Here is a 72,089-nt window from a genome sequence, read left to right as displayed (position 1 = left end):
GCACTCTTTGAGGTTCTATGTGTTGGTTGAATAGATGAATCTGAGATTGTGTGATGCATATCGTATAATCATACCCACGGATACTTGAGGTGACATTGGAGTATCTAGGTGACATTAGGGTTTTGGTTGATGTCTGTCTTAAGGTGTTATTTTACTACGAACTCTAGGGCTGTTTGTGACACTTATAGGAATAGCCCAATGGATTGATCGGAAAGAATAACTTTGAGGTGGTTTCGTACCCTACCATAATCTGTTCGTTTGTTCTCCGCTATTAGTGACTTTGGAGTGACTCTTTGTTGCATGTTGAGGGATAGTTATGTGATCCAATTATGCTATTATTGTTGAGAGAACTTGCACTAGTGAAAGTATGAACCCTAGGCCTTGTTTCCTAGCATTGCAATACCGCTTACGCTCACTTTTATCACTAGTTACCTTGCTATTTTTATATTTTCAGATTACAAATACCTATATCTACCATCCATATTGCACTTGTATCACCATCTCTTCGCCGAACTAGTGCACCTATACAATCTACTATTGTATTGGGTATGTTGGGGACACAAGAGACTCTTTGTTATTTGGTTGCAGGGTTGCTTGAGAGAGACCATCTTCATCCTACGCCTCCCACGGATTGATAAACCTTAGGTCATCCACTTGAGGGAAATTTGCTACTGTCCTACAAACCTCTGCACTTGGAGGCCCAACAACGTCTACAAGAAGAAGGTTGCGTAGTAGACATCAGATCGCGTGAGAAAAAAATACTAAAAACATTTCTTTCGGTGCAGTGCGTAGATGCAGTTTTGAACACTACACTTGTCATCGTAATTTGGGAAAATTACGGAAAAATTGAGCTACGTTGTGATTACCGTTTACAAATAGGAAACAAGTTTCACCTCGATGAGTACTTCTCCGTGCACGGAAAGCATGTAAGGAATCTAACAACTTGATCCAGATTGGGGCCGATAGATTTTATTTCCAAGATCTTCACTGTGCGCATAGACTGGGTCAAGCTTGTGGGAATCATTTTCTTGAAGACGGTCGTAAATACATCAACAAGAAATTTAAAAATGTGAATTTCAAGAAGACGGAGAAGAATATGAGCGTTGTACCTGAACGATTACCGATCCAATAAAGAGTTCGAAGAATTTGGCAGACGATTGCACCAACTGTGTCAATTTCGGCGCGTCAATGACCCTGATTTTTCTTGGACCTTCTAGATCCGATACAAGCAGTCTCTCAAGGAAAGGCGCATTCTCAATGACCATAACGTGGAACAGCTGGAGTGATCTCTTCCCAATTGATGTCTTGTTGCGAGGCCAGCAAGACACATAAATCCATCGGAGATTCGTCGAGGCGATGTGGAGGCTAATGAACCCGTGGATCTGCTCAAGACGAAGGTACTCGAGCGCAGTACAGTTGCGGAGCAGGTGCTCCATAGCCTTCTTCGAGATGACAAAGTCGAAGAGGTCGAGCTGCTTGAGTTGAGGGAGAAGAAGGGCGGGTGCGGCATTAATCTGGGGAAGATAGCAGGAGCTGAAGCTGGCGCGGCGCAGCGTTGGCGCGAGGCGGAGCGCGGACAGCGGTAGAGAGCGACATCGTCCAGCTTCAAAGCTGAGCTCCTTGAGCTGATCTAGGGCGGGGGATAAGAACCACTCGTCGAACTTGGGTTGGACCTTGTAGTTGGTACTGAACATGCGAATGTCAAGGCGTCTAGCTGGCCCAGGTGCGAGGAAAGGATCTTGGAGACTGCGGCCACGCGTTTGCAATCCCCATCGTAGAGGCAGCTGTCGACGGTGAGGTTGAGGGAGATGCGGCGCCAGAGGGGACCACCGCCGGGAGAGCAGGGCGGTCCGCACGGCAGATTTGGTGGGGAGGAGGCCGATGATGATGAGCAACATGTCGTCGGGGAGGCTGCTGATGAAGTCCAGGCTCGCCGGATGCGGTTTTGGCTCGAACCACCTCCGCTTGTGGGCTGCCTCGCCGTCCATCTCAACCGGCGGCGATGCCGGTGTACACGTGTGCTGGTGTGTGTTGTGTGCTGGGTGTGCGCGAGTGCGTCCTTCTGTGCATGCCGCCGCGCACTGGTGAATTGTACGCGAGTGCGTCCTCCACGCGGAAGAAGTGTGTCCTCAATGCTCCCTCAATTTACTAGCGTGCGGGGTGCTACCCCGAGTGGTCTCAACTTTGTTTACTTCACCGCGTGTCAGATGGGCCTCTAGTTTACTTATTTTGACCCACTGCCACATGGGCCAGCACACGAAGATACAGAACACGAGCTGACAAGGCAGCATGTGGACTGGTTCACCGGTCAACTAAACAATATACGGAGCTATACGCTGACACAGTGAGCGTATAATCCGTTGGTATAGAGTGTTCGTGTGAGAGGGGAGGCCCATGAGAGATAGCAGAGAGAGAGAGAGAGAGAGAGAGAGAAAGAGCTACTCCCTCCGTTCGATAATGTAGTTCCAACATTTTTTTAAAAGTCAAACTTTTGAAACTTTGACCAATTTTATAAAGAAATTACTTATATCTACAATACCAAAGATAAACGATAGTATGAAGTAAGTACATGTTGTGATGAATCTAATGATCATTCCAGATGTAAATGTTTTTTCTCCACATATACCTGGTCAAACTTTTCTGAGGTTTGACTTTTCAAAACATCCATATGCTTATGGACGTGAGAGAGTCCCTAACTAGAGAGAGAGAGAGTGAAATAGAAAGAGTGAGTGAAAAAAGTGTGTGTGCATGTGTGAAAGAGACATGGACAACACTCGATAAAAGTCGAGAAAAAATGTGTGTGTCTTATGCAAACATATCACACATGCATCTTCGACAACGGAAGCAAGGTGAGGAGATAGTGTATGGTTGTTTGCAACCGAGAGAGCAAGACCCCTAGCACGTGGCCAAGAGGGGTCTGACAAACAAGGGAGAGAGGTCGAGAGAGACGTACGGAGAAAATGCAGACATGGGGAGGAGAGAGTGTATGTTTGTCATAGAGAGATCCCCTGGTGATCGTGATGGGACTACATGGGTGGGAGATCGAGTGACAAGGTGTGTGCGCGATAGAAGATACCCCGAGAGATATCGAGATAGACGTATGGATGAAAGGAGACAATACGTGTGTTCCTGATGGCTAGTGAGAGATAATCATACTTAGGGGGGAGTGCTTGCGCCTACGATGGAGTGAGGGATTATGGTACTTATTAGGGGGGTGCGTGTCACATAGAGAGAGAACAAGGGCGGAGAGTGTTGGATGGGTCTATATGTATAGCGCGAGCGAGACATGTGTATGTGTGAACCAGGGAGATATAAAGTTTGAGAGAGATTGAGGAGCCCCGATAAGGCTGAGTGGTGCGTCAGATAGCTGAGAGGGGGAAAGAGATATTCCATCCGCTCGATAATGCAGTGCATGTAATTTTTTTTAGAAGTCAAACTTTGGAAACTTTGATCAGGTTTACACAAATTTTATTTATATCTTCAATACCAAAGATACATCATACGAAACTACATCTCATGGTGAATCTAATGGTATATGTTTGCCGTTCTAGATGTAATTGTTTTTCTCCACGTACATGGTCAAACTTTGTGATGTTTGACTTCTAAATAAATCAATATGCTATGGACCGAGGAGAGTGCCTAAGTCGAGAGAGATCAAGTGCGTGTGAAGGAGAATGAGTAAGTGTGCAAAAAGAGTATGTGTGTGAAGGAGAAAGTGACAACAAACGATAAATTAGAGAGAGTGTGTGTTTTTTCGTTTATTAGGCGAACATATCACGCATGCATCTCCGAGATAGAAAAGTGAGGCGAGGAGATACACGAAGATAGCTAGTGTGTGATTGTTTGCAACGGAGAGAGACACCCCTATAGCACATGTCCAATAGAGGTCTGGCCAACAAGGAACAAAGGTCGAGAGGGACACATGGAGAACATGGACGCATGGGGAGGGCGAGAGGGTGTGTTTGTGATAGAGAGACCCCCTCGAGATCGTGAGGGGACTATATGGGTGGGAGATCGAGGGAGGTGCGTGCGCGATAGAAAGATGCCCCGAGAGAAATCGAGATAGACCATGCACATGTTTGTGATGGAGACTAAGATTAGCTAGTCATATACATATAGGGGGGACTGCGTGTGCCTACAATTGAGTGAGAGACCATCATACTTGGCTAGCTAGGCATGAGATTGTGTGTGTGTGCGTGTGAGATGGAGAGAGAACAAAGGAGAGAGATAGAGTTTTAGATGGGCCTATCGAGTGCGAGTGAGATATGCATGTGTATGTGTGACCCAGGTAGATGGAGAGTTTGAGAGAGAGGGGGAAGAGCTCCGAGATGACAGAGTGGTGCGTGAGAGAGTTACGGGCAATGAGCCAAGGAATTTGTGTGCGTACGATGAGTGCACCCAAGATATCTAGCTTGGACTAGAGAATCATACATAGTGTGCGAGAGAGACCTGTAGATGGAGTATATATGCATGCGAACTAGAAAGACCCCCCCCCCACACACACACAAAGAGAGAAAGAGAGATGAAGAGACAGTGAGAGGGACCAACAAGGTTTGTGTGTTGTATGCGTGCGACAAAATTGAAGATTGTCAGCGAGAGAGAGAGAGAGAGAGAGAGCGAGAGCGAGAGAGAGAGAGAGAGAGATAGAGAGAGAAGGAGTCCGGGAGAGGCGGAGGTCGCGTTTCATGGATCAAAGACGGATATAATCCATGTTTTGATATAAACTTGCATTCAAATATTTAAATTGGAGAACATGTTGTGTGCAATCCACACATGAACGGATATATGGATATATCAAACAAGTTCATTAATTTGACTTTCAACATGTTCATGGAGTACTATAATACTGTATAACATGCTATTCGATTGAGGTGTTCAATTTTGTATTCAGTTCACTATTTTGACCTGGTGAACGAGCTAGTTCATTGAATCGAGATATTTCATTTTGGGTTTGATTCCCATTTTTTAGTGGGTCAACTATTTGTCATATAGTAAATCGCTAGCAGCGAGCATGTAAAAACACATTACCCCCGAGCATCATCTCTCCATCTAAAAAAGAAGTGGCAAGCTAATATTTCAAAATTTGATTCGAATCGACTTGGTAAGGTAGACGTGGATGCTCGTTCTCCCAAATTTTGAACGAACCGTTAAACATCCTCTACTCGGTAGAATTCGCCAGAGCAAATAAATGGCAGATGCGAAATTACCGTCCTATGTGGGACACACATTAATTGGCCTGTTGTACATCGAGGGTAGGTTCGTAATTTCATCCAAGCGCGTCTTCTCCTCGGCCGAAATGACATGTGCCGAATAATTCATAAACCATGGTCGGCAAAACACGCTCTCCTCGCCCGAAATATCTCGCGCCCACTATTTCAAAACACGCTCTCCTCGCCCGAAATCGCTCGCGCCCACTATATTTCAAAACACGCCCTCCTCGCCCGAAATCACTCCCGCCCACTATTTGGGGAGAAGCAAAGTTACTCTACTATCCCCGACCCTCAGTACACAGACCCAAGCCGAGAAGCCTAAAGGCAGGGGTAGAACTGTAACTCCCCCTCACATTTCAGACAAATGCGTCCGTAAAACATGGTTCCACTCCCCTCCCAATTCCCCCCCCATTCATACCTCGTGGGCGCCAAATCACCTTCTCCTCGGAAGCTCCCTTCTCCCGAGCTGCGAAACCTCAGCCCCTCCTCCATGGTGCCCCCACCGCACCAATTTCACAGCCGCCCTCCTCCCTAATGCCGGAGACGCTGTCCACTTGCCGTCGTGCACTGGGCTGTGTGCCTCTTACTCCGTGCTGCTGGAGCTGCCTCGACGACGGCCGCGTGAACAGTACCGGAGCCGATTCACCCCCGCCGTTGTTCACGGCGCCGGAGCGGCTCCAACTTCGGATCCGTCCAGAGTCCCGGCGCTGCTTCCCCGTAGTCGTCGACCGTCGCGACATTGCTGTTTCCCTGCCGCCGGTGGCCACCGCAACCACGCCGGCCTCACCGACACGGCAGCTGGACCTGCCTACTTCACCATGCTGCCAGATAGGTCGCACCCTCATCTCAAATCACTTTATTTAGGCGTCAGTTGTCTGAATTTTTATTCTGGGCCAATCGATTCCCAATGGGAAGCAGCACCCCTTGAGGCGGCGGAGCTCCTAGGCTGTCGGTCGGCTGGTGTCTAACGTAAGGGTGTGGGGCCACAAGTTCGCCGCGGAAGCAGCGCTTAGATGGCTATCTTAGAGTTGCGTGGGTTGAAGGTACTGCCGCCGCCGTATTTGGATGACGGGGAGTCTTTGTGGATTGGCCCAGGGCGGCGCAACCATGGCAGTGCGGTGGGGCAGGGAGCGGGGTTTTGGCCGGGGCCACGGACGGCGGAGGCAAGTTGCTCCGCCGTTGGTCGCTGGCTCTTCGGGGAAGATTCCTAACAGTGTCAGCCGGGAGGCACAAGACGGCCATCAAGCCATCCGGTGTAGATCGGATAGTACCAAAATAAAATAAAATCGTGTAACCCCAATTTAGTCTTCAGTCAACAGACGTGTGACCACTCTCGTACCTTGCTGTTGGTCTCTTAGTGTATTTCTTCAGATCAAAGAGATGTGTCATTCTTAACATTATGCGTTATCTGCATCTTCAGCCACACCGTCTCCCGACTCACCGCAGCTGCTCCAACAAGGGATGCATACACCAGAAGGGAGCTATAGTCCCCACTCAACAGTTCCCTGCATCAAATGCATGTGCCCGACATGGACAGCCACAACAACTGCAGGGCCATCGACAAGTCAGCACATGATGCTCACTCCTATGGATGGCGGCCAGATAGGTTGTACCCTCATCTTACTTGTGTGCAACATTTATGGCTTTGTTATTCATCTAAGCATGGAAAATAGATTATCACATTTCACTGTATATTCATGCTGATCTCTTACGGGTCTTATTCAGGAGTTAACACTGTTCCATAGTTCAGCTAAGATACTTGTTCTTTAGGTAACGCTGTTCCATAGTTATCATCCATCAGCCAATGCTATCCCACAGGCTGGTGATTATAGTATTATACCACTTCTAGTATTACCTATGTTGTTCTTTAATACTTTTGTGTGCCATCTAGTTAATCTCGAGTATAAACGATACATATTTTGTAGCTTTCATCTGTGTTCTCCCTTTTGTTTTTGAGACCTGTTGCTGCTAGTTAACCCCAGTCCTACTATTTATGTCATCTCCTACAGGCACTCACTACATAAATCTAACTACTAGTTGTCTTCCATGCATGTCAGATATAATTGCACACACTGATATATCCACAAGAACCTCACGGAGCAATGTAAAGGCCAATAAACTTGATGTCAATGATACCCAATATGATGGAACATGTAAAGGCAGTTCTTCAGAAGACTTGCAGAAAGATGTTGAATCATCTTCACCCCACAAGGTCCTGGCTCTAACTTGGCCCGTGATATGGGTACAACATGCATATAATGTCCTAGAGTGTATCTACTCTGTTGCAATGCCATGTGCTTAGCATGCTGATCATGCATGTAAATATGTCATGCCTTCCTGTTTTTCAGTACCTATTCCATTCATGATAACATGTTTTCAAATTCAAGTACTGTCATTCTACTCTATCGCAATGCCATCTGCTTAATTTGGACATCATGCTTCTGAATATCTTATGCATTGTTATTCATCAGTGTGTACTTCATCTGTCTACCATACCATGTTTTTTTACATTGAAGTGTTGTTCTAGTGCTCTGTTGCAATGCCATCTTAGTTTCCCAATCATACACGTGTATGTTGCCTTAGTTTTTTCTGTACATATTCCGCTAGCATATAGTTTTACATTCAACTAGTGTTTTTTTACTGTGTTGTCCCGTCGTATCCCTAGCTCTTACACCATACTCCCTCCGTCCGGATTACATGTTGCCGAAATGGATAAAAAAGGATGTATCTAGAACTGAAATATGCCTAGACCCATCCATTTTTTTCCGGATGGTGGGAATACATGTCAATATGTCATGCCTTTCTATTCTTCAGTACCTATTCCATCTCTCTGCTGTAGCATGTTTTATAATTGAAGCACCATTCTTCTATACAAGGCATGCAAGGGGAAGACGACTATGTTAGAATCTGAAGGGTTACAACCCAGGTCTTTCCAAAAGATCCAAACGCTAGGAGATAATAAACCAACTCTAGTTTTTATAGATACTGCTCCAGCACAGAGAAACCCAACTCCTACTAATAATAAGCAGATTCCAGTGGCCAAAGAACTAGTCCGCTCCAGTCCAGCAAAAATATGTCAACTCCATTCTAAGAAGCGCGTGTGTATCCTTGCATCATGAAACTTTATAGCATGCTGATCATATTTTCTACATGTTTCTTACCCATCTCTCTTTTAGAAAATAAGCTTAACAGATAGAAGAATTTCCGCACTGGTATCGTCTGTGAGGAAAGATTCTTGCAGGAATCCTCTGTGCTCCAATGCAGATGTAAGTACCTGTTGTATATCACTATATTTTTACATCAGCATGTATTTTGTTAATCGACGTGAATCCAACCTTTACCTGATCTAAATTTAGTTGTAGAAAAATGTATGATTAAAGGCTACAATGTTGATTTTTGAAAGGAAAACTGCCTGGTAGTTTTGCATCCTGAGCTGCATGAGTGTACTATCTCATATCAGTGGGTTTGATTACTTTGGTTCTGCAGTGGGTTTTCAGTGTTTTTTTACTGTGTTGTCCTGTCGTATCCCTAGCTATTACATCATACTCCCTCCGTCCGGATTACATGTCGCAGAAATGGATAAAATTGGATGTATCTGGAACTGAAATACGCCTAGACCCATCCATTTATTTCTGGATGGAGAGAATACATGTCAATATGTCATGCCTTTCTATTCTTCAGTACCTATTCCATCTTTGTTGTAGCATGTTTTATAATTGAAGCACCATTCTTCTATATAAGGCATGCAAGGGGAAGATGGCTATGTTAGAATCTGAAGGGTTACAAACCAGGTCTTTGCAAAAGATCCAAACGCGAGGAGATAATAAACCAACTCCATTTTTCATAGATACTGCTCTAGCACAGAGAAACCCAACTCCCACTGATAATAAGCAGATTCCAGTGGCCAAAGAACTAGTCCGCTCTAGTCCAGCAAAAGAATGCCAACTCCATTCTAAGAAGCGTGTGCGTATCCTCGCATCATGAAATTTTATAGCATTCTGATCATATTTTCTACATGTTTCTTACCCATCTATCTTTTAGAAAATAAGGTTAAATGATATAAGACTTCCTTCATTGGGATTGTATTCGAGGAAAATATCTTGCGGGAATTCTCTGTGCTCCAATGCTGATGTAAGTACCGGTTGTATATCACTATATTTTTACACCAGCATGTATTTCGTTAATCGGTGTGAATCCAAACTTTATCTGATCTAAAATTAGTTGTAGCAAAATGTCAAAGGCGCCAATGTTGATTTTTGTGAAGAAAACTGCCTGGCAGTTTTGCATACTGAGCTGCATGAGTGTACTATCTCATATCATGCACATTACTGAATTGTAGTGCTGCTCTGGTTGCCCATTCATTCATTGTGTCAATGTTGCTTTCATATTACCTTACCTGGCTGATGATAGTTGTGCCATATTGTGTTAATTTGGTGTTGGCTAGTTGCCCAAACGTTCGTTGTGCCAATGTTGCTTTCCTATTATCTGACTTGGCCAATGATAGCAATGCTAGTGTCTTAATTTGGTGCAGGCTGCTGAAGATAAGAAGACAAACTCTGAAAACAACAAGGCAACCCCATTGTTACTTTCCAATAAATCTAGGCCAGGTAATATGCCAATAACTCATGATTAATCTGTTGGGTTCCCCTCCTAATTTATGTTATGATGCAGTGGTCGAGACACTCTCCACTATCAATAATACAAGCCTGCCAAAATCGCCATCTGAATCTGTTCAGTATCCTCTATCTCGAATGCAACGGAAAAAATATATGTTTGTGAACCAATTAATGGCTGAAGGAATGATGGAAATGGTGGAGGAATCAGAGGTGCAGAGTCGTGCGACACAACAACTGATCAATGTTTTCAGAGACAGTGTAGCAAAGCAGCAAGAACTTGCCCACATGCTTATGGGCGTCATCCGTGCTGAGGTTGCAGATTGTGACGTTGTTGATCGTTAGGTTCTGTTCATTTATTTGCACTGGCATCAATCTTTGATTGCCCAGTGGATGTAATTTCCTGTAATATATGCTGGATGTGCAATGTTTTTCCCTGTATGCCGTACCTTTGCTTGATCGGTTTTGGTCCTGTGCATAATTTCTCGTCGTAATGGGCTCAAATTATCTAATTTGGCCTAAAGACATGTACGAACTTTAGTGGGCCCATTAAGTTAATGGGCCGTTACCAGGCCGAAAGTTAATGGTCAGCCCTCTTAACTCCCGGGTCATTAACAGGCCAACATCAAAGCGGGCAACAGGTGCGCCCAATTGATTTCACGCGCCGTTAATAGGCTGTTACTAAGTTCGGGCTACATATGGCCCAACTATACTTTGGGCCTTTAGCAGGCCGAAAGAGACAGCGGGCTTGTACTGGACCATGAAGAGCATGGGCCGCTAAGAGGCCGAAAGTCAGGTCGTATTGTAAATGGCCCAACTGTGTTGTGGGCATTTAGCAGGCCGAAAGAGAAACCGGGCTGGTATTGGACCATGAAGGGCATGGGCCGTTAAAAGGCCAAAACTCAAGCCCGACTACAAATGGCCCAACTCATTTATGGTCCGTTAACAGGCTGAAAGGCACACGTTGTCGGGAATTGGCCCAACACTTATATGGGTCACTAAAAGGCCAAAACTCAGGTCCGACTACAAATGGCCCAACAGATATATGGGCCGTCACCAGGCTGAAAGACACACCGGGCCGGAAATTGGCCCAACACTTAAATGGTTCGCTAAAAGGCCGAAACTCAGGTCCGACTACAAATGGCCCAACTGATTTATGGGCCGTCAATAGGCTGAAAGACACACCGGGCCGGAAATTAGCCCAACATTTAAATGGGTCGCTAAAAGGCCGAAAGATGTACATCGTGAAAATTGGCCCATCCACTGAATGGGCCGTTAATAGGCCGAAATCTCATCGGGCCGATATTGAGCCCAAATATATAGCGGGTTGTTAACGAGCTAGAACTGATGATGGGCTGCAATGGTGTCAAATCTTTAAAGGGCCGTTGACGGGCCAAATTGGCACATCTCGTATGGGCCGTGGGCTTAAATGGACCTGACACAAGTAGGCCTTATATGGGCCGGCCTGCTATTTTTTACTGGGCCGGCCTTCTTCACCGGAATGGGCCACTGTTGGGTCGTGCCACGTGTCGACCTATCATAGGTGTCTCCTGTCCAATGAGTGGATGACATCTGTCCCAACGATGAGGCAACACGTGTTTCCTCCGGCCAATGATGATTTTACACGTGGAAAATCCCCATTGGTCCGGGCTGTTAACGGGTTATCGGATCCAAAATCGGACCCGATAGCTTAACAGCGTTCCGTTACGGTGGATGCCACGTGTCGGTCACCCTTGACGAAAGCACTTCTGTGACGCGCGATTTATCGTCATGGAAGTGGACACTTCCGTGATGATAATTTTGGTAATGTCATGGAACACTTCTACGACAGCACATGTATGACTATCTTGATTCTGTCATAAAATCGTTATGGATGTACATGCATGACAAAAAAATGTGACCTACTGTGACAAACACGTATCATCACGGAAGTGTATTTTTTTGTAGTGATTGCCGGTGGCATTGTGGCGACACCCCGTTGCAGCACTTCCAGCGCCCATCGTTGCCCGTGCAGCACTAAGAACTGACAATGACCCCCGTTCTAGCACCCGCACTAAAACAATAGTGGTGAGCAGTTGTCGCCCTTTCGTTTTTGCATCAGCGGCTCCAAAGAATGGTGGTTCCTCCAGACGGTGCACACGAACAGGAGCAAAAGCCTGAAGTGGCGGTGGTCACCGACTTACTGGCGTTGGCCCTGATCTAAAGGAAGGGGGGCATGTGAAAGGAGAGAGGATTTGCAGGATGGGAGAAAATATGAGGTGGGGAAGACAAAGGATAGGGAGGAATTGTGTGGTTGTGAGCCCTCCACTAATGGAGAGATCACACGTGGAATTAGTTGGGGATCTAGCCACGTACGCTCTCAGGTGCAACTTGTTTTTTCGGGTCGGTTTACTTGAGCCGTGGCTACTAGATATTTGATCTAACCTCTCTTTTAGAAAATCGGGAGAGGGGGAAACCCACCCCCAGTACCATTGCAAAAATGAAACCAGAGAGTCGATACAACCATGCAAGCATGTCTCAAGTCACAAATTAAAGCTAAAACAAGAGAAGAACTGGGAAAGCTAGAAGAAATACCCAATAATTTGGGTTAACACGGTCCTGAAGGAGAACTGCACGCAGGCATCACACACATTACTCGCCCTATTTTCTATGAAGGCAGCCGAAATTACATCATCACTTCCAGTAGCGCTTCAGGTGTTCCCCCGGCACCACCTTCTTAATCCTCTTCATCAGAGCGGCTCCAGGAGAAGGTGACCACATCCCCACCTCGAAGACAGTCACTGGGCTCAGGATAGAGTGCTTCCCAGCAAGCTTGCCGCCTATTGGTGAAGCTGGTTCATCCTCCTCCGACAAGCTGAGGTCACCCAACCCAGTATGTGTCTCCATCGAAGCTAGCCACTCCTTATCATCAGGGGTTGTTTGAGGAAATGCAGTAGGTGTGTCAGGAAAGTTTCAGATGTGTTCGCACACGAACACGTCATCGTGTACCCTCTACCCCGGGAGTGATGCACCGCAGCTCACGTCGAAGGAGACCCGCCGGAAGCGAAGTATACGCAAGCAATCCGGCGGGTGCTTTTGAGGACCCGAAACCACACACACCCGGGAGGGACCCCTTCAAGGCGCGCGGTGGCTATGGTCTGCCCTAGGTCGACCTGATCGCCCCTAGGGCCTTGAGGTTCGCCGCCCTGCAACAAGAAGAACAGACGAAGAACGAGGAAGAAGAACTAGGGTTAAGAAGAAAAGATAAAGATAAAAAAGTGGTAGATGATTTTGTCGATTGTGTGTTGTTCAATCGGCCGTCACCTCTCATCTATTTAATAGGCGGCTGGACTTCCCGTACAAGAAAAGGACTCCGAATCTCGTTCAAATCCTTCCAAAATTAGCCGAACTTGGAGGTATGTCTGAGATAGCAGTTCGGTTTTTGTGCCTCGCAGGCCAAATACGACCTCGGATGAAGGTGCGTCCAAAAGCAAATTTAACCGTTTCGACGAGACGAATAACTTTTGTGTTGAACGTTTTTTGATCAGATGTCATCTTGAGGGGTTTTCCGCTATTTTTGGAAGTCTGCAGTAGAGAAATCCAAACCCCGGACGAACATCCTCGGAGTGTCCGGCTATCTTCGGAGAAACCCAAAAGCCGGATGATTATTCCCGGAGTGTCCGGCCATCCTGACGCAGCCGCGCATTTTCAGCTCCAACTTTTGCATACGAACTCCAGTTGAGACGTTTTTTACATCAAAATCAACCGCTTCAACGAGAAAATACTACGGTGGGTGAACAAATTACTGCCGAGCAATTGATAGAAAAGCGCAAAGTCATGACGATATCTAAGGCAATGATCATGAATATAGGCATCACGTCCGTATCAAGTAGACCGACTCCTGCGTGCATCTACTACTATTACTCCACACATCGCCCGACTCCTGCCTGCATCTAGAGTATTAAGTTCATAAGAACAGAGTAACGCATTAAGTAAGATGACATGATGTAGCGGGATAAACTCAAGCAATATGATGAAAATCCCATCTTGTTATCCTCGATGGCAACAATACAATACGTGTCGGTTCCCCTTCTGTCACTAGGATCGAGCACCGCAAGATTGAACCCAAAGCTAAGCACTTCTCCCATTGCAAGAAAAACCAATCTAGTTGGACAAACCAAATCGATAGTTCGAAGAGACTTGCAAAGATATCAAATCATGCATATAAGAATTCAGATGAGATTCAAATAATATTCATTGATAAGCTGATCATAAATCGACAATTCATCGGATCTCGGCAAACACACCGCAAAAGAGTATTGCATCGAATAGATCTCCAAGAACATCGAGGAGAACATGGTATTGAGAATCAAAGAGAGAGAAGAAGCCATCTAGCTACTAGCTATGGACCCGTAGGTCTGTGGTAAACTACTCACGCTTCATTGGAGAGGCAATGGTGTTGATGTAGAAGCCCTCCGTGATCGAATCCCCCTCCGGCAGGACGCCGGAAAAGGCCCCTAGATGGGATCTCACGGGTACAGAAGGTTGCGGCGGTGAAAAAGTGTTTTCGTGGCTCTCCTCGTAGGTTTTGGAATATTTGGACGCCCAGATTAGTACACAGGAAATTTGGACTACTTGATCGTCTTGAAGGAGGATGTCTACATGTACTGAACCAGTAAATCGTTCATGGATATTTCTTTATAATGTCTGCAATAACTCGTTCGTCGTTATTTAAAATTTTGATTAGTCTGATGGCCCTTTATAATGTTTGAGCAATCTATACGAATAATTCCATGTGCATATGTAATTTACCACCAAAATCAGTAACTAAGGGGAAATACTACGATTATCCCTAGAAATGCAATAATGTTGCAAAGCAGTTAAGATCATATGAAAAATTACATATCTTACCCTGCTGCTTGCACTCCTCAACGCCTGCTCCTTCTCCCTGTCACTGGCATGGTTGCATTATACACTATAACCAACATCCATGAATAAAATTTAGTAAAAGCATTTGATAACAGAAGAAAAGGAGTGAAATGAGATATGTTTCCTACTATCTGGGAAGCTTAATGATCGGGATCGGAACTTATCATCCGTGGGACAAGTGGTGGTGGAGGTAAAAGTCATGATCAGAACTTTGAGCGAGTTCAAGATCACCTGGGTCCGAAGGACAGCAAATGGTGTTGCCCATTTGCTGGCACGCTTAGGAATAAGCAGTAGAGCATCGGTCCTTTGGGACTCAGTTCCCCCTATTGTATTCTTAGCGTTGTATCAGACGAAATTCCTAATTTAGTTTAATAAAGTGGGGGTGTGAACTTCAAAAAAAGAAGTGTTTGTTTGGGACAAGCCCAAATAGTGTTCAAATTTTTATGAAAACGTTAACTTTTATTAAAAATAAGAAAATTTACCAAAATTATGAATGTTTATTTAATTTGGATATAAAAATGATGCACAATAGCACATGAAGCAGATTGTGTCTCTTTTTTTTTTGCCCGGTGCAACGCACGGGCATTTGTACTAGTGTAAAAGAACAGAAGGGAGTATTTTTCTTGCGTGACTCTTGTTGCAGACAGCTATATAGCGTTATACATGCCCTAACGCGCACCCAAGCAACCTCCTAGACAACACATATGACATGCGTGGGACCTCCTATTCAGCGACTTGTGCGATGGACAAGGCCTTAGCCCGTCCCTCCCATGCACACTTTGGGCCCGCCCATGCGCGTACGACGGCGTGGGTGCAGCAAACGCGCAAACCCCTAGCGTGCTTTAGGCTGGCATTTTGAAGATTCTTAAAAGCTCCCAATTGAGGCCTCTGTTTTGAAGATTCCCATTTGTTGATGTCCATTTTGTCCTATTTAGGTTTTAGTGGTGTTTCGAAGGTCCATGGACGACATTGAGCTTCGCTCACAGTGCGTCGACGAAGAGTGCAAGAGGAAGACGACGTCGACATCTCCAAGGATGCATGTGTAATTTAAAAAATTTGTAAGGATGGCCTTGTAAGGGTTGGTTGACTTGAATACAGGGCCTTTGACCTCTTCAACTAAAAAAAGAAGATGCTCCCCATCCAGGAGGTGGACCCCCCATTTTTCAACGAACATTAGCTCGTAAGGATGGCTTTGTAAGGGAACCACTTGCTCAATATAATGTGATGCTCGTGCGTCTTCCCCAAGTATCTGAACATGGACCAAGGTGGCTCTTCCTTCTTTCTCCCTGATGATGAATGGGGAAGAAGAGGAGGAAGAAGAGAATGGGGAGTAATAGGAGGAAGAAGAAGAAGTAGCCACAGGTCCTGGGTCGCCGACACGAATTGATTTATTTGCTCTAGCGATCAATATGAGAGCGGTACACCAATTTTCTTGGATGTAAACAACATAGTCTGCCGTTTTTAAAAGTTTGTATGTAAACAGAGTAATCTATCGTTCTTCAAGAGCTCAGATCAAGCTTAATTTTTGTAGCCAAAAGGGTTTTGGAGCCTTCTTGTATTTGTACATATTATTACATATATACCATCCGCACAGGAACCACCAAATTGTTTAGTCATATGCTATATGTGAGTTATGTTTGCATTAGTTTTCATCTTCTCTCTACAAGCCTCTTAGAATCCAGTCTAATTAAAGGTTGAGCTTTTAACGGCGCATGTCACTTGAAAGATTGAAAGCGAATCCTCTATTCCTTTTTATTGCTGGAAAAATCCTCTATTTACATGCTAATTTTTCTATGCATGTTAACCACAAATATTAAGTTACATTTATTTATATGTTATCCACTATCTAATCTTTCTAAGCATGCAACATGACACATCAGCACTTATGCATGTCAATTATATCTTACACTTCTGCATTAATTTAGCGATGCAACATTGCCACATTAGCAAGCCATACATGTATTTTTTGAATCAATTTTTATATTGTCATATGTGGTATATGTGTTGGATAATTGAAGCGTACCTACATAGTTCATGATTTGCATTTTTTGTAAAATGAAAATGGCATTTTGTTACAAATGTAAATTGAGAATATCATTTTTTGCATTAGTTTAGTTTTTGTTATCCGATGATTTTATTTTCGAGCACTGTGGTGTGGTATTTACAGCTGGGTTCAGTTAGTTTCAGTTAGTTCAGGAAGTTCAGAGTTGGGTGTCATTTTCTCTTCAGCTAGTATCGTATCTAAGAGCTTATGCCAAAAAGAAAATAAGTAAATAGGCAACACCTATAGCTATCTCATCTAAGTAGTAATATGTAACAGGATTACAGGAATTAACATAGTATCTTATCTAAGGAGTAAAATGTAGCAGGATTACAGGAATGAAGAAACATGCAGACTGAATACTCAAGTGGAACTCACAGGAACAGTAGGAAATTGGTTGTCTACTTCAGTAAATTTTTCAATTGAACTTTTGCTAATTCTGTCATTCTGTGTGATATTCTGAATATCATAGAGAAATTTAAAAGGTGAAAACGAGTTGGTGATTCAGTTGTATGTTATTGCATATTTTTCTGGATTTCGCAATCTCTGTTGACCCTTGTTCCAAAATGAGTGAGGCCAATGCTCTTTTCTTTTGTGTATTATAGATGACTCAACCCGATACCAGAGACACTACACGACTGCTCGTCCAACAGAAGTCTAAGCTCAAGAAATTCTTCAAGGATTCTTGCGAGCGAGTTTGCCTAACAACAGATTGTTCGGCTTCTCAGCAGAAGATGGATATATGACTGTGATACAAGTTTTATTGATGAATATTGGAGTCTACAGAAGAAAATCATTGGTTTTTTCTTTGTGAAGGGGTGAGATGCTTGCCTGATTGGGGTTTGGAGAGATTAGTGGCTGAAATTGTTGATAATGCAAGTGCCAATGACGGTGGTATTGTTTATTTGTGGAGGCAGCTGAGCAAAACCCACATCGCTAACTGCTTGCACATGAGGTACACGTTGTTAACCTTATTGTGCAAGATGGCATAACAGAAGTGGGCATATCTATGAAGTGTTGTAGAGCTGTTGTTAGGTATATTAGTAATGGTGGTTCAAGAACTGACAAGTTTAAGGAGATTGCGGAGGAAGAAAAGGTGGATGGCAGGGCATTTCTGAAGCTTGATGTCCCAACCAGAAGGAACTCAACATTTTCTCATGTTCAAATATGCAAATAATTATGAGTAGGTGCTCACAGGGTTAGATGAAGAGGATATTACTTACATTAGTGATATTTCTAAAGAGATTGATTCCTTGGTTGCCCCAAAGAAAGATTGGGAGAATGCAAAGAAGTTCATACAATTTTTGGAGCATTTTTAAGGTCTTACTGTTTTGTTGCTTCTACTCTTCATGTCATTTCCAGTAGTTCCTTTCATGAGATTGCAGAAGTGCATATGTAGGGAGTACCATAAATGTATGATTCACCACGACATCTGTATGTGTCCCCTGATTCTCATCAGCACCCGTGGAACAGCAATGCCTCAAAAAAGAAAAATCCCATGGAACAGCACAAACTAAAAGCCTAGGACAACAAATTAAAAACGAAAAATTCCGTCGCCGGGACTTGAATCCGGGTCTCTCGGGTGAGAGCCGAGTATCCTAACCACCTAGACTACGACCGAATGATGGTGGACATACAACAATTCACATAACAATCGAAGTTCAAGCATACCTAAAGCCCAGTTACTAGTTGTTGTGTTGGACTGTAAAATTGTGGTTCGATTATGGGATCAATGATAATTTCAGGGATCTCTCTATCTGTGTTAGTCCATTCGGCATGCACACATGTCAGTGTTCTATTGTCATAGGAGCATTCAACAATGTCAAGAGCACATATCTTTTCTCTCCCTTTTCTTTCCAAATCTCAAGGATAAATTACAGGGAGTAGCTAGAACTCATCTAGATGAGATATAATTTGGTCCCATTCACTTTGAAAACAAGAACAAATACAACCCACGTCAGCACACACGCATCTTATAGCATCACATCCAATGGCTATAAAAGGTGAATGAGACCAAATTATATCTCATCTAGATGAGTTCTAGCAAAACTGTAAATTACACATAGACTAGTCTATCTGAGATCAGGTTACAATATTACATCAGCTCCTTCCTTCCTTCCTTCCTTCCTTGAGTTCAGACTTCAGACCAAAGATCTTAAACCTTCCTTCCTTCCTTCCTTCCTTGAGTTCAGACTTCAGACCAAAGATCTTAAAGGTTGATGATGAGCCAGTGCTACATTGCTACTGGCTTACTGCCGTACCCGGAGCACCTGGTACACCATGCTAAAACCAAACTGACGGGCACCATCATAAGGTAGATGTCAGTGTATTTGTGCAATGCAGATCTCTCGGAAGGAGTTTTCATTCGCGGAAGAGACGTAATCATCGCTGGCACCTTTGTGCTCCCATACAACGACACGCTCGATCAGAGCACATTCTCCATCACAATAGCTATATGTAAATTGACTGAAGTTGTAATTTGGGTAAGTCAATTTTGTGACAGAAGAAATGGTTGAAGGAAGAAAGAAGCTAGAGGAAGAAGAAATAAGGACGGCCGTTGGTCCCTTCTCCATTGGCGGTGCCCGAGAGAGACGTGTCGAAGCTAAAAGAACTTGTGCACACGGAGCCCGTCAAGTATGGCATCTTATCATAATAATAGTATACTGCACACTGATTTAACAAAATTAAAATGTCATAACTTTTTATCTTTTATTTTGAGAAGAACTTTCAATCTATTCATCAACAAGCCAAGCTGACCTCCAGTTTCGATGCCGGCAGTCCCCGCACCAACACCCGTTAACCTTCTAACTCGCCTCAGCCGCCTGCGGCTTATTCCTAGCCGAGGCCTTGACAACATCCCCATGCCTCGCTTCCCTCGCCTCGGCGTCGCCGGCGGCAGCCTCGGTGCCCCCCATCACGCCTCCATCTTTGTTCCCAAACAAAATTGAATGACCCACATTTGAAATTCAAGTAACTTACTTCCAACAAAACAAAACTGTGATTTATTGGACCACCACGTGTATTGTAAGGTACGGCCGCTGTCGATCCGACGCATGCGGCATTTTATTTTCTCTCTTTATCTTTTCATCACCACCACCAAGTAAAAGCGTCAACCAAGATTCGAACTCCGTAGGGAGCAGGCTGCCGTACGTCAGCATCGCCGGTCGTCGTCGAGGCACCAACATTGGTAGTCGGGCTTGGACATGCCGAGGAGCTCTTCGGGCGACATGCGCTCCAGCTCTCGCTGCCTCCACGCCGGGAAGGCCTTGGCCGTGGACTCATCATCGTCCTCCTTGGGCCGGCCGTGCAGGTGGCTCATGGCGCGCATCCTCTTGTACAGGCGCATGGCGGCCATGCAGTCGTCGTAGGGGTGATGGTGGCCGCCGGTCTGTATGTCATAGCCCAGGCAGCTCCGCGTGAGATACCGGAGCGAGTTGCTCATGAGCCTGGCGCTGGTCTTCATCAGCGGCGGGTAGACCGCCGTGTCCCTCTTCAGGTGCGCCGGGTAGTCCATGCCGAGCGCGTCGAGGTCGTGCTCCAGCCCGTGGCCGACGAGGAGCCGGGCGGCGCCGCGAGAGGAGTAATAAGATTGCTTGCCGTTGAGGAGGATGTCCTGCACCTGCCTCATCGCCTGCTTCATGGTGGGCGCGTCGCGGAGGTGCTCGGGGCGGATCCCCGTGGTCTCCTACCGGTAGTGCGTCACCGGGATGAGGGGCTTCACGAAGCTCTCGTAGAGGATGGCCTCGTGCTCGTCGACGACGCAGACGCGGGCGCACACGTCGAGCGTGCCATCGCTACCGCCGCCAACCATCTTGCACCCCAGCGCCACCGCGCCGCCGCTGCCTCGCGCGCCCACCCTCGACATGCTTCGGGTGAGGCTCTGCACCGAGGAAGGATGGGGCGCGCCGGAGAGCTTGCATGCTGGGCGGTGGGAGCGGAGGGCGCTGGAGGTGGGGAAGACGGCGAGGCAGAGCGGGCAGCCGTGGGCTTGGAAGGCGGTGGCGCAGGCGGGCTTGGAGGGCAGGGAGGCGCCGAAGCCGAGGTGGTCGCGGAGCGCGTCGAGGGAGCGGCAGTGCTTGCCGCAGACGCCGCAGCGGGGCTCGTGGTGGGAGTGGTGCGACGACCGCATGTGCTCCACCAGGTGCTCCATCCGGTTGAACTGCCGGTAGCACGCCGCGCACCTGTGACGGCTGCACACCCAAGAACTCCTCGTCATCAAGAAGAAAAGGTATACATATTTTGTAGTACGTGTGATCGTGCAATGTGGCATGCACACGTAGTCACGTACGTTACGTACAAGAGAAAACAAAGCAGTGCAATCTGAAGATGGAGCAGTGGGCACCGTACGTACCTGTGAGTATCTGAAGAGTTGTCCATGGTCAGCAGTAAGTGAGTCACCTAAGCAAGTGCAGAGACGCGGCGAACAGTAGTCGTTGTGCTGTAAGAAACGGACAGCTATTTATGCAGCTGCAAAACGGATGGCATTCGATTTCTGACGTAGCTAGCTAGTAACTTTCTTCACAGTACAGCATACATGAGCGACAAAAAACATGCTATCAACTTTCTTTTTTGCAGCATCATATTCACACACCATATTATCATGAATTCATGATGCAAAGGTGACAGCAGCATATTCATGGTTCAGAATACTAGCTAGCTACTATGCTCAGAGATAGTAGAAGAAAGAACATAGACACCAGAATATCCTCAACATACACCCACCGGTTGCTTTTTGCAGAAAGAAAACGAGATGATGAGATGCCCTGGTCAAAATGTCCGATTTGAAAAGGCCAGAACAGCCCACCCAATCCTGGCAGATCGATGGATGCCGCGGACGGAAAGATTGGATTGGGATTCCGGCCGGAGGTCGACCGACGTGCACACGCCCGACAGGTAGGTAGCCGCTGCGGCGTCGGGCGGACGATGATCGTCGTCGCCTTATGTTGGCTCCGTCTTTTGGCGGTGGCGGAGAGCCGCGCAGAGCACCGGGTGATGGGATCTGCGTGGATATCTTTGGAACATGCCCTCTCTAGATGAGCTTTGGGTTGGGAGATGTCCTCATCTCGTTCTCCTGGTCCTGGTTTATGGGCATCTATTTTGCTGCCTCTGTGACTGAAAATCCATGTTGAATTGATTCCCAAAGGTTTCTGCTGAGCACAACAAACACTACTAAAGAAAATCTTATACACAGAATCTTAGCAGCAGCGCGGTTTAAAAACAGACGCTACTGTTAATTAGCAGTAGCGAGCTTCAGGAAACCGCGCTACTAATAGCATGGTAGCAGTAGGGTCTAGGTGAAACAAGCGCTACTACTATAATTGCCACAGCGTTGCCCCCAGGCTAGATATAGTAGTAGCGCCCTTCCAAGCACGTGCTACTGCTAAAGTACTTAGTAGCAACGTTTTTCTTCAAAACACGCTACTGCTAAGTATTGCACCTAATTAAGTTTAGTCCCATACTGCTAAGCGAACAAGGTGTTTACCACCTTAAGTTTAGTCTCATTCTACACAAAAAGATCAATGATGATCAATGTATATTTTTGAAGTTTTTACATGCTTAGACTTAGCAGTAGCGTTTATTCAGGGCAAAGCGCTACTGAAATTATAAAACAGAAAGGAATAGTTGTAGCGCGTTTTGATGGACATGCTATAGATAACTTAGCTATAGCGTGTTCCAGCAAAACGAGCTGCTGCTAGTTTGACTTAACCCATGGCCGCGCGGGCTCAAAATTTCGCTAAGTCCTTTCCCTCACTTCCCCTCTCCCCCAACTGCTCCATCGCCGCCGTCGCCCTGCCGCTCTCGACCTCACCGCCGCCGCCCGCTGCCGCCCTCAACCTCACCACCGCCGCCGCCCGCCGCACACCCTCGACGCCGCCCCAGACCCGGAGACCTCGACGCCGCCCCCGACCTCGCCGCCGCCCCGACCCCGACATCGACGCCGCCCTTCGCCGCGCGCCCGAGCCCCGACCCCGTCCTCGACGCCGCCTGCCCCTCCCTCGCCGCAGTCACCGTAAGGCTCTGCCGCCTCTCCTCTCCCCGACCCTCCTCTCTCTCTGCTAAGGCAATTCATATATGTGTTGATGCTGTGTTGATGTTCATATGAACCCTAGGTGTTCATATGAACCCTAGATTTGTTTAGGGCAGTAGGCATTTTTTAGCATTTAGGAAAAATGATTAGCAATTTTTTTAGGAAATTAGCTAGGGCAAATTTTTATGGAAATGCCTAAACAGTAATTTCATTCAAAAAACAAAAGACAGAATTGTTTTTTTTCAAAAACTTGGTTAAACTAATTGTTGCTATGTAAACAAAAAACAAGATTGTTGTTATATGATATATGTCATTGATGTTGATTTGCATATTCCATTATTGAAGTGGTTCGATTGTGCCCAAGTGGCTTTGTTGTTTCCAGGGAATGAAGTCGAGTGGCCTATGTCTTGCCGGAATGTTGATTCATTTCCGTTCCGGCAAATTTCAGGTTCTCGATTTGTCCACTTTTTAGTAAAAGTCATGCCGAAATTTGTCGTGAATTTCGGCATGACTTGTGCTACAAACTAGGACATATCGAGTGCCCGGGATTTGCCGCACCGGGAAGGAGTCAACATTCCTGCAATGCATAGGACTTTTTTATGTCATTATTCATTTTATTAGGTACAGAATTAATTGATAGATTTAATCGTAAGAACTAGTTGAATTAATAGAACTAGTTGAACATGTCACATTTGTTGTTATTTTTTTAGTTAAAGCAATTTTTCCCGCATCGACGTCGACGATGCCTATCCCGCATCCTCGTCGTCGAGTCGGCGGAGGACACCTGCGTCACCAGATGGGCCATGTCCGGGACTGGGCTCCGCCGGGGTAGTACTGGGAGGCGCTACCTACCGGGGGCGCAAGTTGGTGAGGAGTCAGCCTGTCGTTGACCCGAACCTTCTTTGGTGGCGGTCGCGTGGGCCAGTGACGATCCAGAGGCTCGAGGACCCCGCGGAGGTGGTGCGTCACCATGTCAGTGAGGAGGACGCGCACGTCCGTCGCTTCTTGTTTGCGTTGGAGCACAGGTTCTCCAATACCTGGCAGGTTCTCCAAGGATCTCACTGGAGCTATGATCCTGTGATGGTTCCTTCTCTTTGGGTGTCCACCGCCCGCGCCGATACCCGCCGTGCGCTAGGGTTTTAGTTGTATTAGTGATGTTATATGTATGATACTATTCGGGATGTATTAGTGATAATATTCGACGATGTACGGACGCATGAGATGATTTACTTTTGCTTATTGAATGCATGCTAATTTGAATACTTATTTATTTTACGATTTGGTTTTGCTTATTGAATGCTCATGTCAATATGAGTCCTATAAGATATTTTGAGTATCCTGGTAGTTGTCTTCGATCGATTTTCAATTAATGTTTCAACTATGAACATAGGAAATGTCTGACAACGAAAAGGATTTCGGTATTTGCAAATACTGCGAAGACGAGCGCGGCCTGTGCGACAGAATCTTCCTAGATGATGATAGGCACTTCAGCATCAAGATGGATGTGAACTTCGAAGTGGATACAGTAAGTCACAACGACAAGTCTTTTTTCCTAATTAGGCATGACATCTGCTTCATTTGCTTCAACTTATAATTTAATTTTTTTACTATTCTACTAGCGTATCCCCTGCCATGCAAGAGTTTTTGTCTTGGATAAGATAGGTTTCATTCGTACTATGGAGGTAAAGAAAGTTTACTTGAAGACCGAGCATGGTTATAGTTTCCACGCAAAATTATAGAATGCAGACGACTACACCTATTTTGGATGCAAAACTTGGCGAGCACTATGCAAGACTTATGCATTTGAGCCTGATATGGTTATCACCTTTGATATTCGTCCGGAAGATGATATTGAATGTAATACCGACATCTGGGTCGATGTGCAGACGCCTCCAGTTATACCATTATGTGAGTTTCTCAACCATATTTATGTCTTTGATATTGTTTATTCAAAAATAGTTGACAACTAATTTCTATTGTCAGCTTATTTCCGTTCAAGCAAACATGTCCAGCGCTTGGTAGACAGGACCTACTACTGTCCCGGGGCTGAACTAAACTGCGAGGAGCTAAGTCATTATGTTTCATGGCTTGAGGATCTTGATACTGTCAAGACAAATTTTCTTCCTGCACTTAGAAATATTAGTACTGAAAACGTGCGACCAATAGTGTTCGTAATGAACTATGGTCACATCTATTTAGGAAAGATGGTAAGATTTTTACTATTTGTCCTCAGTGCATCTTTTGCATACATTATTTTTTAAGCTAATTAACTTCATTGCTAAGTATGTTACTATACGATGTTCTTCAACAGGGACTCCCGATGAATGTTGTGCCTCATGAGATCGAGACTAATGGTACCATGAGTATTGTTAGCTTACGGCCAAGATATCCTACAATGCACTTTAGTGCATTCAGGATTTCTAAAAGCGACGAATGCTTAATAGTGAAAGACTGGACCAAATTTGTGATGGAGGAGCGCAGAGAAGTACTAGGGGGCAGCATTCAGAAGTGCAGCCCACGATTAGGAGACAGGTTCATCTGCATGCTCCAACTTGATGAAGGAGGAGAGCTACACATGTTTTATGTTATTTTACCTGAGAGAGAGCAGCAGGAGTGATTAGCTAGTTAGAAATGAGTTTGAAGATGATGATCTGCTACACTATGACTATGATGATTAAATAGCTAGTGTTGGTGGTAATGACTATGATAATTATTATTAGCTAGTGTTGGTGGTGATTAGATAGCTACCGCATCTAGTGTTGGTGGTGATTAGCTAGCTAGAATGAGTTTGAAGATGATTATGTGCTACACTATGACTATGGTGATTAAATAAATATTGTTGATGGTAATGACTATGATGATGATTAAATAGCTTGTGCTGGCGAATTAGATTCAAGTGGAGGCAACATGTGGTGCACATCGAAAGTACTACTAGTCCAAACTAGATCAAGTTTGGATTAGTAGTATAGTTTTGACATGCACCATATATTGCCTTCACTTGAACCTAATCCACCTTCATTTGACACACTGTTATGGACATAATGATATAAATATCATAATTGGTATTGTACCAAAATTTGTATAACGGCGTATAAATACACTAAAAATAAAAAAATGAAAAAAAACGCTAGTAGCGATGGATAGTAAACACGTTGCAACTAGCTAGATTAGCAGCAGCGCGGGGGAGAACAAGCGCTGCCGCTATGTGTCTTAGCAGTAGCGCGTGTCGCACGCGCTACTGCTAAGTAATAGCTTTAACGCCATATTAGTAGCGCGGCAGCCCACACCACTAGTGGGCATTAAACCCGCGCTATTACTAGGGTTTTCCCTAGTAAACGGCATATTGGATGGATCCCACCAAAGCTAAGTTTGCCATATCACGAGGGAAAAAGGCATTGGCCTATGCATACCGGTGCACGATGGAGAAAATAGCACATCTTCAACACCTGAAACCGACATGGAGTTTCTTACCCCGGGCTTAAATGATTGTTTTTTTTCTTCAAAAAATCCTGAATTGTTTTTGTGGCAAATACTAAAATATGATTCGAGTGCTTGCCAAGTTTCATCATGGAATCATATTAGTGCTAATCATGGCGGGAAAAAAATATTGATGCTCCAAAGATGCTACTTTCGGAAGTATTTTGGAGCGCTGATTTGATTTCATAAGCAGAAAGCTCACTGTACTGTCAAGCATACCTAAAGCTCAGTTACCAGTTGTTGTGCTGGACTGTAAAATTGTGGTTCGATTATGGGATCAAAATAATTTCAGGGATCTCTCTATTTGTGTTAGTCCATTCGGCTTACACACATGTCAGTGTTTTATTGTCATATTCAACAATGTCAGGAGCACTTGTCCAAAAAAAAGAGAAAAACAATGTCAGGAGCACAGATCTGTTTTCTCTAATTTCTTTCCAAGTCTCAAGGATAAATTTACACTTAGACTAGCCTATTCCAGATTAGGCTACAATACTACATCAGCTCCTTCCTTCCTTCCTTCTTTCTTTCAGAGTTGAGACCAAAGATCTTAAAGGTGGATGATGAGCCAGTGCTACATTGCTACTGCCTTAGTGCCCGTGTACCCGGAGCAGCTGGTTCACCATGCTATAATCGAACTGACGTGACCATCATAAGGCAGATGTCAGTGTATTCTGCAAGAGAGTTTTTACCGTACCCTATACCGTGGGCAGGGGAGAGAGCGGTATATTAAAATCCGACCACTCATTTTCTGAGGGTAGGATAGGCGTAGATTTGTTGTCATGGGAACCTTAGCTACGTCGTCAATCAGAAGATAATGGCGACTGGAAATAGATTTGTTGTCCCATGGCTTCTCTACGGTGTCCTTCGACCTCCTGCTCCGGTAGCTGGAGCCTGGACGGAGGCGCCCCCCGAGTGGTCGTCCTCGACCACGACCTCCGCCTCCAGCTCTTCTTCTTCGTCGCGCACCCGAGGACCACCGCTGGCATCTGCGTGCTCCCTCACCGTCTCCACTGCGTCTCCGGCCATCTCGTCGCGTCCATCGAGCCAGTGGCGAGCTGCCGCTCATCCCCGCCTCCTTTCCCGTAGTTTTCGTCCACCGTAGCATCGTCTCATTCAAACCGGCACCGTATCCGCCATGAACGTGTCCCTGGAGCTCGTCCCACACGCACACAGCCAAGACCCAGCCACGTGCGCGCCAGTTTGCGCTCCATGCCCACAGCAACAACTACATCGCACGCGCCACAGCCCCGCAGTGACCACTCCCGCCTCTGCACGCGAGCAGCCCCGCAGCCTCGGGTCGCATCTCCGCCGTCAGCGGTCAGCGCGATCCTAGAGGGCGGGACGTGGCAGCCAGCTGCCATGGTCTTGCTTGCCCGGCACGGCCAGCCGCCGCTGCGGACGAGCAGCATGCGCCTGGAGGCATCGGATGTCGAAAGACATCGCCGTCGGTTCCAAGGTGCTCCACCTTGTCGGCCCATCCAACCTTGCCGCGGCGGTCCAGTCCCTGGAGGGCGAAACGGCGGGCCTGAAGTCCGGGACGCGGCCAAGCACGGGTGAGACAGCGCTCGCTTCCGGAGGGCAGGTCGACGGAGTAGATGAGCGCAAAGCTCCGAGACGTGGCAGTTGCAGGTACGAGAGAGAGCAGCGAGGCGCGCCTGTGGATACGAAGACGAGGAAAGGACTAGTCACGGCCTCGTGGTGGAGCAGCGGTGTCGGCGTGGCGGGTCCTCCTCCGACGGACCCCTAGCGGCAGGAGGAAAAGAAGGAGGGGGTGGAGGGACGGGAGAGAGCAGCGGGGCGTTGATGGCGAGGAGGATTTCCTAGCAAGACAAACCTCCTGCTTCGCCATAAAAGGCCAGGCGCACACCGGCGGTGGCTGGAACTCACATGGGCACGGCCGGGAACGGGGAGGGAGGGCCGCCGGTGGGGTGGGCTAAATTTTTTTACTTCCCAAAATACCCTCAGGACTTGTATACTGGAGGAAGGGAGCGAAGCGGTGCATGCTATACCGCTCGCGACTCCATTGTCAAATTGGAGCAGTATAGATCGGTCGCCACCATCAGATTTTACAAATCGACGGTCAATATTTGTCCCCGGGTATCATAAAAGAGCTCATTCTGCAATGTAGATCTCTCAGAAGGAGTTTTCATTCGCGGAAGAGACGTGACCATCTCCGACAACTCTGTGCTCCCATACGACGACACGCTCGACCGGAGCACATTCTCCATCACAATAGCTATATGTAAGTTGACTGAAGTTGTAATATGGGTAAGTCGATTTTGTGATAGAAGAAATGGTTGAAGGAAGAAAAAAGCTATAGGAAGAAGAAATAAGGACGGCCGTTGGATCTTAATCTAATGACCCAGAAAATTAACTTGCACAAAATAATTTTTCAGGCGACTTACGTGTAGCCGATCCCTTCTCCGTTGGTGGTGCCGGAGAGAGACGTGCCCAAGCTAAAAAAAATCTGCACATGGAGCCCGTCAAGTATGACATCCTAGGGTAATGTACTGCACACTGTTTTTTCCAAATTCAAGTGTCACAATTTTGATTTTTTATTTTGAGAAAAACTTTTGATCTATTTATCAACTGTCAAGCCTCACCAACCTTCAGTACTGATCCAGGCAGTCCCTACACCTACACCCGTTAACCTTCTAACTCGGCTATGCCGTCTGCGGCTTATTCCTAGCCGGGGCCTTACCGGCATCCCCATGCCTCGCTACCCTCGCTTCGCCGGCGTCGTCGGCAGCCTCCATCTTTGGTCCCAAACAAAATCGAATGACCGACATTTGAAAGTCAGGCAACTTACTTCCAACAAAACAAAATTTTGATTTATTCGACCACCACGTCGATCGTAAGGTAGGGCAGCTATCCATCTGACGCATGCGGCATTTTATTTTCTCTTACTCCCTCCGTCACAGTTTACAAGGCGCATTTCAGTTTTCATGCATTTTCAGAATAGAAGATGATTAAGATGTGTGGGCAATTAATGCTGAGTTAATAAGGCCGTTTTGAGGCGCGTAGGCCCATGCACGCGGTCCTTTTCCTCAACCATTGCATGCACTAGGACTGCTCGCTTACTAGCTGTGAGGCACATTGCTCGTTAATTTATCTGCTAATTACGCGTCGTAGTTAACAACAGATGATATTTTTTAATCGGAGATGCTAAAAATCAGTCGACTGATACTCTTCGCGAAGTATCAGTCGACTGATACTCTTCGCGAAGTATTAGTCGACAGCCTGGCCGTTCGATGTTTGTCCCTTCAAGATTCACGTAATATAATGTCTTGTATCAATTCGGCCTGTTAAGACGCGACCAGCCCACTTCTTTTTTTTTGCCGGCAAAGGCTACGCGCGGCTGGCCAGCGGCTGGATGGCCTTTTCCGTTGTTTTGCTTTTGTCTACAACAAGCAGGAAACTTGCTAGCGCAGCCCACTCTCGTATATACCTGTACTTTCTTTTTTATTTTTTATTTCTCTTTTCTATTTTAGTGTATATAATCATCAATTTATTTTTATTAAAATGGTTTACTTATAATTTATTTTTATCTTTTGGCAATACGGAACATCTAAATTTTGTAGAACAGACTTTTTTTTACATGCATGAAGGATTTTACGCTCGCTTGTTGATGTCTTTTACATGCAATTGCAAGTGTCTTGTCCTGACTGCAACTGCAAGTCTTCAACGCAATTGCAACTCTATATTGTTTTGTCGGGGAGAGACAATTGCATGTCTGATACTAGCCTTGCAACTGCAAGTATCGCCCTGTAATGCAACTATGTGTTGTTTTGTCCCGCGGGGGGGGGGGGGGGGGGGGGTGGAGTTGCATGTCTCCAACCAGGCACGCAACTCTGATTGTCGTGCCCCGGGCCCCCGGCTGCAACTACATGTATTCAAACACGACTGCAACTCCATGGTGTTTTGTCAAGAGGACAATTGCATGTGTACCACCAGGCATGCAATTCCAAGTGTCTCGTCCCGACTGCAACTGCAAGTCTTCATTGCAATTGCAACTCTGTATTATTTTGTCGGGGAGGGACAATTGCATGTCTGATACTAACCATGCAACTGTAGGTATCACCTCGTAATGCAACTATGTGTTGTTTTTGTGTGTGTGTGGGTGGGGGGGGGGTGAGTGTGGAGTTGCATGTATGCAACCAGGCACGCAACTCTGATTTTCGGGCCCCATCTGCAACTACATGTCTTGTAACCCGACCACAAGTGGACTTTTTTGTTCTGTCGGAGGGGGCGGGCCAGTTGCAAGCCCAACAACAGCCCCGCAACTGCAAGCACCGCACCCGATCGCAAATGCATGTCCCCCAGCATGGTTGCAACTGGACCTTTGTTTTGACGGTAGGGGCGGGCTAGTTGCATGTCCGACATTAGACATGCAACTGCAAGTGTCGCACCCGACTGCAACTGCATGTCTTCTAACCCGACCGCAACTGGACCTTTTTGTTCTGTCGGAGGGGCGCCGGTAGAGGGGGCAGACCAGTTGCAAGCCCGACAACATCCCCGCAACCGCAAGCGCCGCACCCGACCAAATTTGCATGTCCCACAATGTGGTTGCAACTAGACCTTTGTTTTGTCGGTGGAGTGGGGGGGGGGGGGGTGGGAGGGGGGGCCAGTTGCATGTCCGACACTAGGAATGCAACTGCAAGTGTCGCACCCGACCGCAACTGCATATCTTGTAACCTGACCGCAACTAGATTTTTTTGTTCTCTCGGAGGGGCGCCGCTAGAGGGGGCGGGCCAGTTGCAAGCCCGACAACAGCCCCGCAACTGCAAGCGCCGTACCTGACCGCAACTGCATGTCCCCGAACATGGTTGCAACTGGACCTTTGTTTTGTCGGAGGGGGCGACGGGAGAGGGGGCGGGCCAGTTGTATGTCCGACACTAGGCATGCAACTTCAAGCGCCGCACCTGACCGCAACTGCATGTCCCTTAACATAGTTGCAACTGGACCTTTGTTTTGCCGGAGGGGGCAGCGGGAGAGGGGGCGGGCCAATTGCATGTCCAACACTAGTTGCACGTCCTCCCATGCGCAACCACATATGTTGTAGTCTGCATGCAATTGCAAGTGACACCACCCGAGCAAAAGTAGTGTGTGTGCGTGGCAGGCGGTTGGTTGCTTGGGCAGACCGATATGATGGGTTTATTTTTAACTTTTTCATTTTCTACTTTCTATTTTTTTGTTTTTGTGTTTTTCCTTTTCTTATTAGTGATGTCTAGGATTTTTATTTTAAATAACGCCACACGACTTGCACATGACACCCATGGGCCGCACAGTCGTCTGTACTCTGGCCATGCCCGTCCATGTACACTTAATATATTTTTATTTTTATAAGATAGTGCCACTGGTTATGCACGTGCCAGCCGCATGTCAATCGTCCATGCGCAATTGCATGCTCGTCATTTCTATGCAATCTTTTTTCTCAAGATATTGTCATCTGATCGCTCACACGTTGATCACACACAATTGCATGTCCGTCATCCATGTGTAACTTATTATTTTATTTAAAATATATTTTATTTTCCCACGGATCACCTAAAACTAGTGATATACACTAAGAAAGAAGTAGATGGTCCCAGACTAGGCATATGCAACATTAGTATTGTTCCAAATTACATTTTTGTTGATCAGAGAGTGACTTTTAGTTTTCTACTACCTGCTTCCCCCTTTTTAGCAGTTTTTACGACATGCACCAGGAAGCTCATTTTTAGTTCAACCAGAGATGTTCTCTAATTTATTTTTCTATTTCTTGAGTCAAAATTATGTGCTCAAGTAATACAACCACACTTTTTTTATGCATTATGCTATGTTTCATGGAGACACACTCCAGGCCTGGCAGCGTTGACACAGACACTGATATATTTGTCAGGCCAAATACAAAATAAAAGTAACCAACCAAGTACCGGAAAAGACAGCCCAGCACGAGACAAGCTTTTGGGAGGACAAAACAAAGGGAAAGCAGCCCACTTAAGAAAAGCGTCGTACACTACACAGCCCACATGAACGAAGAGGAAAATCAATCGATTGGGGAAGGCCTATACGTACGATGCTGACGTCAGTCCACTGAGACTTTGCGAAGTCTCAGTCGACTGAGTCCTAGCTAAACCCTTGTATACGTGATACAACCAATCACTAACCACCTGGATCCAAGAGATTTTTCCAGCGAACTGTGAGGAAGGGAGTAGTATCTTTTCATCATCACCAGCAAGTAAAAGCGCCAACCAAGATTCGAAATTAGTAGAGACAGGCTGTTGTCAGCATCGCCGGTCGTCGTCGAGGCACCAACAACGGTAGTCGGGCTTGGACATGCCGAGGAGTTCCTCCGGCGACATGCGCTCCAGCTCTCGCTGCCTCCACGCCGAGAATGCCTTGGCCGTGGACTAATCATCGTCGTCCTTGGGCCGGCCGTGCAGGTGCAGGTGGCTCATGGCGCGCATCCTCTTGTAGAGGCACATGGCGGCCACGCAGTCGTCATAGGGATGATGGTGCCCGCCGGTCTGTATGTCATACCCCAGGCAGCTCCGCGTGAGATACCGGAGCGAGTTGCTCATGAGCCTGGCGCTGGTCTTCATCAGCGGCGGCTACGTCGCGGTGTCCCGCTTCAGGTGCGCCGGGTAGTCCATGCCGAGCGCGTCGAGGTCGTGCTCTAGGCCGCGGCCGACGAGGAGCCGGGCGGCGCCGCGGGAGGAGTAGGAGTAGGACTGCTCGCCGTTGAGGAGGATGTCCTGCACCCGCCTCATCGCCTGCTTCACCGTGGGCGCGTCACGGAGGTGCTCGGGCCGGATCCCCGTGGTCTCGTACCGGTAGTGCGTCACCGGGATAAGGGGCTTCACGAAGCTCTCGTAGAGGATGGCCTCGTGCTCGTCGACGACGCAGACGCGCGCGCACACGTCGAGCGCGGGAGAGCTTGCATGCGGTGCAGTGGGCGCGGAGGGCGGCGGAGGTGGGGAAGACGGCGAGGCAGAGCGGGCAGCCGTGGGCTTGGAAGGCGGTGGCGCAGGCGGGCTTGGAGGGCAGGGAGGCGCCGAAGCCGAGGTGGTCGCGGAGCGTGTCGAGGGAGCGGCAGTGCTTGCCGCATACGCCGCAGCGGGGCTCGTGGTGGGAGTGGTGCGACGACCGCATGTGCTCCATCCGGTTGAACTGACGGTAGCACGCCGCACACCTGTACGGCTGCACACCCAAGAACTCCTCGTCAGCAAGAAGAAAGGCATACATTTTTTTTTTAACATCACCCTACCCCTATGAGCACCTCCGAAAGATTGAGCCGCCATATCATCTTGAGATTTACGAAGTCACCGTAGGCGTCTCATCGTCGAGGGGAACGTTTCCTCGCACTAAATGCGCATCGCCGGAAATTCTGAAATAAATCCAGAAATAAATGCGAGCATCAGAATTTGAACCCTGGTGGGCTGAGGATACCACAGTCCCTCTAACCATCCAACGACAGATTGGTTCGAAAAAGCCATACGTATTTTGTAGTACGTGTCATCGTGCAATGTGGCATGCACACGTAGTCACGTACGTTACGTACAAGAGAAAACAAAGCGGTGCAATCTGAAGATGGAGCACAGGAAGATGGAGAAGCACTGGGCACCGTACGTACCTGTCAGCATCTGAAGAGTTGTCCATGGTCGGCAGTGAGTGAGCCACGCCTAAGCAAGTGCAGAGACGCGGCAAACAGTAGTCGTTGTGCTTGGTTGGTTGGTTGGGCCTGTAAGAAACTGAGGACTATTTATGTAGCTGCAAAACGGATGGCATTCGATTCCTGACAGCGGCGCCAACGGAGAGCTTCTTATTTGCAGCATCAACCATATTATATTATGATGTAAAGTCGGCAGTAGCATATTCATGCAAGGTTCCCGAGATGCGATGGAAACCGGACGGCAGTGTACTTCGTCAGTGATCGAGCTCGATTGCATGTTGTTCAGAGCATAGACACCAGATTGCCCTCAAGAAAAAGAAAAGGGGATGATGCGATACCCTGGTCAAAATATCCGGTTTGAAAAGGCAAGAACAACCCGATGGATAGAAAGATGAGATTGGATTGGGATTCCTGCTGGAGAACGACCGACGTGCACACGCCCGGCGGATGATGGTTGTCGTCGCCTTAAGTTGGCTCCGTCTTTTGGCGGTGGCGAAGAGCCGCGCGGAATGCCAAGCGATGGGATTTGCGTGGATATCCAGAGAATATACCATCTCTAGATGAGCTTCTGCGTTGGGAGATCGAATAAATAAATTTACCGGGTTCCGGGAGGTACCGGTTAGGAATCGACCGTCTATCAGTTTCATCTAGATTGATGAGACCAGCTGCGTATAAACATGCAAAGCATTTCGCACCACTATACTGAGCAATACGGGCTGACGCATCTGGCAACTTTTCAGAGGAAACAGAGGAAGAGGCTTGCTGACCGCATGCATGTAATATTTTCTCTCTCCCACATAAAGACTTGGGTTTTAATTTCAGAACCACAGTTTAATGATTGATAATTTGTCAACCATATTTCTGTTTTTGTAAATTTTTATATATTTGAATCCAGGACGATAAGACCTTTCAAACTAGACCAATATTGGATACATTCTGACTAGTTTATTTTACTCACTCATCTCAAATGACTAATTTCATCCATTTCAATTGTAAACATGTTTCAATTATTTTCCAAAACGGATTTCAATTGAAAAACTATTTCACTCATTTCAATAAACATATTTTACTCACTCCAAACAAATTATTTCACTAATTTGAAATGTTGAAATTAAAACATGTTTGAAATGCATCCAAATTTGGTCTTATTCTAAAGCTCTTGGCTTCAGGAATTCAAATATATAAAATATTTCAAAAATAACAGTATGGTTTAAAAGATAGAAATGATTGAAAATCCTAAGGAGAAAATAAAAGGAAATGATTTGTACCACGGCACTACATGCAATGTCAGGATAGACTCTCTCTCTCACCTGACATGGGTCCCATCGATCTGACATTGATTTTGATTTAAAACAGAAATACAAGAAATTATTTACATCAATACATTGATATACACACGCATGTGGTCCCACACCTTTACACATGGCGGTAAGGCATTGGTGAGAGACTCACCGGTAGCTCCCAGCACCGGTAAAAAACACTTTGCGGTTGGGAGATGTCCTCATCTCATTCTCTATCCTGGGCTTCTGTTTTGCTGCCTCTGTGATTGAAAATACATGTGGAAATAGTTTCCCAAAATCCTGATTTTCCAACACACTTCACGAGAAACCATGCATTTACTATCTTGTGAGTAAACTTAACTGAAACTTTCTGTTTGGAGAGTAAAATGAACTCATACTTAACTGAACAAAAATAACATAGCCAGACAGTACCTCCATGCCGGACGGAATGATAAGCTACGTCTCTCACGAAGCATACATGCATAGATACATCCACATTTGTGGCTCAGCCATCGTTCAACATTTTCTATACATATTACGCTAGATCATTGCACCTGGTACACTATCAGAGGCATTCATATAGAGTCATATTTTCAGTTTTATCGAGTTGTAAGTAAATAGAAGTGTGATGATCATCATTATTAGAGCATTCTCCAAATGAGGGAAGGATGATGGAGACGATAATTCCCCCACATGGGGGACGAGGAAGTGAAAGAGAGAGAGAGAGAGAGAGAGAGAGAGAGAGAGACTACAGGAATCAGGCACTTTGCCGTCTGCCATGGCGGATGGCAAAGGCCTTTGCCGTCAGCCAGCAGACGACAATAGGTCCGGCTGAATAAGCTACAACAAAGGGCACTTTGCCGTCTGCCGCCAGCAGACGGCAAAGGACCTGGGCGGCACACGTGGCAGCTTAGGTCCGTTAGGGGGTTAACGGCGTGCTTTGCCGTCTGCCAGCGGACGACAAAGACCTTTGCATCTTTGTCGTCTGCCAGCAGACGGCAAAGTGCCCAAATAGGCCAGCCCAGGTAGCTGCCACGTGGCACGCTATGCCGTCTGCTGGCAGACGGCAAAGATGCAAAGGTCTTTGCCGTCTGCCAGCAGACGGTAAAGCTGCCAAATAGGCCAGCCCAGTGCACCCCAGGTTGCACAGGTAGCTGCCACGTGGCAGCTTTGCCGTCTGCTGGCTGATGGCAAAGCTCTTTGTCGTCTGTCAGCAGACGACAAAGAGCCTGTACAGCCCGTGTTTTTTCTTAAATTCATTCAATTTCACAGATTTCACAAATATATATACACATTTGAAAATACTTTCAACAAGCATATCAACACAAATACATACCAAATCATATCCCTGCCATATGGATATGATCATCCCACACATATACATACCAAATCAAAAGTCCATATGCAACATATATAGCTAGCCAACATATCCAACAACAAGCATCCAATGGTTTCATCCATACATACATATATAGGTAGCAAGTTTCACATTGTTCATCCTACAAAATCAAAACAAAAAGGAAGTACAAGGAGAAGAGTAGACTCCATCAACGCAAGCTTCTTCATCAAAAGCAAATCTGCAAATTGGGAAAGAAGAAAGTTAGAAGAAGAAGAAGAAGAAGACTAGCTAGAAGAAGAAGAATTTTTCTTCTCTTTCTTTTTCTCCTCTCCTCTTCTTTATCTTCTTCTTCTTCTAACTAAGGTAGGTAAAAATGCCATTTTTTAGCTAAGCTAGGTAAAAATGCTAAGTGTAGGTCATTTTAGAGCTAAGCTAGGTAAATAGGTCATTTTGGAGCTTAGTAAGGTTATAATGTCATTTTCGTGGAAAATAAAGTAAGTCTATGTCATTTTGGAGGTAACAAAGATTATCATGCCATTTTGACCTAAGTATGCTAAGTATGTCATAAATAAACTGAAGAAGCTAAGTATAGGTCATTTTTGAGCTAACCTAGGTAGTTATGCCATTTTTTTACCTAAGTAAGCTAATTATGTTATAAATGAACTAGGTAAGCTAAGTATAGATCATTATTGAGCTATCGTAGGTAGTTATGCCATTTTTAGCTAACTAAGCATATTAAGTCATTTAGGAGGAAAAATGCTAAGTATAGGTCATTTTATAGCTATCCTAGGTAAAGTATAGGTCAACTAAGCTTATTATGTCAATTTAGAGAAAAATAAGGTAAGTATAGGTCATCTTTGTGGTAACCTAGGTGATGATGCCATTTTTGAGCCAACTTACATAAGTAAAGCTCATTTTTTATCTAACTTAGGTAATTATTGCCATTTAGGAGGAAAATAAGCTAAGTATGCATTTGTTAAGCAAAACACTAGAGAAAACTTACCCTCATCGCAACTAAGGTAATAATTGATCCAACGACATAATGATACCAAGCCTCATTATCAATGGCATATTTTCTAATCTTATTAAGCTTCAGGCGCATTGCATCCATCTTCAAGCGCATTGCATTCATCTTCATCTTGTGATCATCGACGACATCGACAACATACAACTCCAATGTCATCTTCCCTTCTTCAATTCATTTAATTTTTTCTTTCAAATACTCATTTTCTTTTTGAACTAAATTTAACTTCTCGACAAGAGGGTCGGTTTCAAATTCCGGTTCACATACCTCCTAGATTAAAAGAGAATTTACCACATCTGAATCATAAGGCGGGCGAGGGCCGATGGGGACGGACATCAAGACCATGGCACTATGTATAAGAAACAATCATACAAAGTAAGAAAATTATACAAGTAACTATATAAATCATACAATCATACAAGTAACTATATAAATCAAGTACAACATAAAAAAATTGAATACCTAATAATAATCTGGATCGTCGGGTTCAATAAATGCTCCGGGATCAATAGATGCATCATCATCATCACTATCAGTAATGACGTGCTCATCATCATCATTAATAAATGCATCATCATGTGGAAGGCCACCTTTACGTAATCAGTCAAGCATTGACAGGTCATCCACAACAGTAACCTCTTCTAGTTCAGGTTCTTCTTGTTCCGGCTTAGGGTGAAGTCGGGTTCACTGTCGCTGTCTACTTCAATGTTCTGGGGTGAAGTAGAGCGGTTCTTGAAACGTTTTTTTGGAAATACGTTTTCTTGGAAGAATTCTCCTTCATATGTGTCTGGGTTAATGTGAGGTTCATAATCCTCTTCATTGGGGGGAGGTGTTCTAACACGTGGCGGCACTTCATAAATGACATCCCAACCATTAAGATTTGGATCACTTTGACAGGCCCATGGTAGATAGAAAACTTGTGTTGCCTGTTGAGCCATAATATAGACATTGGGAACATCCAAATGGGTGCTTTGTTTGGTTTCCACTAGCCCCATATGTTCATGAGTCCTTCTAGTCTCCTTCGGCTGGAACCAATAACATTTGAAGACTACGACGTTTGGTGGGTTTGCACCATAGAATTGAAGTTCATAAATTGCTTCAACTCTTCCATAATACTCGGTATCTCCTTCGCGGATAGCAGAGACACAACAATTTGTAGACTTTCGGTCGGCCATAGATAGCTCTTTGCCATAGGTACGAAAGCGATACCCGTTGATGTCATATTTGACAAATGAACGGACCTTAAAGTCAAAACCATTAGCGACTTGTCTCAATTCGGCGTCCATAAACTCTGAATTAGCCTACAAGTCTAATACGAAAGGGATTGTTGCATTAGCCCCAAATTAGACGAAGAAATGAAATGGTCTAATGGAAATTACCGTTTGTTTGAACCAACAGATGAAACTGGGATAGCCACCTCCATGCTTTGCCAGAAGCTCATACTCTTCGACGAAATCCTTTTGGATCACCGCTCCATACGAGAATTTGGCGACATATCGACTGTATCAAATTTATCTGGGAATAAGAGCAGTTCAAAGGAATTAGAAGTTGCGAAACAATGTACATAGATCTTACTCGATGTACGACCGCACTTCTGTTAGGTTAGTGAAGATATACAACGAAATGATCTGACATTTTTCGAAATCCAACATTAAGGAATTAGAAGCACCGGCTGGTGCAAGATCCCCTTTGAATAGGCTGAGGTTGGATCCACCCTTTTTAGGGTCGTCAGCATTGTACCGAGGCTTCGGATTATGCAAATGACGATTTTTGGCTTCGTAGTGTGGTGTCACGAAGTTTGCCGCCTCCTCAGTAATGAATGCCTCAGCCATCGATGCTTCAATTCTATGTTTATTTTTACATTTTGCTCGTAGCGTCTTCTGCATCCTCTCAGTTGCGTAGCACCAACGATTTTGCATGCCCCCCGCAATCTTGCCTAGGTTGGGAGATGCAAAATCAAGTGCTGCATTGGATTAAAGAAGCCCGACGGAAAGATCTTCTCTAACTTGCAGATCAACTCCGGCGCCAACTCTTCCATTTCTTCTAGCAGGCCAGGCGATAGTTCTTTCGCACAAAGAACACGAAAAAATAGCTCAGCTTTGCCAGTACTAGCCATTCATCCTCAAGGATGAAGCCACGCAACATCACCGGCATTACCCGCTCAATCCATATGTGTCAATCATGACTCTTGAGACCAAATATCTTCAATTTATCAAGACTCGCCCCCCTCTTTAGATTCGCTGCATACCCATCAGGGAACATCAACTGCTGTTGCACCCTTCTTTATAATTTCCCTCATAGCTGGCCTTCAAAGATGGAACCATCACTACTGCAGGATGCTGCTAACGCGACACTACGATCAGAGACCCTTCGACGAAACTGTGTGCGATGCAATAATCACAAACGGTGGTGTAAAATAACCGTAAAAAAGGTGCAAATCGTTTGCGATGGAAGATGCATCAAACACGGTTCAGATTTTAGTTGCGTGTGTGATGCAGGGCATACAGTTGATCCATACGAACTGTTTGCGATTAGACAGAACAGCAGAAACGGGCAGCCATATCAATGTGTGTGCAATATACGGCATACAGTTCACTTCAATGAACTGTTTGCGATGATCGAGGTGAATGTCGGTGTCAAAACCGGCGGATCTCGGGTAGGGGGTCCCGAACTGTGCGTCTAAGGCGGATGGTAACAGGAGGCCGGGGACACGATGTTTACCCAGGTTCGGGCCCTCTCGATGGAGGTAATACCCTACTTCCTGCTTGATTGATCTTGATGATATGAGTATTACAAGAGTTGATCTACCATGAGATCGTAGAGGCTAACCCCTAGAAGCTAGCCTATGGTATGATTGTTGTTGCCCTACGGACTAAACCCTCCGGTTTATATAGACACCGGAGGAGGCTAGGGTTACACAGAGTCAGTTACAAGGTAGGAGATCTACATATCCGTATTGCCAAGCTTGCCTTCCACGCCAAGGAGAGTCCCATCCGGACACGGGACGAAGTCTTCAATCTTGTATCTTCATAGTCCAACAGTCCGACCAAAGGATATAGTCCGGCTATCCGAGGACCCCCTAATCCAGGACTCCCTCAGTAGCCCATGAACCAGGCTTCAATGACGATGAGTCCGGCGCGCAGATTGTCTTCGGCATTGCAAGGCGGGTTCCTCCTCCGAATACTTCATAGAAGATTTTGAACTCAAGGATAGTGTCCGGCTCTGCAAAACAAATTCCACATACCACCGCAGAGAGAATAATATTTCCACAAATCTAGTCTGCTGACACATTCTGCAACATGACATTATACTATAGCCCGGTCATTATTCGAACCGTTTTTCTCAACCAGCCACTGCACACATTGCGAGGCGGATTTTTTGGCACGTCTTGTCGAAGCAGAGATCGTGTCCCCTTATCACGGGATTCTCATCAATACGGGTGTGGGTAACCCAACCGCGCCATCAATTACGGCGCTTGGGGAATAAGCGAGTTTACCAGGTAGGTGGGGAGGCGCATAGCTTCTTCCGCCCTTATAAAGGGACAAGGATTCACCCTTTTCACCCACGCCTTCTTCCTCCTTGCTCATCCATTCTTGCGCACTCGAGCTCCAGCACCTAAGTTCGCGTTTTTCTCCTCAAACCACTCCAAGCATGTCCGGAGCGATAGGCAAGTGGATGGTCTCCTCCGTTATGGAGGAGGACATCACAAAGCTGCGGGGAGCCGGATATCTGGCCGCGGATATCGCACACCGGCCGCCAGATGCGGGGCAGATCATCCCTACTCCAGAACCCCATGAGAGGGTGGTTTTTCTTACCCACTTCGTCCGCGGACTGGGATTTCCCCTCCACTCGTTTGTCCGCGGGCTCATGTTCTACCACGGGCTGGACTTTCACGATCTGGCCCCCAATTTCATCCTCAACATCTCGGCGTTTATCGTCGTGTGCGAGGCCTTCCTCCGCATCAAGCCCCACTTCGGCATGTGGTTGAAGACCTTCAACGTTAAACCGAAGGTGGTGGTCGGCCAGCGAGCGGAGTGCGGAGGCGCCATGGTGGGCAAAATGCCCAACGTCACCTGGCTCGAAGGATCCTCTGTTGAGACCATAAAGGGATGGCAATCGGGGTGGTTCTACATCACCAAGCCACGCGACACCAACTGGGTGGCGGCCCCTGAATTTCGATCCGGAATCCCCATACGGCTCACCTCCTGGAAAGAGAAGGGCCTGTCCTGGGGTTCCTCGGTAGAGCTGCCCGGACTCCAGACATGCGTCAAAAACATGATGAGCAAGAAAATCAAGCTCGTCAACGTGGTCCAAGTCATGCTCTTTCGCCGGATCCTCCCGTGTCAAAGACGGGCATTCAATTTGTGGGAGTTCGACCCGGCCGAGCACCAGACGCTGCGAGAGCTCTTCAACACGACGCACAAGGACGTCTGGAAGGTGCTGTTCAAGGGCGTCGAGGTACCTCCTCCCCTTACCGAGGACCGCGGACTCAGCGCAAAGCGCCCTGCCAATCCGGTAAGCCTTTTACATCTCTTAAGATGTTCTTTTCCCCAGTATAACCACGCGCGGGATCTAAGCCCTCACGCCATTTGACAGGACTGGGTAGCGACAGTGGAGCAGATCGATTGTCCGGCTCCCCTGCCCGAAGATCCAGCAGATGCTCTCCTAACGGAGATGCTGGTTCCGGTGCCTTATGAGGTGCGGGAGAAGAAGGCCAAGAAGAAGGCCACGGGGACCAGGAAGGGTCTCTGGCACCAGGTTATATCGGACTCATCGTCCGAAAACACCGAGGCGCACTCCTCCCGCGAAAACGAGGAGGAGGAAGAGGAAAGTTCTCCCCCCAGCCGGGGGGGGGGACAGGAGAAGGAAGGTCGCCCCATCAGGGGAGGCCGAGGGGTCCAAGAAGGGAAGGACCCACCTCCCGGACTGCTCCACGACGGCCGCTTTCAGCGATGAGGAGTGGTTACCCAGGGACAAGCCCCTGGCGAACTCGTGAGTATCCGGATACCATAATAATTTTTGGTACATCTTATTATACTATTGCTTATCACGCCACGCATGATTATGCAGCCCATCCCGAGCCCACATCGACGTATCTTCGTCGGATGATTCTTTGGGCCCGTCGGATATGAAAAGCGACTCACTCCCGACCGCCTCCTCCCCCCGTCCTACGGACAACGCCGAGGTATTGTCTCAAAGGGGACTGAACCAAGGGAGACGGTTCCGGAGGCGCTTCAAGGCAACATTCCAGGCGCTGGGCGCACGAGGGGCAAGACTCCTCTGGGCCCTAACGCCGGGGGCAGCAAGTCTAGCCCCAAGCCGAATACGCCGCTGGAACCTCTAGTGGTTCCTGACTCTGTCAGGCAACCCCTCGCTAAGGGGGGCAAGCCGTCTGTGCCAATGGCCTCTATTCATCCAGAGGCATCGGACAACTTGCTGGAAGTGCTTCGCGGCGCTTCCATTGACGAAGAGCACCACACCATTATGAGTGCAGTGGTCAAGAAGGTTCAGTCCGCCAAGAGCGGACTGACTGAAGCTTGTGCTAGCCTCCTAACAGGCTTTGAGGTAAGTAACCAGATTATGAGAGAATGTTACCGCATAGACAGTAGCCCCCGATGCTCTGTTTGGCGTTCGCGAAGAAGGACGAATAGAGGATCCAATAATAACCGCATGAGTCTAATCGGAATATGTCTATGTGTGTATGCAGGCTTCACTGCTGGCCGCTGCCGCACGTACTGCGGAGGTCGCCGCTCTGAAGCGGGACCTTGAGCGGTCCAAGGAAGAGCTCGGCCTTACCAAGAGGCAGCTCGAAGAGAACAAAGGTAAGTGATACCCCATTTGTATATTATATATAAAAAAATTTGGTTTTTAGAATAATAGGATCGTCATGAATTTTGCTAGGGGCCACGACCAAAGTGGAAGCCCTGCAGAAGGCGCTATCTGAGGCCGAAGACAAAGCGGCCAAGGAGCGCATCGAGCGAGAGAAACAAGAGGCCCGAGTAGGTGAGGTGCAGCAAGAGCTCCAGGATCTCGTCAAGAAACACGAGTCCTTGGAGCTTGACTCTAAGACGCAAGGGTCCGAGCTTGCGAAGGCCCTCGAAAGCGCACAACATGCCAAGGCCAAAGCCCAAAAGGCCCTCCAGGAGGTTGAGGCGGTTAAGAAGATAGCGGCGGGTAAGGCATTCATTATGCAAAGCAAGCATGTGAAGGAAACTTTCTTTTTTACTTACCCGAGTTCGGAGCTCTCCAGGAGCGTTCGCAGATCTACCCCGCAGTGTGTCAGATGCCGCGGAGTTCTACTGGGCCGAGGGGGGGAGCTCGACGGAGAAGTTATTCTGGTCTCAGTATACTTGGACCGAACACCCGATGCCCTTGAGCGACCAGCTGAAGCAACTGGTCGAGCTCCACAAGGCGGCCGAACAGGCCATGAAGGTTCTTATAGTCCGGATGTGGTCTGGCGAGCCCCTGCCTGATAGCTACTTTGGTCTGGTGAGGAGGCTTGTGAATGCCTGCCCACGGCTTGAAGTCATAAAGCGGTCCGTCTGCATCGAGGGTGCGCGCAGGGCTTTTGCTCGGGCGAAGGTGCACTGGGCGAAGCTGGACGCCAAAAGCTGGTGAAGGAGGGGACGCTAGAAGGCAAGGAGCATCGCCACCCCGAAAAGTATTATGACAGTGTCCTGAAGGGTGCTCGCCTCGTGGCGGAGGAATGTGCTAAGGATGTAATATTTGAATAAATGTACTTATGTGATCCTGTAATACGAAACGAGTTCATGTGCGCTATGGAACGCTTGTGAATTTAAAATATTACCTTCTGTGCGGCCGTTTATAAAATCTGAGAGTTGGCCAGTCGTCGGCTTCTGCCCCCATGTAACTAGTACTGAGGTGTTCGGGATAAACCTGAGCACTCTTTATCCCAATTTTGGGTCCTTCGAAGGAGGTGTTCAGCACAACGAACCAGGCAATCGGACTATAAGGCTTTATCACTCTCACTTAGCCATAGAAGTCTACAATTTTAAATTTCGGCGAAGCCCCTAGTATTCGGAAGGCCGAATTTGGGGCACTATATACGCCTAAGTCGGGCAAGGCCGACTCCTCACCCGAAGCGGAAAAAGTCTTTAAGGACTTGAGACCTCTCGAACAGCGACCAGCTCTCGCCTTATCATGATAGTCAGTTTTCGGCTTTCTCTACTAAGGTGCTCGTCCGGAAGAACCGGGACACAATCGCAGTAGTTCTCCTAGTGCTACCTTAGCCGATATTGCGGAACGTAAGGTACCAAAACATGGGAGCTGGGAAAACCCAACTATTGACCCAAGACATGATTCGGAGCTGATGCATATAATGCTATAAGTTCGGGGTGCCGCACTGTGGAAAGTGTTCGGACTTCTCACGCCATATTTATGGGGTATACTGAAGCCCCTGGCGTACTGGTCGTACCAGAATGTACGGGTGCAATTTGTCGTAAATAAGCAGACAAGGAAAAAAAAGGGTAATGCAATAATAGGCTAACGCTATGCATTGTTATTAAATAATACGTCGAAGCGTACGGATACAAGCAGTGCAATAAGCAGAAAATAGGACTATTTGACATGTCCTATCCAAGGGCAAGCTGCGTATGGGTATTTAAAACAAGTATTTCGATCGTTATCAGAGACCACCTGGGATTTCCCTTGTACGTCAGAGCTTCTTACTTCCTTGGTATTTCCTTCCCTTAATGCGTCCAGCAATCGGACTGCCGAAAAGGGGCTTCCAGAGAGTAAGGTCCTGAAAGAGAGAAAATGATAAAGGTATACAGCCCCTGGGGCGGTTGAGCCGCATTGTGGGACGTGTCCTGGCCGTGCCCCCGCCTATGCCCATGGTATTTTTAGTGCATAATTATGTACGCGCGGCACAGATTTCGTCGCTTGACTGGGACTAGGGTGGAGGCCGAATTGCTAGGCAAGCTCTGAACGTGCCAGGCGATCCTGTTGCAGGTTACTCCGGACTCGCTTGAAGGTGTCCGGGGGCTTTATCGCCGAATTGGCGGTTTGCCTTAAAAGGCTACTTTGTGCCTCTTCTGGGAGGGCCGCAGTGTGCTCCTCCATGCGGAGCGAGCGTTCTGTGTTTCCATTGACTGTTATAACCCCACAAGGTCCCGGCATTTTGAGCTTGAGGTATGCATAATGCGGTACCGCATTGAATCTGGCAAATGCGGTTCGTCCGAGCAGTGCGTGATAGCCACTGCGGAACGGGACGATATCGAAGATTAACTCCTCGCTTCGGAAGTTGTCCGGAGATCCGAAGACCACTTCCAGTGTGATTGAGCCCGTGCAACGGGCCTCTACACCTGGGATGACACCTTTAAAGGTGGGTTTAGTGGGTTTGATCCTTGAGGGGTCTATACCCATTTTGCGCACTGTATCCTGATAAAGCAGGTTCAGGCTGCTGCCACCGTCCATAAGGACTCGGGTGAGGTGAAATCCGTCAATTATGGGATCAAGGACCAATGCGGCAGAACCGCCATGACGGATACTAGTGGGGTGGTCCCTACGATCGAAAGTGATCGGACAAGAAGACCATGGGTTGAACTTTGGGGCGATTGGTACATCGCATAGACGTCCCTTAGTGCATGCTTTCGTTCCCTCTTGGGAATATGGGTTGCGTATATCATATTCACCGTTTTCACTTGGGGAGGAAATTTCTTTTGTCCTCCTGTGTTCGGCGGCCGGGACTCTTCCTCATTGTCGCTATGCGGCCCCTTTTCCTTGTTTTCGTTATTCAACTTGCTGGCCTGTTTGAACACCCAGCATTCTCTGTTGGTGTGATTGGCTGGCTTATCGGGGGTGCCGTGAATTTGACACGAGCGATCGAGTATGCGGTACAAACTAGACGGGCCCGGATTGCTTCTTTTGAATGGCTTCTTCCGCTGACTAGATTTAGAGCCACTGAAGCCGGCATTGACTGCCGTCTCTTCGGCGTTGTCACCGTTGTTGCGGCGCTTGTGTCTGTTGCGACGTGGTCTGCCGTTACTATCTTTGGCATCTGAATTGCCATGACTTCTTGATGTGTTGTTGCTGCGAGCCAGCCAGCTATCCTCGCCCGCGCAAAAACGGGTCATGAGTGTCGTGAGGGCTGCCATAGACTTCGGCTTCTCCTGGCCGAGGTGCCGGGCGAGCCACTCGTCACGGATGTTATGCTTAAATGCCGCTAAGGCCTCTGCATCCGGACAGTGGACAATTTGGTTTTTCTTAGTTAGGAACCGGGTCCAGAATTTCCTGGCCGATTCCCCAGGCTGCTGAGTTATATGGCTCAAGTTATCAGCATCCGGTGGTCGCACATAAGTGCCCTGGAAGTTGTCAAGGAATGCATCTTCCAAATCCTCCCAACTGCCAATGGAGTCTGCTGGCAAGCTATTCAGCCAATGCCGAGCTGGTCCTTTGAGTTTTAGTGGGAGGTACTTGATGGCATGTAGGTCATCACCGCGGGCCATGTGGATATGGAGGAGGAAATCCTCAATCCATACCGCGGGGTCTGTTGTGCCATCGTATGACTCAATGTTCACAGGTTTGAATCCTTCTGGGAATTCACGATCCATTACTTCATAGGTGAAGCATAGGGGGTGTGCGGCGCCTTTGTGCCGGGCTATGTCACGATGCAGTTCATACGAGTCTTATCTGCTGTATTCAGCCCGACCAGATTTGCTTTTAGTATATCCGGCGTGACGGTCCTCATCCCGCGTTGGGGTGCGCCCCCGTGATCCATAGATCGATCTTGCATGTTTTGCTTTGTTCTCCAATACGTCTCGCAGGTCCCGCGTGTTGCCCCGGGCCTTGGTGTTTTTGTTTGTATGGCGGCGGGGTGCGGGCTGGACTTCGGGCTGATATGCCTCTCTGTCTCGCCCACGAGGTGGCCGATCAGCCGCATCATATGCTGGTGATGTAGGTTTCAATGCTTCCTCCTCGAGTTGGGGTAGCAACCTGCACTTTGGGTAACTCTTGGTTGGGCGCTCGAGTTCGTATTCCTCGGCCGCCAGGACTTCAGTCCATCTATCCGCTAGCAGATCTTGATCAGCTCGAAGCTGTTGTTGCTTTTTTTTCAGGTTGTTTGCTGTGGCTATAAGCTGGCGCTTGAAGCGCTCCTGTTCGACGGGATCCTCAGGCACGATAAATTCTTCGTCGCCGAGGCTCACCTCGTCTTCGGAGAGAGGCATGTAATTGTCATCCTCCGATTCTCCGTCTGCTGCCTGTTCTGGAGGGCTAGCTTGTTCATCCTCCCGCTCGAGGTCTGGCTGGAGGGGATTGTCGTCGTCTTCGGCACTATCTGGAACGTTATTGTCTCTTGTGCCGGGATCGCTGCTTTTGCTATGGCGGGACTTAGAGCGGCGCCGCTGACGTCGGTGCTTGGGTTGCTTCTTGGAGGGATTATCCTCCGTTGTCTTATCGCCATCGCCTTCTTTGGGGGTGTCCACCATATATATATATATCATATGATGAGGTGGCAGTCCAGCGCCCTATGGGCGGTGGTTCCTGTTTGTCTCCTGCATCATCGTCCGCACTGTCGATGTCTTCGGAGCCGAAATCGAGCATGTCGGTTAAATCGTCGACAGTGGCTACTAAGTGGGTGGTGGGCGGGGAGCGATTTTCTTCGACGTCCGCATCCCAATCTAGCCGGACATAGTTCGACCAAGGTTCTCCTGACAAGGAGAGATACCTTGATGAATTTAGCACATCGCCAAAAGGCGAGTACTGAAAGATATCTGCGGAGGTGAAGTCCATGATCGGTGCCCAATCGGATTCGATGGGCACGGACGCAGGCGGCTCGGAGCCCATGGCCGGGGACGAATCCAATGGTTCGGCAACACGGGTCTCGTAGGAGGTGAAGTCAGTATTCGGCTCTATCGCCACTAAGTGTGCGGCCTCCGTGGCGGGGTCCATCCACCCGTCCTCGGATTGCGCAATTTGTTCCGAGTTGAGGGCCGGAGTAGTTGCGGGTGTGATCTCCCGAACACTGTCCGACGGCAGAGCTAAGTCATGCTCGTCGTGATTGTGCGGCGCACCTGACATGGGCTCGAATTCGTCGAAGATCAAGTCTCCGCGGATGTCGACGGTATAGTTCAAGTTTCCAAACCTAACCTGATGGCCAAGGGCGTAGCTCTCGATCTGCTCCAGATGGCCAAGCGAGTTGGCCCGCAGTATGAAGCCGCCGAATACGAAGATCTGTCCAGGGAGGAAAACCTCACCCTGGATCGCGTCGTCGCCGATGATCGAAGGAGCCATCTAGCCTTGCAGTGACGGCACAGTGGAACTCTCAATGAAAGCACCAATGTCGGTGTCAAAATCGGTGGATCTCGGGTAGGGGGTCCCGAACTGTGCGTCTAAGGCGGATGGTAACAGGAAGCGGGGGACACGATGTTTACCCAGGTTCGGGCCCTCTCGATGGAGGTAATACCCTACTTCCTGCTTGATTGATCTTGATGATATGAGTATTACAAGAGTTGATCTACCACGAGATCGTAGAGGCTAAACCCTAGAAGCTAGCCTATGGTATGATTGTTGTTGTCCTACGGACTAAACACTCCGGTTTATATAGACACCAGAGGAGGCTAGGGTTACACAGAGTCGGTTACAAGGGAGGTGATCTACATATCCGTATTGCCAAGGTTGCCTTCCACGCCAAGGAGAGTCCCATCCGGACACGGGACGAAGTCTTCAATCTTGTATCTTCATAGTCCAACAGTCCGGCCAAAGGATATAGTCCGGCTATCCGAGGACCCCCTAATCCAGGACTCCCTTAGTGAACACAAACGATTCGGCGTAACAAGATGTGTGTGATACCCGGCAAACAGGTCGGTAATCAGAATTATGTGCTATCATTATAGACAGCCCATACAGACCTTTTTAGTGAATTGTGTGCTCGTCAGGGCACATAGTTCAGCAAACTAACCTGTGGGCGATAATGTAGAAGATCTCTGTCGAATACTTATTACTAACCTTCTACGATGAGATTGACAGGATAAATAGAGATAACAAATTAATATGAGCGAACAGAAACAAAGATATGTACAGTCTGCTTAATTTAGTCCTTCTTCTTATTGTTGTTGTTGTTGGATGGCCCTGTGACATCGTCTTGGCGAGGACGCTTCTTGCCGCTGACGGTTGGCTTTTCATCGTCGTTGCTGTCGTCGTCGTCCTCCTCCTTGTTCGACCATTCCTCGTCATCATCATCGTCGTCCTCTTCTCCGTCCTCCGACTGCTCCTCGTCCGTCTGGTTGTCGTCTGACGACTCCGGAGGCGGCGTCCCTTCCACGATCCGGATATAATCGAGATCTGGGCTCGACGCCGGACTCATGGAAGACGAGCGGGATGATTCCGATGTTGACCTATCATCGGGCGCCAGACTGCTAGCCGAATTGTCGTCCTCGCTGTCGCTCGACATGGTTGCGGAGTGTGTGCCAGTGTGTAGCGCGGCCTGTCGGGGACGATGAAGATTGTGGACACTTAAGCGGGGTATGCAGAGAAGAGGAAATGCCAATTGAAGCGGGGGTTGACGTATTATCTAACCGCTGATATAATCAACCACAATTATTTGTACCCACTCGCTCCAAATTCCCGGGGTTGCGCATGACTCCTATTGGCTAGTTTATTTTTTCAAGACAAAAAGAAGGAACGAGTTTTGGGATTATGCACCGGTACCGGTACGAACGGAGTAGGACAGTTGGCAAGCAATACATTGAGCTCTTCTTATTGATAAAGCCAGTAATAATCAAACTACAAAGGAAAAGAAAAAAAGACAAAGGAAAATATCTGCACGAATCTTCGCGTAACATCAATGGCATAGGACCTAGATGTGCATTACTTAGAGCACATCTAGATGTGCTTTAGCAATACTATCAAACAAAACCCCTAATCATCATTGCAAACAGCGCATAGAACATGGCTAATGCGACAACCAGAACTACACATGCTAGTTCCTTCTTGTCTCTTGCTTTCATCTGTTGCTTGTGATTGATTCTTTCTTGCTTCATCGTACTGATTGTACATTCCAGATCAGCCAGTTTCTTCTTCAGCTTTACGTTATCTTCTGCGAGCTTGGTGATAACACTCCGAGCCCTGCCATGCCTTTCTTCATCCAGCCAGTTAACAAAGGCACAAGCCTCATATCCCTGCCAATGTCAAATCCCTCCGTGCATACACGTCAAGCGGGAGTGTGCCTGTGCACACAACTCAGCTTTTGGTACCTCTCGGTGGCGCAAAACTCGGAGTGGAACTCGTGTTGCGGGAGTCTGGAGTCATGCTCCAGATCCGGCGGCAGATCGCTTTCCTGGGAGGGAGGGGGTGTCATTCAAGACGGATTCAGCAACGAGCTATACTTTGGACATGCTAAAAAAGATCGGGATAGATTGGAACCTGACAGGACGATTCGGATCCGTAGTACACCTGCCTTCTGATGACCTTAGGCAAGTGCTCGGCGGCGACAGCCGTCGTGGCGGCGATACGAGCAGGATCAGCCGCACCGAAACCATCAGCACCACTCGTCCGCATTCCCCAATGTCAGCGCCACGCGAGGGAATTTGGAGGCTATGTAGGGATTTGGGGGAAATGGGGAAACTTTGGAGATAATCTAACGGTTGGGAACTACTTATGGCACTATATGTTGTATATGGCACAGTGTTTATACACGTCGTTTGTGTTAGGTATTACAACATCACACACGATTTCCGCACCAAACCGTGTGAGAAGACAACGTAGGTTAGACACGGTTGCCGTTACATAACCGTATGTGATGTACTACCCTGTCCATATAATTGAGTTGCAGTGATACCGTGTAAACAGCCGCTCGGCGGATATCCGTAAAAAAACAACTGCTCTGCATATAGAGATGGCGGTGGCGGCCTAGGCAGCGGCTACCAGAGAATAGGTCAATCCTCGGTCGGTGGGCGGTGGTGGCGTCATAGGAGGTCAATCCTCGGTCTGCGGCGGGAGATAGGAGGAGCTCAACCATCGAGGTCGGTGGCGGCGTGATTCGAGCACATCCATCGCGGTCGATGGCGGGATAGTGGTGGTCGAACTTCAGGCGGTAGCCGCACTAAGTGTTGCTCCTCGACCCTGCTATCTCGGCGTGCCGCCGCATCGCACTTCTCTGTCTGATGGGTGGAGGTCGCCGCGCGGCAAATTAATTAAGGTATTCTTTGAGTGGCTTAATTAAGGTATTCAATTCCTAAGGGTAGTGTTGTACTAGTACTCTGCATGTAAATTGACTGGCCATTATTATTTGTCATTGCACGTCTGGATAACAACATGGAGCGCCCTCAGTAATTATGAAAATAAAACCTTGTGATTTATGCACGCATCTTTGGGCAGCAGTTAATCCGTGTATTAATGTTGTTGTTTTTTTAGTTACCATTCGTGTGCTGCAGATGGAACGATCTCGATGGATGAAGAATCGGAAAACTGCAGATTTCATCAGTGGCATGACAGAGTTCATGAATTTGGCTGAAAGTACAAAGAGGAGAATTGGTGATGCGGATTTTTCATGTGTCCATGTACCGATTGTGCTAATACAGAGTCACATGAAGTTGTAGATGTCCAGATGCACTTAGTCCCTAGGGGATTCATGGATGGATATACACGTTGGACCAAACACGGTGAAGAGGAGATCATGGATGAAGATACCCAGGGCAGCAAGATGCCAAACCCCGATCAGTGTCACATGGATGTTGAATCTAACTGTTGGGGATCGTTGCAGAAATTAAAAAAATTCTACGAATCACCAAGATCAATCTATGGAGAAACCAGCAACGAGAAGGGGGAGTGCATCTTCATACCCTTGAAGATCGCAAAGCAGAAGCGTTGCAAGAACGCGGTTGGGGGAGTCGTACACGCAGCGATTCAGATCGCGGTCGATTCCGATCTAAGCGCCGAACAACGGCGCCTCCGCGTTCAACACACGTGCAGCCCGGTGACGTATCCCGCGCGTTGAACCAGCAAGGAGGAGGGAGAGGTTGGGGAAGACAACTCCAGCAGCAGCACGGCGGCGTGGTGGTGGTGGAGCAGCATGGTTTTCCAGCAGGGCTTCGCCAAGCACTACGAAGGACGAGGATGTGGAGAGGTAGGGCTGCGCCGAGAGAGAGAGAGAGAGAGACTCGTGTGTTTGGTAGCCCAAAACCACCACTATATATAGGAGGAGGGGAGGTGGCTGCGCCCCCTCTAGGGTTCCCACCCTAGGTGGTGCGGCAGCCCTAGATGGGATTGGGGGGCGGCCAAGAGGAGAAGAGAGGGGGCGCGCCCTAGGGTGGGCCTTTAGGCCCATCTGCGCCTAGGGTTTCCCCCTCTCCTCCTAGCTGCGCCTTGGGCCTTGGTGGGAGGAGCACCAGCCCACTCAGGGGCTGGTCCCTTCCCACTCTTGGCCCATGCAAGCCTCCGGGGCTTGTGGCCCCTCCCGGTGGACCCCCGGAACCCTTCCGGTGGTCCCGGTACATTACCGGTGACGCCCGAAACACTTCCGGTGGCCAAAACCTCACTTCCTATATATTATTCTTTACCTCCGAACCATTCCGGAACTCCTCGTGACGTCCGGGATCTCATCCGGGACTCCGAACAACATTCGGTAACCACGTACAAACTTTCCCTATAACCCTAGCCTCATCGAACCTTAAGTGTGTAGACCCTACGGGTTCGGGAGGCATGTAGACATGACCGAGACATCTCTCTGGTCAATAACCAACAGCGGGATCTGGATACCCATGTTGGATCCCACATGTTCCACGATGATCATATCGGATGAACCACGATGTCGGGGATTCAATCAATCCCGTATACAATTCCCTTTGTCTACCGGTATGATACTTGCCCGAGATTCGATCGTAGGTATCCCTATACCTTCTTCAATCTCGTTACCGGCAAGTCTCTTTACTCGTTCATAACACATCATCCCATGATCAACTCCTTGGTCACATTGAGCTCATTATGATGATGTCCTACCGAGTGGGCCCAGAGATACCTCTCCGTCACACGGAGTGACAAATCCCAGTCTCGATTCGTGCCAACCCAGCAGACACTTTTGGAGATTCCCGTAGTGTGCCTTTATAGCCACTCAGTTACGTTGTGACGTTTGGCACACCCAAAGCATCCCTACGGTATCCGGGAGTTGCACAATCTCATGGTCTAAGGAAATGATACTTGACATTAGAAAAGCTTTAGCAGACGAACTACACGATCTTGTGCTATGCTTAGGATTGGGTCTTGTCCATCACATCATTCTCCTAATGATGTGATCCCGTTATCAGTGACATCCAATGTCCATGGTCAGGAAACTGTAACCATCTATTGATCAACGAGCTAGTCAACTAGAGGATCACTAGGGACATGTTGTGGTCTATGTATTCACACATGTATTACGATTTCCGAATAACACAGTTATAGCATGAACAATAGACAATTATCATGAACAAGGAAATATAATAATAACCATTTTATTATTGCCTCTAGGGCATATCTCCAACAGTCTCCCACTTGCACTAGAGTCAATAATCTAGTTACATTGTGATGAATCGAACACTCATAGAGTTCTGGTGTTGATCATGTTTTGCTCGTGGAAGAGGTTTAGTCAACGGATCTGCAACATTCAGATCCGTATGCACTTTACAAATATCTATGTCTCCATCTTGAATATATTCACGAATGGAGTTGAAGCGACGCTTCATATGCCTGGTCTTCTTCTGAAACCTGGGCTCCTTCGCAAGGGCAATAGCTCCAGTCTTGTCATAGAAGAGAGTCATTGGGCCCGACGCATTGGGAATAACTCCTAGGTCGGGGATGAACTCCTTCATCCAGACTGCTTCCTGTGCTGCCTCCGAGGCTGCTATGTACTCCGCTTCACATGTAGATCCCGCCACGACGCTTTGCTTGCAACTGCACCAGCTGACTGCCCCACCATTCAAAATATACACGTATCCGCTTTGTGACTTGGAGTCATCCGGATCTGTGTCGAAGCTAGCATCGACGTAACCCTTTACGACGGGCTCTTCGTCACCTCCATAAACGAGAAACATATCCTTTGTCCTTTTCAGGTACTTTAGGATATTCTTGACCGCTGTCCAGTGTTCCATGCCGGGATTACTTTGGTACCTTACTACCAAACTTACGGCAAGGTTCACATCAGGTCTGGTACACAGCATGGCATACATAATAGACCCTATGGCTAAGGCATAGGGGATGACAGTCATCTTTTCTCTATCTTCTGCCAAGGTCGGGCATTGATCCGTGCTCAATCTCACACCTTGTAATACATGCAAGAACCCCTTCTTGGACTGATCCATATTGAACTTCTTCAATATCTTGTCAAGGTAAGTGCTTTGTGAAAGACCAATGAGGCGTCTCGATCTATCTCTATAGATCTTGATGCCTAATATGTAAGCAGCTTGTCCAAGGTCCTTCATTGAAAAACACTTATTCAAGTAGGCCTTTATGCTTTCCAAAAGTTCTATATCATTTCCCATCAATAATATGTCATCCACATATAATATGAGAAATGCTACAGAGCTCCCACTCACTTTCTTGTAAATACAGGCTTCTCCATAAGTCTGTATGAACCCAAACGATCACTTCATCAAAACGAATGTCCAACTCCGAGATGCTTGCACTAGCCCATAGATGGAGCGCTGGAGCTTGCATACCTTGTCAGCATTCTTAGGATCGACAAAACCTTCCGGCTGCATCATATACAATTCTTCCTTAAGGAAACCGTTAAGGAATGCCGTTTTGACGACCATTTGCCAGATCTCATAATCATAGAATGCGGCAATTGCTAAAATGATTCGGACGGACTTCAGCATCGCTACGGGAGAGAAAGTCTCATCGTAGTCAATTCCTTGAACTTGTCGATAACCCTTAGCGACAAGCCGAGCCTTATAGATGGTCACATTTCCATCCGCGCAAGTCTTCTTAAAGATGCACTTGTTTTCTATGGCCCGCCGATCATCGGGCAAGTCCACCGTCCATACTTTGTTATCATACATGGATCCTATCTCGGATTTCATGGCCTCAAGCCATCTGTTGGAATCCGGGCCCGCCATCGCTTCTTCATAGTTTGAAGGTTCACCATTGTCTAACAACATGATTTCCAGGACAGGGTTGCCCTACCACTCTGGTGCGGAACGTGTCCTCGTGGACCTACGAAGTTCAGTAGCAACTTGATCCGAAGTTTCATGATCATTATCATTAACTTCCTCTCTAGTCAGTGCAGGAACCACAGAAACATCTTCCTGTGCTGTGCTACTTTCCGGTTCAAGAGGGGTTATTGTCACCTCATCAAGTTCCACTGTCCTCCCACTTACTTCTTTCGAGAGAAACTCTTTCTCCAGAAAGGATCCATTCTTAGCAACAAAGACCTTGCCTTCGGATCTGAGGTAGAAGGTATACCCAATAGTTTCCTTTGGGTATCCTATGAAGACGCATTTTCCCGATTTGGGTTCGAGCTTTTCAGGTTGAAGTTTCTTGACATAAGCATCGCATCCCCAAACTTTTAGAAACGACAGCTTAGGTTTCTTCCCAAACCATAATTCATACAGAGTCGTCTCAACAGATTTAGATGGTGCCCTATTTAAAGTGAATGCGGCAGTCTCTAAAGCATAACCCCAAAATGATAGCGGTAAGTCGGTAAGAGACATCATAGATTGCACCATGTCCAACAGAGTACGGTTACGACGTTTGGACACACCATTACGCTGAGGTGTTCCAGGCGGCGTGAGTGGCGATACAATTCCACATTTCCTTAGGTGCATACCAAACTCGTGACTCAAATATTCTCCTCCACGATCTGATCGCAAGAACTTTATTTTTCTGTCACGTTGATTCTCTACCTCGTTCTGAAATTCCTTGAACTTTTCAAAGGTCTCAGACTTGTGTTTCATTAGGTAGAAATACCCATATCTACTCAAGTCATCAGTGAGGGTGAGAACATAACGATAGCCACCGCGAGCCTCAATGCTCATCGGACCGCACACATCAGTATGTATGATTTCCAAGAAGTTGGTTGCCCGCTCCATTGTTCCAGAGCACGGAGTCTTGGTCATTTTGCCCATAAGGCATGGGTCGCACGTGTCAAATGATTCATAATCAAGGGACTCCAAAAGTCCATCAGCATGGAGTTTCTTCATGCGTTTGACACCAATGTGACCAAGGCGGCAGTGCCACAAGTATGTGGGACTATCATTACCAACCTTACATCTTTTGGTATTCACACTATGAATATGTGTAACATCACGTTCGAGATCAAATAAAAATAAACCATTGACCAGCGGGGCATGTCCATAAAACATATCTCTCATATAAATAGAACAACCATTATTCTTGGATTTAAATGAGTAGCGATCTCGCATTAAACAAGATCCAGATACAATGTTCATGCTCAAAGCTGGTACTAAATAACAATTATTGAGGTTTAAAACTAATCCCGATGGTAGATGTAGAGGTAGCGTGCCGACGGCGATCACATCGACCTTGGAACCATTCCCGACGTGCATCGTCACCTCGTCCTTCGCCAGTCTCCGTTTATTCCGCAGCTCCTGTTTTGAGTTACAAATATGAGCACACGCACCGGTATCAAATACCCAGGAGCTACTACGAGTGCTGGTAAGGTACACATCAATAACATGTAAATCATATATACCTTTGGTATTGCCGGCCTTCTTATCCGCTAAGTACTTGGGGGCAGTTCCGCTTCCAGTGACCGTTTCCCTTGCAATAAAAGCACTCACTCTCAGGCTTGGGTCCATTCTTTGGCTTCTTCCCGACAGCTGGCTTACCGAGCGCGGCAACTCCCTTGCCGTCCTTCTTGAAGTTCTTCTTACCCTTGCCTTTCTTGAACTTAGTGGTCTTATTCACCATCAACACTTGATGTTCCTTTTTGATCTCCACCTCCGCTGATTTCAGCATTGAATACAACTCGGAAATGGACTTCTCCATCCCTTGCATATTGTAGTTCATCACAAAGCTCTTGTAGCTAGGTGGGAGCGACTGGAGGATTCTGCCAATGACCGAGTCATCTGGGAGGTTAACTCCCAGCTGAGACAAGCGGTTGTGCAACCCAGACATTTTGAGTATATGCTCGCTGACAGAACTGTTTTCCTCCATCTTACAACTGTAGAACTTGTCGGAGACTGTTGGAAATATGCCCTAGAGGCAATAATAAATGGTTATTATTATATTTCTTTGTTCATGATAATTGTCTATTGTTCATGCTATAATTGTGTTATCCAGAAATCGTAATGCATGTGTGAATACATAGACCACAACGTGTCCCTAGTAAGCCTCTAGTTGACTAGCTCGTTGATCAATAGATAGTCATGGTTTCCTGACTATGGACATTGGATGTCATTGATAACGCGATCACATCATTAGGAGAATGATGTGATGGACAAGACCCAATCTTAAGCATAGCTCAAAGATCGTGTAGTTCGTTTGCTAGAGCTTTTCCAATGTCAAGTATCTTCTCCTTAGACCATGAGATCGTGCAACTCCCGGATACCATAGGAGTACTTTGGGTGTGCCAAACGTCACAACGTAACTGGGTGACTATAAAGGTACACTACGGGTATCTCCGAAAGTGTCTGTTGTGTTGGCACGGATCGAGACTGGGATTTGTCACTCCGTATGACGGAGAGGTATCTCTCGGCCCACTCGGTAATGCATCATCATAATGAGCTCAATGTGACTAAGGCGTTAGTCGCGGGATCATGCATTGCGGTATGAGTAAAGAGACTTGCCGGTAACGAGATTGAACAAGGTATTGGGTTACCGACGATCGAATCTTGGGCAAGTAACATACCGATTGACAAAGGGAATTGTATACGGGATTGATTGAATCCTCGACATCGTGGTTCATCCGATGAGATCATCGTGGAACATGTGGGAGCCAACATGGGTATCCAGATCCCGCTGTTGGTTATTGACCGGAGAGGCGTCTCGGTCATGTCTGCATGTCTCCCGAACCCGTAGGGTCTACACACTTAAGGTTCGGTGACGCTAGGGTTGTAGAGATATGAGTATGCGGAAACCCGAAAGTTGTTCGGAGTCCCAGATGAGATCCCGGACGTCACGAGGAGTTCCGTAATGGTCCGGAGGTGAAGAATTATATATAGGAAGTCCAGTTTCGGCCACCGGGAAAGTTTCGGGGGTTATCGGTATTGTACCGGGACCACCGGAAGGGTCCCGGGGGTCCACCGGGTGGGGCCACCTATCCCGGAGGGCCCCATGGGCTGAAGTGGGAAGGGAACCAGCCCTTAGTGGGCTGGGGCGCCCCCCATGGGCCTCCCCCCTGCGCCTAGGGTTGGAAACCCTAGGGTGGGGGGGCGCCCCACTTGACTTGGGGGGTAAGTTACCCCCCTTGGCCGCCGCCCCCCCATCTAGATGGGTCTTGGCCGGCGCCCCCCCTCCCAGGGGGCCTATATAAAGGGGGGAGGGAGGGCAGCAACACAACAGCCTTGGGCGCCTCCCTCCTCCCCTGCAACACCTCTCTCTCTCGTAGAAGCTCGGCGAAGCCCTGCCGACATCCCACTACATCCACCACCACGCCGTCGTGCTGCTGTATCTCCATCAACCTCTCCTTCCCCCTTGCTGGATCAAGAAGGAGGAGACGTCGCTGCACCGTACGAGTGTTGAACACGGAGGTGTCGTCCGTTCGGCACTCGGTCATCGGTGATTTGGATCACGGCGAGTACGACTCCATCAACCACGTTCATAGGAACGCTTCCGCTCGCGATCTACAAGGGTATGTAGATGCACTCCTTTCCCCTCGTTGCTAGTATACTCCATAGATGGATCTTGGTGAGCGTAGGAAAATTTTACAATTCTGCTACGATCCCCAACAGTGGCATCATGAGCCAGGCCTATGCGTAGTTACTATGCACGAGTAGAACACAAAGCAGTTGTGGGCGTTGATGTTGCCAATTCTTCTTGCCGCTACTAGTCTGATCTTGTTTCGGCGGTATTGTGGGATGAAGCGGCCCAGACCGACCTTACACGTACGCTTAGGTGAGACAGGTTCCACCGACTGACATGCACTAGTTGCATAAGGTGGCTAGCGGGTGTCTGTCTCTCCTACTTTAGTCGGAACGGATTCGATGAAAAGGGTCCTTATGAAGGGTAAATAGAAATTGGCAAATCACGTTGTGGTTTTACGTAGGTAAGAAACGTTCTTGCTAGAAACCTACAAGCCACGTAAAAACTTGCAACAACAATTAGAGGACGTCTAACTTGTTTTTGCAGAAAGTGCTATGTGATGTGATATGGCCAGAAGATGTGATGAATGATATATGTGATGTATGAGATTGATCATATTCTTGTAATAGGAATCACGACTTGCATGTCGATGAGTATGACAACCGGCAGGTGCCATAGGAGTTGTCTTTATTATTTTCTATGACCTGCGTGTCATTGAATAACGCCATGCAAATTACTTTACTTTGTTGCTAAACGCGTTAGCCATACAAGTAGAAGTAATCGTTGGCGTGACAACTTCATGAAGACACAATGATGGAGATCATGATGATGGAGATCATGGTGTCATGCCGGTGATGAAGATGATCATGGTGCCCCGAAGATGGAGATCAAAGGAGCAAAATGATATTGGCCATATCATGTCACTATTTGATTGCATGTGATGTTTATCATGTTTTTTTATCTTATTTGCTTAGAACGACGGTAGTAAGTAAGATGATCCCTTATAATAATTTCAAGAAAGTGTTCCCCCTAACTGTGCACCGTTGCGAAGGTTCGTTGTTTCGAAGCACCACGTGATGATTGGGTGTGATAGATTCTAACGTTCGCATACAACGGGTGTTGACGAGCCTAGCATGTACAGACATGGCCTCGAAACACACGCAATACACTTAGGTCGACTTGATGAGCCTAGCATGTGCAGACATGGCCTCGGAACACGGAGGACTGAAAGGTCGAGCATGAGTCGTATAGAAGATACGATCAACATGGAGATGTTCACCGATCTAGACTAGTCCGTCTCACGTGATGATCGGACACGGCCTAGTTAACTCGGATCATGTTTCACTTAGATGACTAGAGGGATGTCTATCTGAGTGGGAGTTCATTGAGTAATTTGATTAGATGAACTTAATTATCATGAACTTAGTCTAAAATCTTTACACTATGTCTTGTAGATCAAATGGCCCACGTTGTCCTCAATTTCAACGCGTTCCTAGAGAAAACCAAGCTCAAAGATGATGGCAGTAACTATACGGACTGGGTCTGGAACCTGAGGATCATCCTCATAGCTGCCAAGAAAGATTATGTCCTAGAAGCACCGCTAGGTGAAGCACCAATCCCAGAGACCCAAGACATTATGAACGCTTGGCAAACACGTGCTGATGATTACTCCCTCGTTCAGTGCGGCATGCTTTACAGCTTAGAACCGTGTCTCCAAAAGCGTTTTGAGAAACATGGAGCATATGAGATGTTCGAGGAGCTGAAAATGGTTTTCCAAGCTCATGCCCGGGTCGAGAGATATGAAGTCTCCGACAAGTTCTTCAGCTGTAAAATGGAGGAGAATAGTTCTGTTAGTGAGCACATACTCAGAATGTCTGGGTTACACAACCGCTTGTCTCAGCTGGGAGTTAATCTCCCGGATGACGCGGTCATTGACAGAATCCTTCAGTCGCTTCCACCAAGCTACAAGAGCTTTGTGATGAACTTCAATATGCAGGGGATGGAAAAGACCATTCCCGAGGTATATTCAATGCTGAAATCAGCGGAGGTGGAGATCAGAAAAGAACATCAAGTGTTGATGGTGAATAAAACTACTAAGTTCAAGAAGGGCAAGGGTAAGAAGAACTTCAAGAAGGACGGCAAGGGAGTTGCCGCGCCCGGTAAGCCAGTTGCCGGGAAGAAGTCAAAGAATGGACCCAAGCCTGAGACTGAGTGCTTTTATTGCAAGGGAAGTGGTCACTGGAAGCGGAACTGCCCCAAATACTTAGCGGACAAGAAGGCCGGCAACACAAAAGGTATATGTGATATACATGTAACTGATGTGTACCTTACCAGTACTCGTAGTAGCTCCTGGGTATTATATACCGGTGCGGTTGCTCATATTTGTAACTCAAAATAGGAACTGCGGAATAAACGGAGACTGGCAAAGGACGAGGTGACGATGCGCGTCGGGAATGGTTCCAAGGTCGATGTGATCGCCGTCGGCACGCTACCTCTGCATCTACCTACGAGATTAGTTTTAAACCTCAATAATTGCTATTTAGTGCCAGCTTTGAGCATGAACATTGTATCTGGATCTCGTTTAATTCGAGATGGCTACTCATTTAAATCCGAGAATAATGGTTGTTCTATTTATTTGAGAGATATGTTTTATGGTCATGCCCCGCTGGTCAATGGTTTATTCTTGATGAATCTCGAACGTGATGTTACACATATTCATAGTGTGAATACCAAAAGATGTAAAGTTGATAACGATAGTCCCACATACTTGTGGCACTGCCGCCTTGGTCACATTGGTGTCAAGCGCATGAACAAGCTCCATGCAGATGGACTTTTGAAGTCTCTTGATTACGAATCATTTGACACGTGCGAACCATGCCTCATGGGTAAGATGACCAAGACTCCGTTCTCCGGAACAATGGAGCGAGCAACCAACTTATTGGAAATCATACATACCGATGTGTGCGGTCCAATGAGTGTTGAGGCTCGCGGAAGATATCGTTATGTTCTCACTCTCACTGATGACTTAAGTAGATATGGGTATGTCTACCTAATGAAACACAAGTCTGAAACCTTTGAAAGGTTCAAGGAATTTCAGAGTGAGGTTGAGAATCAACGTGACAGGAAAATAAAATTCTTACGATCAGATCGTGGTGGAGAATATTTAAGTCACGAGTTTGGTACACACTTAAGGAAATGTGGAATCGTTGCACAACTCACGCCGCCTGGAACACCTCAGCGAAACGGTGTGTCCGAACGTCGTAATCACACTTTATTGGATATGATGCGATCTATGATGTCTCTTACCGATTTACCGCTCTCATTTTGGGGCTATGCTTTAGAGACTGCCGCATTCACTTTAAATAGGGCTCCGTCGAAATCCGTTGGGACGACACCGTATGAATTATGGTTTGGGAAGAAACCTAAGCTGTTGTTTCTAAAAGTTTGGGGATGTGATGCTTATGTCAAGAAACTTCAACCTGAAAAGCTCGAACCCAAGTCAGAGAAATGCGTCTTCATAGGATACCCTAAGGAAACTATTGGGTATACCTTCTACCTCAGATCCGAAGGCAAGATCTTTGTTGCCAAGAACGGGTCCTTTCTGGAGAAGGAGTTTCCCTCGAAAGAATTGAGTGGGAGGAAAGTGGAACTTGATGAGGTGATAGTCACCCCTTCCGAACCGGAAAGTAGCGCAGCGCGGGAAAATGTTCCTATGGTGCCTACACCGACTGGGGAGGAAGTTGATGATGATGATCATGAAGCTTCGGATCAAGTTACTACTGAACTTCGTAGGTCCACAAGGACACGTTCCGCAAAAGAGTGGTACGGCAACCCTGTCCTGGAAATCATGTTGTTAGACAACGGTGAACCTTCGAACTATGAAGAAGCGATGGCGGGCCCGGATTCCGACAAATGGCTAGAAGCCATGAAATCCGAGATAGGATCCATGTATGAAAACGAAGTATGGACTTTGACTGACTTGCCCGATGATCGGCGAGCCATAGAAAACAAATGGATCTTTAAGAAGAAGACGGACGCGGATGGTAATGTGACCATCTATAAGGCTCGACTCGTCGCTAAGGGTTATCGAAAAGTTCAAGGGGTTGACTACGATGAGACTTTCTCACCCGTACCGAAGCTGAAGTCCGTCCGAATCATGTTAGCAATTGCCGCAAACTATGATTATGGGATATGGCAGATGGACGTCAAAACGGCATTCCTTAACGGCTTCCTTAAGGAAGAGTTGTATATGATGCAGCCGGAAGGTTTTGTCGATCCTAAGAATGCTAACAAAGTATGCAAGCTCCAGCGCTCAATCTATGGGCTGGTGCAAGCATCTCGGAGTTGGAACATTCGCTTTGATGAGATGATCAAAGCGTTTGGGTTTACACAGACTTATGGAGAAGCCTGTGTTTACAAGAAAGTGAGTGGGAGCTCTGTAGCATTTCTCTTATTATATGTGGATGACATATTATTGATGGGAAATGATATAGAATTCTTGGAAAGTATAAAGGCCTATTTGAATAAGTGTTTTTCAATGAAGGACCTTGGAGAAGCTGCTTATATATTAGGCATCAAGATCTATAGAGATAGATCAAGATGCCTCATTGGTCTTTCAAAGAGTACATTCCTTGACAAGATATTGAAGAAGTTCAATATGGATCAGTCCAAGAAGGGGTTCTTGCCTGTATTGCAAGGTGTGCAATTGAGCACGGCTCAATGCCCGACCACGGCAGAAGATATAGAAAAGATGAGTGTCATCCCCTATGCCTCGGCCATAGGGTCTATTATGTATGCCATGCTGTGTACCAGACCTGATGTAAACCTTGCTGTAAGTTTGGTAGGAAGGTACCAAAGTAATCCCGGCATGGAACACTGGACAGCGGTCAAGAATATCCTGAAGTACCTGAAAAGGACTAAGGATATGTTTCTCGTTTATGGAGGTGACGAAGAGCTCGTCGTAAAGGGTTACGTCGACGCTAGCTTCGACACACATCTGGATGACTCGAAGTCACAAACCGGATACGTGTATATTTTGAATGGAGGAGCAGTAAGCTGGTGCAGTTGCAAGCAAAGCGTCGTGGCGGGATCTACATGTGAAGCGGAGTACATGGCAGCCTCAGAGGCAGCACATGAAGCAGTCTGGATGAAGGAGTTCATTATTGACCTAGGGGTGATTCCCAATGCGTCGGGCCCGATGACTCTCTTCTGTGACAACACTGGAGCTATTGCCCTAGCGAAGGAGCCCAGGTTTCACAGGAAGACCAGGCATATCAAGCGTCGCTTCAACTCCATTCGTGAAAGTGTTCAAAATGGAGACATAGATATTTGTAAAGTACATACGGACCTGAATGTAGCAGATCCGTTGACTAAACCTCTCCCTAGAGCAAAACATGATCAACACCAGGACGCAATGGGTGTTCGATTCATCACAATGTAACTAGATTATTGACTCTAGTGCAAGTGGGAGACTGTTGGAAATATGCCCTAGAGGCAATAATAAATGGTTATTATTATATTTCTTTGTTCATGATAATTGTCTACTGTTCATGCTATAATTGTGTTATCCAGAAATCGTAATGCATGTGTGAATACATAGACCACAACGTGTCCCTAGTAAGCCTCTAGTTGACTAGCTCGTTGATCAACAGATAGTCATGGTTTCCTGACTATGGACATTGGATGTCATTGATAACGGGATCACATCATTAGGAGAATGATGTGATGGACAAGACCCAATCTTAAGCATAGCTCAAAGATCGTGTAGTTCGTTTGCTAGAGCTTTTCCAATGTCAAGTATCTTCTCCTTAGACCATGAGATCGTGCAACTCCCGGATACCGTAGGAGTACTTTGGGTGTGCCAAACGTCACAACGTAACTGGGTGACTATAAAGGTACACTACGGGTATCTCCGAAAGTGTCTGTTGGATTGGCACGGATCGAGACTGGGATTTGTCACTCCGTATGACGGAGAGGTATCTCTGGGCCCACTCGGTAATGCATCATCATAATGAGCTCAATGTGACTAAGGCATTAGTCACGGGATCATGCATTGCGGTACGAGTAAAGAGACTTGCCGGTAACGAGATTGAACAAGGTATTGGGATACCGACGATCGAATCTCGGGCACGTAACATACCGATTGACAAAGGGAATTGTATACGGGATTGATTGAATCCTCGACATCGTGGATCATCCGATGAGATCATCATGGAACATGTGGGATCCAACATGGGTATCCAGATCCCGCTGTTGGTTATTGACCGGAGAGGCGTCTCGGTCATGTCTGCATGTCTCCCGAACCCGTAGGGTCTACACACTTAAGGTTCGGTGACGCTAGGGTTGTAGAGATATGAGTATGCGGAAACCCGAAAGTTGTTCGGAGTCCCGGATGAGATCCCGGACGTCACGAGGAGTTCCGTAATGGTCCGGAGGTGAAGTATTATATATAGGAAGTCCAGTTTCGGCCACCGGGAAAGTTTCGGGGGTTATCGGTATTGTACCGGGACCACCGGAAGGGTCCCGGGGGTCCACCGGGTGGGGCCACCTATCCCGGAGGGCCCCATGGGCTGAAGTGGGAAGGGAACCAGCCCTTAGTGGGCTGGGGCGCCCCCCATGGGCCTCCCCCCTGCGCCTAGGGTTGGAAACCCTAGGGTGGGGGCGCGCCCCACTTGACTTGGGGGGTAAGTTACCCCCCTTGGCCGCCGCCCCCCCATCTAGATGGGTCTTGGCCGGCGCCCCCCCCTCCTAGGGGGCCTATATAAAGGGGGGGAGGGAGGGCAGCAACACAACAGCCTTGGGCGCCTCCCTCCTCCCCTGCAACAGTATACTCCATATATGGATCTTGGTGAGCGTAGGAAAATTTTAAAATTCTGCTACGATCCCCAACAGAGACTTCATATCTCTCGACCCGGGCATGAGCTTGGTAAACCATTTTCAGCTCTTGGAACATCTCATATGCTCCGTGTTGCTCAAAACGCTTTTGGAGCCCCGATTCTAAGCTGTAAAGCATGCCACACTGAACCAGGCCGTGTCCGATCATCACATGAGACGGACTAGTCATCAACGGTGAACATCTCCATGTTGATCGTATCTTCTATACGACCCATGTTCGACCTTTCGGTCTTCCGTGTTCCGAGGCCATGTATGTACATGCTAGGCTCGTCAAGTCAACCTAAGTGTATTGCGAGTGTAAATCTGGCTTACACCCGTTGTACGCGAACGTTAGAACCTATCACACCCCATCATCACGTGGTGCTTCGGAAAACCTAACCTTACCAACGGTGCACAGTTAGGGGGAACACAATTCCTGAAATTTTAGTGAGAGATCATCTTATTTAGGTGCCGTCGTTCTAAGCAAATAAGATGTAAAAACATGATAAACATCACATGCAATCAAATAGTGACATGATATGGCCAATATCATTTTGCTCCTTTTGATCTCCATCTTCGGGGCGCCATGATCATCATCGTCACCGGCATGACACCATGATCTCCATCATCGTGTCTTCATGAAGTTGTCTCGCCAACTGTTACTTCTACTACTATGGCTAACGGTTAGCAATAAAGTAAAGTAATTACATGACATTATCATTGACACACAGGTCATACAATAAATTAAGACAACTCCTATGGCTCCTGCCGGTTGTCATACTCATCGACATGCAAGTCGTGATTCCTATTACAAGAACATGATCAATCTCATACATCATATATATCATTCATCACATCCTTTCGGCCATATCACATCACATGGCATATGCTGCAAGAACAAGTTAGACGTCCTCTAATTGTTGTTGCAAGTTTTTACGTGGCTGCTATAGGTTTCTAGCAAGAACGTTTCTTACCTACGCCAAAACCACAACGTGATATGCCAATTTCTATTTACCCTTCATAAGGACCCTTTTCATCGAATCCGATCCGACTAAAGTGGGCGAGACAGACACCCGCTAGCCACCTTATGAAACTAGTGCATGTCAGTCGGTGGAACCTGTCTCACGTAAGCGTACGTGTAAGGTCGGTCCGGTCCACTTCATCCCACAATGTCGCTGAATCAAGATAAGACTAGTAACGGCAAGTAAATTGACAAAATCGACGCCCACAACAACTTGTGTTCTACTCGTGCATAGAAACTACGCATAGACCTGGCTCATGATCCCACTGTTGGGGATCATTGCAGAAATTAAAAAAATTCTACGCATCACCAAGATCAATCTATGGAGAAACCAGCAGCGAGAAGGGGGAGTGCATCTTCATACCCTTGAAGATCGCAAAGCGGAACCGTTGCAAGAACGTGGTTGGTGGAGTCGTACACGCAGCGATTCAGATCGCAGTCGATTCCGATCTAAGCGCCGTACAACTGCGCCTCCGCGTTCAACACACGTGCAACCCGGTGACGTTTCCCACACCTTATCCAGCAAGGAGGAGGGAGAGGTTGGGGAAGACAACTCCAACAGCAGCATGACGGCGTGGTGGTGGTGGAGTAGCATGGTTTTCCAGCAGGGCTTCGCCAAGCACTACGAAGGACGAGGATGTGGAGAGGTAGGGCTGCGCCGAGAGAGAGAGAAACTCGTGTGTTTGGCAGCCCCAAAACCACCACTATATATAGGAGGAGGGGAGGTGGCTGCGCCCCCTCTAGGGTTCCCACCCTAGGGGGTGCGGCAGCCCTAGATGGGATTGGGGGGGCGGCCAAGAGGGGAAGAGAGGGGGGTGCGCCCTAGGGTGGTCCTTTAGGCCCATCTGCGCCTAGGGTTTCCCCCCTCTCCTCCTAGCCGCGCCTTGGGCCTTGGTGGGAGGCGCACCAGCCCACTCAGGGGCTGGTCCCTTCCCACTCTTGGCCCATGCAAGCCTCCGGGGCTTGTGGCCCCTCCCGGTGGACCCCCGGAACCCTTTCGGTGGTCCCGGTACATTACCAGTGACGCCCGAAACACTTCCGGTGGCCAAAACCTCACTTCCTATATATTATTCTCTACCTCCGGACCATTCAGGAACTCCTCCTGACGTCCGGGATCTCATCCGGGACTCCGAACAATATTTGGTAACCACGTACAAACTTTCCCTATAACCCTAGCATCATCGAACCTTAAGTGTGTAGATCCTACGGGTTCAGGAGGCATGTAGACATGACCGAGACATCTCTCTGTTCAATAACCAACAGCGGGATCTGGATACCCATGTTGGATCCCACATGTTCCATGATGATCATACCGGAGGAACCACGATGTCGGGGATTCAATCATTCCCGTATACAATTCCCTTTGTCTACCGGTATGATACTTGCCCGAGATTCGATCGTCGGTATCCCTATACCTTGTTCAATCTCGTTACCAGCAAGTCTCTTTACTCGTTCGTAACACATCATCCCGTGATCAACTCCTTGGTCGCATTGAGCTCATTATGATGATGTCCTACCGAGTGGGCCCAAAGATACCTCTCCGTCACACGGAGTGACAAATCCCAGTCTCGATTCATGCCGACCCAACAGACACTTTCGGAGATACCCGTAGTGTGCCTTTATAGCCACCCAGTTACGTTGTGACGTTTGGCACACCCAAAGCATTCCTACGGTATCCGGGAGTTGCACAATCTCATGGTCTAAGGAAATGATACTTTACATTAGAAAAGCTTTAGCAGACGAACTACACAATTTTGTGCTATGCTCAGGATTGGGTCTTGTCCATCACATCATTCTCCTAATGATGTGATCCCGTTATCAAAGACATCCAATGTCCATGGTCAGGAAACCGTAACCATCTATTGATCAACGAGCTAGTCAACTAGAGGCTCACTAGGGACATGTTGTGGTCTATGTATTCACACATGTATTACGATTTCCGGATAACACAATTATAGCATGAACAATAGACAATTATCATGAACAAGGAAATATAATAATAACCATTTTATTGTTGCCTCTAGGGCATATTTCCAACACTAACATCGGGGCAGAGGCGTCAAGCTACCAATGGAACACCGGATAGCCAAAACGCCCACTGGAAAACCAAGACGTCGACGCAGATGACAATGATCTTGATATGCCAGATTTGGCTACTACGATTGCAGATTTCAAGGGCCCAAAAAAGGATATGATTGGGTACAAGGATCTGCCAACCATTGATGCGGACTCCAAGAAAGAATTGTATCCAGGTTGCAAAAAGAAATATTCCAAGTTGAGTGCCACCCTGGCGCTTCTCAGATTTAAAGCAGCAAACGGTCTATCAAACAAGGGCTTCACAGAGATGTTAGGTCTTTTAAAAGAAATTCTTCCGGAAGATAATGTGCTCCCCAGAAGCACGAATGAAGTGAAGAAAATTGTTTGCCCATTGGAACTTGAAGTACAGAAGATACACGCTTGTGTGAATGATTGTATATTGTACCGTGGTGAGTACAAAGATTTGCGTGCATGTCCCTAGAGAGGCAAAGAGGTTGCGGTGGTATCATGATGAGCGAATTGTAGATAAGTTTATGAGGCACCCAAAAGATGGGGCTCAGTGGGAATTAATCGACAACAAGATTGAAAATTTTGCCAAGGATCCTAGAAGTAAAAGGCTCGGGGAGTGAAGTGACGGGATGAATCCTTTTGGCGATATGAGCACCAATCACAGCACATGGTCGGTCCTTCTGTGCATATATAACCTAGCTCCTTGGTTTTGTATGAAGAAAAAAATACAGTATGATGCCAATGATTATCCAAGGCCCGAAGCAACCTGGAAATGACATCGACATTTACTTTCAGCTACTGATAGATGAACTGCTGACAGTGTGGATAGGTGTGCCTACTCTAAAATGTTATGATGCTTACAGAAAGGAGATTTTCGATCTACATGCGATGGTGGTGCACACCATTCAAGATATGCCGGTATTAGGCAACACATCAGGGCAGAAAACAAAGGGAGATGTAGGGTGTGTCACATGCATGGATAGGACAGCTAGCAGAAGACTTCCCAACTCGCGCACAACCGTGTATTTGCGTCATCGTAGGTTCTTACGGAAAACTCAACCATACCGAAAGATGAAAGCTGAATTTGATGGTACGGCAGAGGCATGTGTGGGCCCAAGACCCTATGAAGGGGAGGTGGTCCACAACATGGCTAAAAAAATTAATGTTGTGCTTGGCAAGAACCACCCTTTGACGGTGAAACAAACACCCAAGGGTCAAGTGTTTAAGAAGAAATCGGTGTTCTGGAAATTACCTTACTGGGGGATTCTATGTGTACGTCACTGCATCGATGTCATGCACGTAGAGAAGAACGTATGTGAAAGCATCCTTGGTACTCTGCTCAAGATTAAAGGTAAAAGAAAGGATGGTGATGGTTCACGGCTCGATATGCTTGCTGATCAATCAAAACGCCAGAGTGAAGCAGAAGATGATGACAAATTCATCAAAGCTCGCTAGAGTTACAATTTCAGTACAAAAGAAGCAACACAGTTCTTCATCTATTTGTTGCCAGTTAAGACACCCTCTTCCTATTGCGCAAACATCAGAAGTCTCGTGGATGTGAGCTCAGGTAAAATGAAGTTGGGACACATGAAGTCACATGATTGCCACGTAATGTTGACACAAATCCTCCCGGTGGCCATCAGGAATCTGATGGACAAAGATATAAGAAACACACTCATTGACCTCTATGATTTCTTCAACCAACTATGGCAGAAAGTTGTGGATCCTGAAGAGTTGGATCATATGCAAGATGATATTGCAAGAATATTGTCCAACCTAGAGATGTTTTTCCCACCGTCATTCTTTGATGTCATGGTCCATCTCACTGTGCACCCTGATGACGAGATAAAGTATTGTGGTCCTGTGTTTCTTCGCAACATGTATCCCTTTGAGCGGTTCATGGGAATACTGAAGCGCTTTTGTCGGAACTGAAACCATCCAGAGGCAAGCATCCTACAAGGTTATACCACGGAGGAGGTGGTTGAGTTTTGCACCGAATACATGAAACAAAGACCTATAGGTTTGCTCCTCTCTCGCCACGAGGAAAGGCTGAAAGGTAAGCTGGCCCTTGCTGGCACGCAAATGTCTGCACCCGGAGAATTGGCAGAGAAAGCCCATTTGACGGTACTGCTTAATAGCCCAGTTCTCAGCTCTTATGCCGAAGAACACTTGGCGGAGATACGCCAAAGCTTCTTACCAATGGTGCCTTCATCAGATGTGGATATGAACGAGCACACTAAGAACTACGCCGAATGGCTGAAGAATCGTTTGGCACAAGGATCCATCGATGACATTGCTACGCGGTTGGCACAAAAGCCATCACCTACGGTGTTGACGTAGCAAGCATATGACATAAATGGATACACGTTCTACACTGAGGAACGTGATCAGAAGACCTCATATCAGAATAGCTGTGTTCGAATAGAATGCATGACTGTAAATGAAGCTGATAACAGGGTATACTATGGAACCATCAAAGAGATTTGGGAGCTTGACTATGTGAAAGTTAAGGTGGCATTATTCAGGTGCGCATGGATCCCTCTTGGTTAGGTAAGGATTGATGAGTACAGGAAGACCTGTGTTAACAGGACAACGATGGCATATCACGCGGACCCATTCATTCTTGCCAGCAATGCTACGCAGATTTTCTTTGTGGAAGACCCCTTGCATAAGAACTGCCATTTAGTGATGCATGAGAAGAGAAGGGTACTGGGTGTCAACGATGTTGCCGATGAGAACGAGTATGATGAATTTGATGAGTTGTCAGCCAAGGGATCACGCGCACCCGTGTAACAGAGAAGCGCAAAATCATCATAAAACGCAAGTTCATTCGGGGTCAACGTAATGATCCCAGTTCCCCCATGTACATGGGAATTAAG

General features: G+C 47.2%; 2 protein-coding genes, 1 non-coding gene and 1 pseudogene across 3 annotated transcripts; all 4 read right to left on the bottom strand.

Annotated features, from left to right (window-relative positions):
• Positions 1 to 18,320: 18,320 nt before the first annotated feature.
• On the bottom strand, positions 18,321 to 18,393 carry TRNAE-CUC (transfer RNA glutamic acid (anticodon CUC)). The gene has a single exon. It is a non-coding gene; the product is annotated as a tRNA-Glu (tRNA).
• Positions 18,394 to 19,535: 1,142 nt separating this feature from the next.
• LOC120975309 (uncharacterized) lies at positions 19,536 to 21,204 on the bottom strand. The gene is made up of 2 exons (XM_040401922.2): positions 21,124 to 21,204; positions 19,536 to 20,962 (listed from the first exon to the last, which is right to left on the bottom strand). Exons 1-2 carry the CDS (start codon positions 21,147 to 21,149, stop codon positions 20,458 to 20,460), a joined length of 531 nt encoding a protein of 176 aa, XP_040257856.1. The 5' UTR covers positions 21,150 to 21,204; the 3' UTR covers positions 19,536 to 20,457.
• LOC109772317 (RNA exonuclease 4-like) lies at positions 19,924 to 20,412 on the bottom strand. The gene has a single exon (XM_040402117.1). The coding sequence runs from the start codon at positions 20,410 to 20,412 to the stop codon at positions 19,924 to 19,926; it is 489 nt and encodes a 162-aa protein (XP_040258051.1).
• A 10,758-nt stretch (positions 21,205 to 31,962) lies between the features above and the next one.
• Positions 31,963 to 34,664, bottom strand: LOC109772310 (uncharacterized; annotated as a pseudogene).
• Positions 34,665 to 72,089: the final 37,425 nt, after the last annotated feature.

The sequence above is a fragment of the Aegilops tauschii genome, chromosome 3 (assembly GCF_002575655.3).
Source record: "Aegilops tauschii subsp. strangulata cultivar AL8/78 chromosome 3, Aet v6.0, whole genome shotgun sequence".
Classification (NCBI taxonomy): Eukaryota; Viridiplantae; Streptophyta; class Magnoliopsida; order Poales; family Poaceae; genus Aegilops; species Aegilops tauschii.
This window is presented reverse-complemented; position numbering and strand designations above follow the sequence as displayed.

Excerpts from the sequence above, each read along its gene's own strand:
- LOC109772317 (XM_040402117.1), bottom strand. The coding sequence starts at position 20,412 with ATGAAGCAGGCGATGAGGCAGGTGCAGGACATCCTCCTCAACGGCAAG.
- LOC120975309 (XM_040401922.2), bottom strand. The coding sequence starts at position 21,149 with ATGGACAACTCTTCAGATACTCACAG. Across the intron at positions 20,963-21,123 it reads AACTCTTCAGATACTCACAG|CCGTCACAGGTGCGCGGCGT; the intron begins GTACGTACGGTG and ends TTGGGTGTGCAG.